Here is a 72,089-nt window from a genome sequence, read left to right as displayed (position 1 = left end):
ACAAAGGTTAACATCTACTAAAAGAAGAAAAAAAACGTGGAGATGAATTAAAAAAAAACAAAAACAATAAATCTAGATATTTTCAAAGTCAAAGGAAACACTTGATGTTCCATCAATTCTACTGATTTTTTCTTCAGGAGATTCAAAGAAATCCGCCACATTCAAATTTTTCATATGGGATTGATCAAATATGTCATTATCCTGGTATGCAAAATTTGTTTCCACATTTTTTTCTTTTTCCTTCAGGAAGGCTGGATAGAGATCAACTAAGTGTTTTGACATACGATAGGTACGTGACAAATGCCCAGTCATTCTGCATCGAAAGCATTTATTTTCAACACCTTTTGAACCTTATCTTGTGGAGTTTTTCCTTTGTGATAATCATTTTTTGTGGTTCTTTTTAAATTTGAATGATTAGAACGACCACCACGAAAATAATAATTTCCTCTACCACAGTCACGACCTCAACCGTGACCACGACCTCGACCACAATTATTAACATTCACAGCATTCACTTCAAGGAATAGTGTTGTTTTAGTTGGTCAATATTCATGATTTTTCATCAATAACTCGTTATTTTGTTCGACCATGAGAAAACATGAAATTAATTTAGAATACTGTTTAAAACCTTTCTCTCGATGTTGCTACTGCAGGAGCATATCCAAAATGTAGAAAAATATTTTCTATAATATATTGATTTAAAATTTTGGAGCCTCAAGTGCATCCATTTACGACGAGTTTTAAGAAGAAAATTTGTTTTCTGATGATCACATTTTTATAACATCCAGTATATTTTGGCATCAAGCACTAATGACAAATCATTATTACAATTAATATCAAATGATACAAATTTTAATTTTATAATATTTTCATAGTAACATTATTACAAAATATTATATTTATATTAGAAATTTAATATACATTAAATATGTAAAACAACATTTAATTTATTAATTATAACGAAGAAAGAAAAATCGACATCCATTTCGATACATAGAAAATGAGAAATTTGAAAATACTGTTAGAACTAAAATGTCACAATATTTTTTTTATACGACCTTTAGGACCTACCTTTAACGAGGAAAATGATAGGAGCTTCTGTTGATGACGTGTTGTGAACTTGAAGTTGTACACGAATACCAATAAAATATAATATTAAAATAAATATAATGTAATGTAATGTAATAATAAAATAAATTAAACATAATATATAAATAAATAAAATAACAAAATAAGAAATAAGAAATTTCTCTAAAATCTCCACTTTCTCCAATTCATGGATTTTGCTTAATGTGTGTCTTTCAAAACTCATCAAATGTCACTATTTATAGGCAATTGACAAGACGCATGGTTATATATATGAATCACATGGACACTAAGAATGAATATTCACAAGAAACATGGTTATGAAGTGTAGAGGGAGTGACATTTGGCTTTTAACACTAAGAATGTGTATCTATTTTACACATAATTTGTGATATTTATAATACTCATGTATTTGTTGTATTATTTAAGAATTAAATGGTAAACTGACTTAAGATATCTTAGGTTCCATGTAGTTGAGTTAAAAACCTACTCAAAACTGGAGGATAAAAAAAAAAATCGAACTTAAAAAGTATCAGGCAGCTTAAAGAATATTTGGAAATGCAGATAATTAGAATTTTTAGATGTCTGAAATTATAGATGACCGACATCTTTAGATAACTATGTTTATTTTATAGGAATATTTTTGTAGATATCTAGGAATAATTTTGCGTTTGTTTAATAGGATTTCTACTTAGAAATATCTAAAATTTACTTAATGTTCCAAGAATGCGAGCATTCATTCATTTATAATATGTGAGTATTCATTCATTTATAATTAATTTAGTATAGTTTGAATTTTTATAATATATTTGTTTTTATCAATTTAAATTTATTTTTAAATTAATAGAATTTATATTATTTTTTATATATTATTTTTCTCAACTAAATAATATTTATAATTTAATATTGTTATAAAATAAGTATTATTTTAAATTTAAAATTGAATATCTGGCTAAAAAATAAAAACAACTACGATATAACCAAAAAAAAAAAAGAGTGACATATATGGTTGACAATAATTATTTCAATTATATAATGCAAAAAAAAGAAAAATGACATATATAAGAAAAAAAAGAAGGGTAAAAACGTAAAATAAAGATGTCCTCAATATGAGAATCCAAAAAATCAAAGTTTTAAGAGAGCATCCAAAACTTTCGAGATGTCTTACCTACTCTTAGGATGCTCAAGAATCTCAAAGTGTGAGATAGCATCTTACACTACCGCAAAACAAATATGATAATCTAGATATCCACCATATAGGAATCTAAGATGTTCGTGAAACAAAGAGCCTATAATTGAAATAACAATTTAGATTCTAATTCTAAAATTTACAACGAGTTAATTTATTTTATAGCATGTTTGAAAGTTATTTTAAAATGGTTTAAATTACTATCAAATATGTAGTAGTCTTTTGTGAAAAATCTCTATCAACAAAGTGTTAATTTTGGTCATAGTTAATAAAGATAAGTACCCACTATTAGATTATTCATTTTCCGAGGAACATACTTTTGAGGAATTACCTTTAAATATTGACAAGATTTTACCTTATTCATCGTTTGTTTCAAAATACCATTTTTTTTCAAAAGTATCAATATTTAGTCAGATGTTTTGAAAAGTATTTTTAGAGTAGAAATCTTTTAAAAAAAATTAATCGAGCATAAAATGGTACAACGATTTAAATTTACGTTTTGTTTTAGATCAATTTTTATCTAAAAAATTTTATGGTAGTTTCAAAGATATGAGTAGAGTTGGACCAAGAGTCGCAGGTCCTAAAAAGTGCATAATGCTAAAGGAAAATTTGTAATACTTCAGTCACGTGAGGATCAAAAGTGCAATTTCTATGGCTCACAACCTTGACCTACCTAGCGAAGCTCGAACCAACCTCACTGAATCCTACTTAAAATAAGCAGAAGTGTTCATGTACGATTTGGTTTGGAGTTCAAACCGAACCAAACTACAAATTTTAAAAAGTGTATTTCCTGAAACTGAACCGAACTGCAAATTCGGTTCAGTTTCATAGTTTTTTATTTTTTATATTTTTCATATTTTCTAAATTATAAGTGGTTTGGTTCGGTTTGTTTCACGATTTATTATTTTTTTTTTTTTACTTTTTATGTTTTTTCCTATATTTTAAATTATATATAGTTTTTTAATATATTTATTAAAAAAGCGGTTCGGTTTGGTTTCAAATCGATTTTCAAATTTGAAATCAAATCGAACCGCAATAATTCAATTTGAAAATATATCAAACCAAACTGAACCACATTAATTCGGTTCGGTTCGATTCTGATTCGGTTTAGCATTCAGTTCGGTTTTAGTGATTTCAATGATCACCCCTAGAAATAAGTATAGAGGAACCTAAGGTTAACTCTCCTATAAATAAGGAGTTATAACACCATGAAATATAAGTGGTTCTTCCTCCTAAAAGTTTACTCTGGCCCTTTAGTAGATGCTAACTTAAGTATCACAATTATTGTATGCAGATACCACGTCGGTATTCCATTTTGATTGTGCAGATAATCTCTTCTCCCAAATTAAAACTCTATGGTCGTTGTCACTTGAGTTTCTCCTACCCAGATTTTGACATCAGAAGTATTTTTTTTTAAAAGACAAAGTTGAGGGTATTTTTTAAGTTAAATTATTAAAAAATACTCTTTAATTATGAGTTTGTTTTCAATTATATACCCAAACTTTTGGAAAAGTTTCATTTTTACCCATAAAGTTTTAACTTTAAAATTTCACTCAAGAAGGCTTTTGCCATTAAATTTATAGATAAAAAAATTTGTGTTTGCATGTGTTGCTAAGTGAACAAAATTCTAAACACACATGAGAAGAAATTTTGGGTGTCAAAACTTAGAGTTATAAAAACATCACGTAAATGAATAAAAAGAAAATTGAAAGAACAACATGTATAGTTAGTCATTATATATTTACTTTTGTTTAAATGTATATGTTTATATTTATTCAAAAAAGTAAATACAAACTTTGCGGTCCATAAATTTAACACAATAAAAACTAATCTATGGTTGTATTCAAACAAATTTCAAGAATTAAAACGAAACTTTTCAATAATTTTTTATAATTTACAATCGACAAATTTATGAAAACATATTTGAAGATGTTTGCTATATAAATGGAACCACAGGTTTCAGAATCATTCTTTACATTATTATAGAGAAACGAATTGAGAATTCATTATAACAGAGAAAAAAGAAATGGAAAAGAGTTCGATCATTTCAGCAAGGTATGGACATATTTTCACTTTCAGCAAGGTCTCCGCCGGCGGCAGCGGCGGCGGTGGCGGTGGCGGTTTCATTGAAGATCAATCCGATCAGAAAATCGAAAACATCAGTAGCCAAAATGGCGGAAGCGACATCCTCTTTGTGAAGCATCCTCTTCTTGCTCTGCATCGCAATCATCCACGATCTCTTCGTCAATTCTTCGATGAACAGTTCACACGCCTTCGAGAACACGATCGGAGCCTCGCCAGAGATCATCTTCACCTCTTCTCCGGATTTCTTCATGATCTTCTTTATCCTCGCCAACGGCAGCGAGTGCGGCCCTGTCTTCCAGTACATCACACCGGAATATGCTCCCGCTTGCCTCATCGGAATGTTCCTCCGCCCTCTGCTTTTGATCGGAAACAGAGATTATTCGGTTCAATTCAATCTGAGAAAGCTTTCTGGATGGAGGTGTGAATTTATAGGCGCTGTGGGATGCTGCTGCGGCCGGCCAGCCTGCTCCGATTAAGGTTACTAAGTCCAATTGACACTATTTTTCTTTCCCTTTTCTCATGATTAGGGGATGGTTTATGATAATTAATTACGAAAAATATTTTAAATGACAAAAAGTAAAATATCATAATTTATTTGCGATAGGCTACTATTTATTTCTATTATAACATAGATATATATAAATGGTAGTTTATCATGATCGATTGTAGATAGATAGTGAAATTTTGCTATATTTATAAATATTTTTTTTATTTTTTTTATATTTAAGAATAGGCTATTAATTGCATCAAACTTGTAATTTTTTTAATGTTTAAACACATATTAGCCGTCGTTATTGTTATTGGTTTTAATTTAAATATTTGTTTTTGTTGGTTAAAACAAATTATACCTTTTGGATGATGTTACTCTCATATATTAATCATTCAACTTACTCTTTGAATTTGTTTAAATTATATATTTGGGCCATGTTTACCAAATACCAAATCATAATGAAAATTAGTGTAATCGTAATATAATTTCATTGATGGATCAATTGTAATTAATTTGAATCGTAAAAGTAATTAGATTGATTTTGATCGTATTTACTTAAAATTATGAATTTTGTCAAATTTACCGTTATTGTTACTTCTACCTCTGAGGGTCAAGTAGTAACGGTAGCAGTAACAGTAAATATGTCAAAATGGATAATTTTTCAGTTGTAACAGTAACAACAATGGTAGTCATAACGATAACTATAATGATATCTATAGGACGTAATTCTCAAGCACAATCGGATTGAGTAATCTTTATTAATCAACCAGATTGCATTATTTCATTACAGATTTAGATGTGAGGGCTATGTGTTAGTACAAATGCAAAACACAAGTAAATAATACTAAAATAATCAAATGAGACCCACTTTTTCTTATTCTCATTGATCTATTACGTTTTCAATGGGGTAAATGTGGTCTTATTGAACTGTACGATTTTTATTTACTTCGTCCAATTTCCAAAAATTTCAATATAATATTTTTTTGGACAAATTTCAAATTCAATTAATCACAAAAAGTAAAATTTGATGTCTAGTGGAACCCTAATTCATTAGGAGACCTAAGACTTCGCAATTGCCAAAACTTAACAATTTCACTTCTGGTCCCAAACACTCTCTTGTAAATATATGAATTTGAAGAAAGCCAAAAGTTTAAACATCGTGGTAAACATTTGGTACTTAATTTTTAGTTTTTGAAAATTAAGCCTACAAACACATCTTGCCCCTTAAATTTCTTGATTAGTTATACAATTTCTACCTATGTTTAGAAAAACCAAGCTAAGTTTTGAAACTTAAAAAATAGTTTTAGAAAACTTGTTTTGTTTTTGGAATTTGGTTAAGAATTTAACTATTTTACTCAAGAAAAATGAAAATCGTGTAAGAAATTGGAAGGAAATAAACTTAGTTTCCAAAAACTAAGTGATTATCAAATGGGACCTCAGAAACTAATTTTTTTCCATTTGATTTTTCCTAAAAGAAAAAAATTAATTCACTTAAATCACTACTATGAAATTCTTTTTAATTACATAGTTAAATTTCTCGCTCATATGTTACAAATATATAACTAAAAAATGTTTGTTCATAATTTCTAAAAATTAAAATTTAAATATTACAACCAAATATCCTAATATCAACTTTTTATAAAAAAATATCCTAATTTGAACGGTATATATAAAAATTATAATTCTAAATTCACTATCTACTATGATAATACACAATGTGCATTAATATTTGTTTTATAAACACATCCCCATCCTCGTACCCTTCATTCCCTTTTCCATTCTTCGTCTAATCGAGAATTTTCTACCTCGTTTAGGACGGAACTTTAATTCTAGAGATTAAATAGTCATCTCTAATTCTGACTCGGATTTGAACGATATTGTACATCAATTATATTAATTTATTAGTGGGATAGTTGATAATGTCATATGAATACGTGGTTGTTGATTTGAATATATGCTATTGCTTAGAAGACAAAATATACCTTTTAGGGTTGGAATATAAATTCATTTAACAATAGATGAGCTTTTGGAGTCTCATAACCTTATGATTTCAACTAATAATTTGAGTAAAACTTTAGAAATTTCTTATTAATTAGAGAGCAATATGTGAAATTAAAAGAAGTTCCTTTTTTCAATGGGCTATCAATATAAAAAGTTTGTTTTTTTCTCGAGCAGATTCTTATGGCATATGCCAAATCCCTAAACTAATGCAAATTTGTAGCAAGCCAATTTAGACTTTGAATCTAATATAATTTATTCCTCACTTCTCTCTTATGTCATGAAATATTCAAATATGAAAGCCATCACATACATAGCTTAAGTCATCAAAAAGTATATGCTTGTCCCATGTGTATTTGTTTATTTGAGTTAACACAAAAATAAATGAATGTTAGTTTAATTGCATTAAGTTTCATTAGTAAATCAGCCTCTCCCATTCATGTTAAATAAATTCAAAAAAATTCAACTAAAAATTGACGTTTTATCAAACTTGATTGAAATAAGAAATTATTCAAATCATCTAATGTTTGTGTTTGATTTACCAACTTTGTATATAGAAATAAAAATTAATAATTATTCGATTAAATAGAAGAGAATAATTAATGTATTCATCAATTGCACTTAGCATCATTTAATATATTATTATATTAATTAATTAATTAATCAATAAATAAAAATAAATGAATATTTCTATATTGAACAAACATAATTAAATTATATAATATAAATTAATCAGAATATTAATAATTTATAATAATTATTGGAAATTTGTATTGAATAATATAAATGAGAAAAAAATTTGATCATATATACCACATTTTAAATATTTGACATTATAGCAAACATTGATCGGTCAAGCTATCATTTTTTTGGAATTCCAAATTTACCCTTTCTTTCCATTTATTAACTTTCCTTTGTCACATTGTCGTTCGTGGCTGCTTTCCTTTTCTTTCACGGTGAAATATCGATGAGTCTTCATGAAATCCCATTCGTGAAGCTCCGTGATACTTTGATCAATTCCAATTTGTGAAGCTCCGTGATACTTCGATCAATTCCAATTCGTGAGTTCGTTTTTCTTTTTTTGATTTCATCTTTGATTAGGAGTTTTTTTTTTTTTTTTAGCGTTCTTGTTTTTTCGATTCTGTTTTTCAAATTTTTCCTCATTTCTTCAGGTCATTTAGTCTTTTCTTTCTCTTTTTCTCAAGAACCTAATGATTTCTTCAGCTCACTGTGAACATACTGGATTGTGAGCGGAGTTTGTGTGCTTTCATGAAATTTTGCTTTGTTCATTGTGTTGTTTACTTTTTCTTTGATATTTTGAGTTTTGATTGATTAATTAAGTTAGGGCTTGCATTCTTCATTGTTTCATTTGATACTGTATATTCTTTCTATAAACATATCAGTGTATTTTGATGTTTGATATTATAGCTACTTTGACTTTTTTTGTCATTTATGATTTTCTGCTACAATGTATTAACTTAGGGTTTAGAAGCTATTGTCATCAATTGGAGGATATCAGTGGCTATCATTGATAATGTCTATCACTAATAGAATATATGTTATTGCTATCATTTTTTATTTGTTCATTATTTTTTATTGATATCCATTGAAAGACATGCCTAGTTTTAGATTGGTATCAATGATATTAATAGATTTATATTTGCTTTTGATAGCTATTACAACCTATTGATATTGTTATTCAAGAGTTTTTGTTTTACTAATCTTAAAACATGGTTATTCCGATAGTTGTTTTTCATAGTGGAATATGGAATGAAAAACACTGTTATGTGAATTACAAATCTACTGGAGTTTTAGTAGATGATATAATGGTTTTTGAAGATTTTATGGGTTTAATAGTTAAGGAGATTTGTTTGGATGTGTCTACTTCTTCTATAGAACTTTCAATTTTATTAGATTTTGTTATGAATGAGATTCAAAATGTCGTTCAAATTTGTGAAGATAAGGATATAGCTTGATTTTTTGCTTTAGTTAAGGAACACAATTCACGACATCCTTTGGTTGCTCATGCTAGTAGTTCATGTTTGAAAGTGTCTTCTATTGTCGTTTCTAGTTGAGCTGAGAATTATTTGTCTACTGTTTCTTCTTCTAAACCTATGATTGATGATGGTGATTTCCAAGTGATTATGGATATACATATTGCTCGTGATTTGAAAGAAAAATATGTGTTTGCTAGTAAAGAGATTTTATCAAATTGTTTTTACTTGATAGCAATTAAGAAGAATTTTGAATTTAAGACTATAACATCAAATTCAAGAGCAATTTTGTTTCGATGTGTTCAAGATGGTTGTCAATGGTATGTGAGGGAATCCCGTTACAAGCGGAGTGTTTTATGGATGCTTAGGAAGTTTATTGATATTCACGATTATTCTATAAAAAGTATTCAAACTTGTCATAGGCAAGCTTCTTCGTCCTTAATAGCTGAATGTTTGAGAAATTATTTTAGATTTAGTTCTTCTCATACCTCAACTCCTAGTGATATTGTGAATAAAGTCCGTAAGGAATTTGGAGTAACTATTAGTTATTATAAAGCATGAAGGGCAAAAGAGCAAATAATGAAGTCTTTGAAAGGCAATGCACGTGAATCATATGCTTTGATTCTGAAGTTTTTGATGAAGTTAGAAGAAAAGAATCTAGGTTTCTTGTTTCTAACATATTATATGAGCTATTAATGGTAGCTCCTATCACTAATTGGAGTATATCACTGATAACATGAAAATAATGGAAGCTATTGGTGATGGACCGCAACCATTGATAAAAGCTATTGGTGCTAGGCATCAATCAATTATATACTTTTGTAATCTGGCTTAATTGTTTATTTTCTTCTTTTAAGTACATTCACTGCCTATGAAGCTGACATAAATGGGCATTTTAAGTATTGTTATATGGCTATTGGAGCATCAATTGAGGGTTGGAAGCATTGTAGGCCTAATATATCAGTTGATGGGATGTTCTTGGAATGTAAATACGCTGGGACTCTTTTGATGGCTTCAATAATTGACGGTAACAATAAGATTTTTCCTCTTGCTTTTAGTATTGTTGACTTTGAAAATGATGCATCCTGGAGATGATTTTTTGAGATTTTAAAGAAAAGTTTTGGTGAATGAGAAGGATTAGTCATTATTTCTTATGGGCATTTTAGCATTCCGAAAGGTGTTATGAATGCTTTTCCAAATGTTGAGTGTTGTGTTTGTCTACTACACCTTTTGCAAAATATGAAGTTGATTTATAAAGATTCTTTAATTGATGACATATATTATAGTTGTGCAAAAGCTTATACAATTGATAAGTTCGAGTTTTATATGAAATGGATGGAATCAATGTATCCTACAATTCGGGAATATCTCAGTAAAGTTGGTTTTGAGAAGTAGACACGTGCACATTCTAGGAGAAGAAGGTATAATATGATGACTACTAATATTTCAGAGTGCTTGAATAATATTTTGAAAGAGCCTAGGGAGTTCCCCGTTGCATCATTACTTGATTATATTAGAGAAATACTTCAAAATTGGTTTTATGAAAAAGGTCAAACAACATTATCCATGAAGACTGTTTTGACTAGTTGGGCAGAGTCTGAGTTGCGAGAGCAACACAGTTAGTCAAGAAGCTTCAAGGTATAAATACCTTAACTATTAAAAAATATCATTAATAACATGTTATCAGTGATAGCTTCTGTCATTGATAACATTTCTATCACTGATAGTTTTTGTTTTCACTGATATTTTTGTTTTCACTGATAGCTTGAAAATATTTAATCAGGTAGGGATAGTATCACTTACATTTTCGTTTGTATTTTAGTTTTAATTGATATTCCATTAGTTCACCTAGTTGATTACATTTCGTTGACTGTTTTATTTTTCAGGTTGATCCTATTAACAATGAAGAATATAAAGTAGTTGATGGGGACAATCACTTTTTGATAAATTTGGCCTATAGATCGTGCAGTTGTCGTGTTTGGGATTTGGTGGAGATTCCATGTGCTCATGCTTGTGCTATTATTCGTGAGCTAAATTTAGATATATATACTTTTGTGTCGAACTACTATTTTTTCAGTACATTGTTATCAACCTATAAAGGATCAGTTTATCCTATTGGAAATCATTCTTATTGGAGATCTGTTGATGTTGGTGTGAATATATTACCTCCAATAGTTAAACATCTGGCTGGACGACCACGTAAACAAGGAATATTATCAATTGGTGAAAAGAAAAAGGAGCTCGAAGTGCAATCGATATCATCGCCGTGGCCATAATTGTAGGACATGCAAATTGCCACCAGTTGTTTAATGAAGAAGCTTGATTTGTAATTGATGTTTGTAATGAAGAAGCTTGTTTTGTAATTGATGTTTGTCATCAATTTATCAATGATAGTAAGACAGCCTATGTTTTTCACCAATTTATCAATTAGATTGTAGTTGTTGCTTGTTGTCATCAATTTAACCATTAGAGAGTAAGACAATTTGTTATTGATGTTTGTCATAAATATATTAGAAACCTTGTTACTAATATTTTGTTAGTGGAACAGACTTTGTTGTTGATATATCCATTCTTTAGTCTATATGATGCTTTTATTTATAAAGCTTTCGTTTTCCTTTAGCCACAATAATTGAAAGAAATGATATCAAGCTATCTGTAATAGCTTATGTCAGCAATTAATACAATGAATTCAAAAGCATCAAAACTTCTTTTGTTAAATAACTATATTAAAAGATAAGCATTTTTTTGTAGAAAATCCATCAATGATAGATTCTATCACTGATAGCATGTCTATTACTGATACCATACTATCAGTGATAGAAGCTGTGCAGCTTGTGTTTAAAGTTTGATCAACCTAACAACCTGTTGTTAAATAGCTCTAAAATAGCTTCTGTCAGCAATTAATACGATGAATTCAAAATCATCAAAACTTCTTTTGTTAAATAACTATACTAATAGATAAGCATTTTTGCAGAAAATCCATCAATGATAGATTCTATCATTGATAGCATGTCTATTACTGATTCCATACTATCATTGATAGAAGTTGTGTAGCTTGTGTTTAAATTTTGATCAACGCAACAACCTTATTGAAGAACACTGAATAACCTGTTGAAGAACCGACCCAGAGACTAGATGATCGCTTAATAAGTCCAAACGATCATTTACAAAATACTATACGATCGCTTAAATTATGTACACGATCGTTGAGTAACAAAATTCTATATGATCGCCTACCCAATGCTAGACGATCGCCTACCAAATACTACACGATCGCTGAGCTCGGCTAAACGATCGCTTAGCTCTGCTACATGAACGATGAGTAACAAAATGCTATACGATCGCCTACACAATGCTATATGATCGCCTACTAAATGCTACACGATCGCTGAGCTCGGCTACACGATTGCTTAGCTCTGCTACACAATCGTTGAGTAACAAAATGCTATACGATCGCTTAAGTTATCTACACGATCGCTGAGCTCCGCTACACGTTTGTTGATTAACAAAATGTTATACGATCGCCTACCTAATGCTAGACGATCGCTGAGCTCGGCTACACGATCACTAAGCTCGACTAAACGATCGTTTAGCTCTACTACACAAACAATGAGTAACAAAATACTATACGATCGCCTACCCAATGCTATACGATTGCCTACCAAATGCTACACGATCGCTGAGCTCGACTACATGATCACTGAGCACGGCTATATGAATGCTGAGTAACAAAATGCTATACGATCCTACCCAATGCTATACGATTGCCTACCAAATGTTATACGATCACTGAGTAACAAAATACTATACGATCGCTTAAATTATCTACATGATCGCTGAGTAACAAAATGCTATACGATCGCCTACCAAATGTTACACAATCGCCGAGCTCGGCTAAACGATCGCTTAACTCTGCTATACAATCACTGAGTAACAAAATACTATATGAAGTTACAACTATATCAATCACATTTATGAATCAGTCACATTTATACTATACGATCGCCCTATTTTCCCTCCAACCAAACAGCCCCTAAAATAAATTGAAAGTTGCAACTATATCAATCACATTTATGAAGGATTCATATTGATTCAATCTAACTATCATTGATCTTGTAAAATAACAATGTAATTTCCAAAATCATAACAATCACTGTCTATTGTCCAAAATAATTTCCAATCTAATTTCGAATCTAACTATTGTCAAACAGAAGTCTATCTATTGTCAATAAACAACTCTATCTATTGTCAATCAAAGTTGTGATATTTTAAGATCAAAGCTTGGAGCGTCGTCATTCCACCTTGGAGAATTCCTTGTAGCATTACTTGGAGACACCTTGGTAGACACATTTGGAGAGACCTTCTTTTTATCTTTCTTTTGTTTTTTTGCGTTCTCCAAAATTTTCTTGGTTGGTTTTGTTTATCTTTTTAGTCTCTTATTGTCCTTCATATTTTCGACAACAACCTTTAGTCTATATTTTTTTGGACTCTTTTTAAGAGTCTTTTCAATAACCTGAAATCATGGAATCAAATATAACATGACATCTATCAATGTGCTATCAGTATCAATCAAGTAAATAAAGCTTCTTATTATTTATACTATCACTGATAACAAACTATCAATGGTAGCGTGTTATTGCTGATAGTTGGTTATTAGTGATTTCAGATATCACTGATAGCATGTTAATCTTATAATTAAGATCATCAATCAACCAATATTTACATTCTTTTTCGTCATATCTTCTTTATCTTTTTTTCCTTGATCTTCCTCTTCATCTTTAGGATCATCTTGCAATTGTTCTTGCTAGTCAATCTCTTGAACACCCTTTTCTTGAGCCTCTTTGTCCTTAAAAGTTTCAACTTCAGCCTGCATGCATATATCATTTTTGTTATTGTACTTCTTTACAGAAAAAAAAATCACAAGTTTTACCTCTAGAACTTCCAAACTTGCTTCTAAAAGTTCCAAACTAGATGATGGCGCTTTGTTCTTCTCAAGAGATTCTTGAGATTGCTTTTCACCACCTTCTTCTTTTTGTGGAAGTTTATCACTGATAGCTTCTTTTATGTGGCCCAATATATCAAGAATCTCCGTGTGCTTTTCATTTATGTCCTTCTTAATATCTTCTTGTCCTCTTTTTAATTCTTCAATTGTTTCTTGTAATGATGCAATTCTTCTCCCAGTTGACATTTGTTTTCCTTCTTTTTCTTTTTCAATATCCATCTCCCTAGTTTCTAGCTCTGCAAAATAGGCATAATAGTTGGATTGCAATTCTTGTTCAGTTGGAACCAATGAAGCAATAGTAAACTAAAAGTTTAATAAATATGTTAGTGATACAGCTAATTTATAGAAACAATCACTAATTTCAAGCTATCATTGATTGTTTCTATCTACAATAACATGCTATCAATGATAGAAGATATCACAATAGTTCCAAATGACTGATAGAAGCTATCACTGATAGTGGTATCTTTTATGTCATAAAAGCTGAAACATCAGTTATAGTTTCTATCATTTGATACCATGCTAATAATATATATAAATAAAGGAAATAACAGTGATAAAAGACTTATACCAGTGGCTTTGAAAATATTGTTGTTGATGTGTTGCCAATCATTAGGTTCTTGAGATTCCCATTGAGTAAGTGTAGGTCAATCACTTTTATTCTTCGTGCAAATCCAATATGGGTTTGGATAATCTTGGTATAATTTCAAAAACCCAATATACCAAAGCAAGTGGAAATCCTTGGAGGAAAATGGAAGATGGCTTATTGATGACAGCCTTCTTAAAAACTCTACAGTTAGTTCAAAGGAAACCCTGCCCCCTATGGATAAGATCTAAACTTTTCTTCATCATCCAACATTTTTAGATGCTTCCAACTTACTTTGTTAAGTCCTTGTGTAGGAATTAGGAAGCTTTCTAGAAAATACAAGTGTGCAAGTTTGACTTTCATATCAATGGGTATGCTGGCATCAGAACCTAACAAATTAAAAGTAGGTTGGAGCTCTCTTCTTATAATTTTCATATTTATCTTGAAAAAGAAGTTCCTAATTGTGTTGTCCATTGATTCCTGTACATTATAGATACCATCTATAGGGTAATCATCACAATTTAAACCTGTTACTAAACAAAAATCCTTGAGGCCAAATTCTGAAATATGTCCTTCTAAATTAAAGGCCAAGATATTTTGTTTGGTAGTTGTTCATTGCCTTCTAATTAGGTGTGATATGAGTTGGTTGGGCACCCTTTTCATTTTCACATCTAAGAAGTGCCCAAAAGGACATTCTCTAAATAGTTGGAGTGATGACTCATCTAATTTTCCTATGTTAGACAGGACTTCTAAACTTACGAAGAAGCTAACTTTTAATAGGTTTATCCATTCACTTTTGGAACAATTAATACATTTTCCTGTATATATAACAATAACCTAAATATAAGAAAAAAGCAACCACAAATCTATATAAATTTATAAAATATCATTAGATTGTGGACCTTAATCTTCTTGTGTTTTTTCCCAGATGTTGACCCTTCCAATGATTTTCTATTTCCTTTCTCCATTTATCCTAAAAACAAACATGTGGAACCATTACATTCATATAATTGATAATACCCTAGTGGGGAGGTGTCACCTCTGAGAGAGAGAAAGCGAGATGGAAAAGAAGACTTAAAGATGCTATCAATTACATTCTCTTAATGTTATACTCTAGTGATACTATCAGTGATAGATACTATTAGTAATAGCAATAAAAGTGTATCACTGATAGCAATAATAATGATAGATATTTTTCCTATGAATAAACAATCATCAAATCACAGTATAGGAAACTAAATTAGCATCAATGATAGCATTAGTGATAGTTTGTTGATAGATAAATCCATCAACAAACTATCAATAAACTGTCAACATATTCTCTGAAGCATCAGTGATAACTTCTATCACTAATAAATAACTAAATTAGCATAATATTCACTGAAACATCAGCAAATCACAATCAAACACAGTACAATAAACTTTACATAATTAGCAATCAAACACAACCAACAATAAACTAACAATATATTCACCGAAAAATTAGCAAATCCCAATCAGCATATCAACAAATATCAAGAAATAAACTTCATATTCTATCAACAAACTATCAACGAATTATCAATATATTCCTTGAAGCATTAGTGATAACTTCTATCACTAATAAATAACTAAATTAGCATAATATTCATTGAAATATCAGCAAATCACAATGAAACACAGTACAATAATCTTCACATAATTAGCAATCAAACACAGTCAACAATAAACTATCAACATATTCCTCGAAAAACCAGCAAATCACAATCAACATTACAAATAATCTTCACATAATCAACATTTTGATGAATATTAGTCTATGATGACTACACTGTGACCAAAATGCATAATAAAACACTGAATGAAACACCTAAAAAAGATGGAGAATGCATGTAGCCCTAATTTGAAATAACTATTTATCTTCTTATATAAACTGTCAATGGAAGAAGAACGAAGCCCTACGTTTTTGAATTTTTGCTATCAGTGATGAAGAGATGAAGAAAAGAAAAAGAAGAAACGAAGAAGTACGTACCTTTTGAAGTTTGGAGCGAAATCGATGGGTAAGAAGATGGCACTGTCGGAGCTCGAAATAAGGGTTGGAAGCGTTTTACGAAAAGAAGCGTTTTTCGTTGTTTTTCACATAAGAAGATGAAGGGTTGAAATAAGGTGGCCAAACAGTTTTATATTGGCCATGTCCATTTTAGTCTTTTCTTTTTTCTGGGCCTAAATCTTTAATATAAAAAATCTATATTTATAAATACTTTTATCTTCCTACATAAACTCTAATATTTATTATAAAATAAATATTCATGCAACTCCCCCATAATTATTTATATTAAATAATTAAGATAACACAAAATATAAATAGTAAATGTATTAATTAAAATTTATTAGGTCTAAATAATATATTTATATTTAATAATTAGTCATAATTAAAAAAAATACATATAGAAAAAATGTCAAACTATTTACAAAAGTAGCAAAAAAATACTGATAGATACAAATAGACTTCTATCAGTCTCTATAAACCTCTATCAAAGAAGATTAAAAATTTGTTATTATTATTTTTTTGAAGAGGTATTGTAATTAAAGTGTGGGGTGGAAGAATCGAATCTCAAACCACGAGGTTGATAATATGAACATTATGTCAATTGAGCTACGCTCTTGTTGACTAAAATTTTGTTATTTTGTGTAAATAGTTTTCCTTATTTTTCTATTTTTGAAAATCCCCTAAAATTAATCGTAATGGTTAATTGATATTAATTTATTAATTTAGTTAAGTTATATTTTTACTGTTCATCTCACCGACGTAAAATTAACTCGACAGATGTATTTTAAGTTCTTTCGATAATAATATCCTAAATTAAAAAAGGTGAAGTCCTATAAAATGAATAAAGATATTAAATAAACGGACCCTTAAAGTTCTTATGAGTAGATATAGTCGCTACTAACCGGCCAGCCTGCTTGGCTAAAGCGACAAAATATAACTTTTTAAGGTTAGACAAGAGTAATGGACTAAATATATACAAATATTGGACCATGGACTTTTCAAATTTTCATTTGCCTATATATTAAACTTTGGTCAAACTCTCTTAATGGAATAATTAGTCATTATAATATGGTATGATCAAGTTAACAACTTGATCGAACAAAAATGAAGATCTGGTCTACTGTTTTTCTGGGTATGTAGGAAACAATTTCTAGAAAATTTCAAATTCATTCATCTGAAGAAAGTTGTTTATGTACATGTTTTTTGTTTTCCTTTTCAACCATGAGAATAATCATTAACCATTAAACTCTCATTTTCTTCATAGCAAGTTCACAAGGATTTAAGCAAAGGATCTTTTCTGTAACCCAACAAGGCAGGGGTAAATTTTGGAGTGAAAACAAATACAATATACAATTAATTTATTCACTTTAGTAAAAGGAGCTCTTCAACTATACATTATATATGGGTATTCAAGTACAAGTGTGTTAAAAAAGAGTTAATTCCTCTTTGCATTCTTGAGATTGCGCACAGTCATTACTAGCTGCTGCCTTTCACCTTCTACCTCTGCAAACTTGAGACTTATCTCTGAATATCTCTCTTGCATATCCTTCAGTTCACTTTCCATTGATTGGTTCTTCTCTTTTAATGTTGACAATTCTGTCAACAGTTTTTCAAGGTTGCCATCGCTATCGCTATCACCAACTGTGGATAGTTTCGGTGCTGTTTCAAATGAATTCTTGTTGCTGCAGGGAAAGAGAGGAAATTGGATTCCAACAAATAGACGCAGAAAGGGAACATATGAAAGTAATTGAACTTTTATTGTTTTGAATTAGTACCTATTGACTGATAACTTATTGCTTAAGTTGTCCACTGTCTTACTCGTTTCCTCGGATATTCCCCCATGTGAAGCAGCAGGGTTTCTAGCGTCAGTTACCTGTAAATGAGATGGAAATTGTATGATGCATAACAGTAGACTCTGTTTAATCTGATGCATAATACTTTGAGATGCATTTACATATCTTAATATCTGAAACGTTTGTTAACCTTTTGAGATGTTTCCAAATGGTTTAGTTCTTCCAGTTTGTTCTCCAACTCTAGGATTCTATTGCAAAATTCCTCTTCCTTTTGGAGAAATGAATTCTCTGATGTTTCAAAGGCATTTTCGTTTAATTTTATCTGTCTCTGCAAGACGATAAAGTTATCAATTAGATAAGTAACACCATCAGAGAATTCAAGAAGAAAGCCAATTAGTTTTACTATGTTGTCACATATATAAAACTCCAATCGAGTTCCGTTCTGCTCGGAAGCTCACATTACCTCAAGCATTTTGATTTTCTCCCTCAAATTTGCAACTTCAGCAGAGCCATGAGGAACTGGATTTAACTTCGGTTTTGGGGCAGTTTTGTTTCCACCAATAGTTGCCACACGTCCATTGTTATGCTTGAGCTTTTTCTCAGAATTATTACATGCCTCCTTCAGTTCACCTTTCAGTTGCAATACCTGTTTTCTAAGTTTCTCTTTCGCTATCTCATCCTCAGTCAAAGAATGCTTTAAGTCATTGCATTCAACTTTGAGCTTCTGCAACTCTGATTGTAGAAGTTCTAGCAAAGTTTCCTTTTCATCTTTCACATTCCTCAATTTCTCCAACTCGTCCAGCAACATATCCGATTGTTTCTTCGCCAATACAACTGTACTCTCCAGCTCATTTCTTTCTGTATCTCTTGTTTGGATTAGCTTCTCAGTTTCTCTAACTAATGTCTTCATTTGATCTAGTTCTACTCTCATAGTCTCTACCTGTCCAGCTTGTCCTTTAAGATTAGTATTCTCTCCAGTGAGTCGGTTGATCTCGGATTTGAGCATTTGGATTTCCTGAGAGAAAGATTTAGACGTCAGATCCTCATTCTTCTTCTGATGTTCGAGTTGTTTGGACTTAGTCTCAAGTTCTGATATCATTTGTTCTATCTGACTTGAGTTGCTCTTGATTTGATGAGAAAGCTCCTGCAATTTTTCCTCATAATTTTCTCTCACAGATCGTAGCTCTTCATTTGCTTTCTGCAGAGCTTCTTCCAAGTGACTTCTCTGTGAACGAAGCTCACTAGCTTCTGCTAGTGCTTTCAAAGCCACATTCTCATTTGCCTCAAATGTAGAAGCCATCTGCTTGGACAGTCTTCCAAATTCCTCCTGAAGCTTTTCTGCAGTACGAGCATTTCTCAGCCTTATTTTTCTTAAAGCTTCTTCTGCTCGTATAGCTCTTTGCTCTTGCTCAACCTTCGAAAGCGTCATTGCCTCCAAGTCGGCTTCGAAACCTTGCCCCTGCTTCTCAAGTCCTTCCTCCAAACTTCTGACATGGGATTGAAGTTCCCTGATTGTAGCCAAAGTATTAGAATATTCAGTTGACTGCTGCTTAAGTTCATTTTCGAGACCCTTAATCTTCTTTTCAAGCTCATTTATCGTTGCAGTGGAAGAAGAGAACTCATGCTGTAGCTCCAGTTGATCCTGAAGTTGATTTTGCTCCAGTTTGCGGGATAGATCATGGTTTCCCTGTTTCAATATCTCGTAATCAAGTGCAAGCTGCTCCATTTGCATCGCAAGCTCATCCTTATCTCGCATATGCAATTCTATTTCATTGTAGAATTCCATCACTTTTTGCTCCAGCATATATGCTTTTCTATCATTCTTTTGATCATTCACAAGATCTTCAAGCGCTTTTAGCTCCTCATCCTCTTCTATTTGACATTTTGAACAAGTAATTTTCATCTCTTCAGCCTTCTTGGACTCTGACTCAGTATAAAGATCTGATTTTTCACAGTTCTTCTGTTCCAGCATCTCCTCAAGATCTTGTACCGCTAAAATTAACTCAGTATTTGATTCTTGCGTTTTCTGTAGCTGTAACCGAAGATTGGCATTCAAGTCTTTCTCATAATTGAGCTCTTGTCTCATTTCTTCTAATAGAGCCCGCAGATCTCCTCCTTCAAACTGCGACTTGCTTTTAACTTTTGCATCATCCATGTGCTTTTGAAAGCTCTTCAACTTCTCACATTCTGCTCTCCATTCGTCTCTCTCTCCTTTCAAGCTAGAAATCTCACCCATAAGGTCCTGGCTCCTCTTATTTTCTTTCACAATCTGTTTCCGAAGCGTCTGCAATTCCATATCTGACATGTCTGCCCGTCTGGTCAAAACAGAAAGCTCAGTCTTCAGTTCCTCAATCTCAATGTCAGCTTCCTTTTTGGACCTTACTAATACAAGGCCATTGGCTCCTGAATCATCAGTTGTTGATACATGATCAGATTGCATCGACCACTTCCACGGCAATGTCGGATTCTCTTCACGAGCAGGTGATTTGTGAGAAACTAGGGTGTGGTTTAATGGCGAGAGAAAGCCATTAGGTTGCTGATGGATGTTATTCCTAATCCCATTTTCTATTGGACTGTCAAGTCCAGAGCTGCTCTCATAACTTAATAAAGTAATGTCAGATCCACTTGATGTTCTAGGATCACCATTTATTTCACCATTTCTTTCAGCTTCATCACGTAACCCATCCTGCAAAATAAAGAGAGGAAAGATTTGACTCATAGTGAATTAGTGAAATGTTCCCTACAAAGATGTGAGACAGAAGTCAGAATTGATTATTTCATCAATTTGGGTAAAAGTTAAGCTGAATGTAAGTAAAAGATGGAAAAGAAAAGTGAAAATACATATTTGGCGTACTGGAGAAGCAATCTTACTTCAGTTCGACTGTTCTTGTTTACATCCTCGTTGTTCAAGTAGCTGCTTAAGCTCTCATCTTGAGATCTAGTTTTTAAACCCTCATATTCTTCCACATCTCTGAAAACGTTCCCCAAACAGAGCGATCAATCCCCATTTTCTAAAATATAACACTCAACAAAACTTATGAACAAGAAACTTGTATACCTTTGATCGGCATCTTCCTGAATCCTCTGTATCCAAATCTGTACAGAACAAGAAACTTGTAACACTTACAACTTTATGCAAATAAGTACATAGATAGAGAGAGAGATAGAGAGAAACTAACATGCAAAACTGCAGAATTTGCATTCTGGAGGGGAAGAGAAGCAGAGAAAGGCTTGGTGGTCTCAGCATATTTAGCAAAATCAATAGAAACTTCACCGAGTAAACCAGCTTTGGCCAATCCCTGTATAAAACCCACAAATTAAATCTCTCACACAACATAACATTTCGACAAACACATTGAAGGAAAAAACAATCCTCATACCGTAGAGACTCGAAAATGGTAGATTTTCTCGGTGAATTTTCCAGTTTTCTGGTCTACATCAAACTTAACTGTTACATAAGCAGGATTCTCCCACCGACATTTTCCTCCTCGCACTGTGGCCTTTTCCAGTCTCAGCGTCGGCTTCCCCACATCACCAGGAATCACAGATATCGTCAATGAATCCCCACCAAATTCCGATATCTGAAAACCACAAACAGTTCATTCAAACATCGTTACGTTTTCCCGTTTCCTACATTTCTCTACAAATCAAATGGGATTCCCAATACAATCACAAAATTCCCAAACAACCTGAGTCGCACAGAATTGCAATTTGAACTCGGCCTTGATCCTGTTCTTCTCACTCCTCCACCTCGCCGACTTGAACATCTTCACCAATCTTCAACGCCACCGGAAAACTTCACTCGCCGGAGCTCCAGCCATTCCCCGGAAACAGCAACATTCAAGCCACCCCCAGATGGGTTGAGTTCAATTCAATGGAATGAGTTGGAATTTGGGTAAGTGGTTCATTTCCAAAACAAGAAAAGTCAACTAAGAACAACCAGCGGCTCAAATTACGAGGAAGAAGAAGAAGAATCATTAAGCCATGAAAGACGGGAAGAGTTGCAGAGGAAAACAGAGAATAGAAGGCGAGGGAAAGAAACAGAGGAGCAGATCTAAAGAACTTTATTTAGCAGTGTGCTTTTGAAAAGAGTGGTGAGAGAACACATGGAAAAAGGGCAAAAAAAAATTAATTAATTAAAGGCATTTAGAGAATAAAGTTCTGATTAATTGTGATTATTAATTTTGTTTTAAATATTAATTAGGTGAATTCTATATGTGATTAAATTATTGAGGTAGTTTGCCTTAGGTAGAGGGAACAGTAAAAGTGTCTCTTTGCATTTATACCCCTGTTATTTTTTTATTTTCATTTTGGTGCCATGTTCCGTTTTCCTTTTCTCTTTTCCGCTTTTAGTTTATTTATATGCAATTTTACATATCAACACTTGAAATTATTAAATAGAAAATGGCATCATGTTTTTTTGTTAAAAATATTTACATATAATAAAAAAATATCACCATCTATCGGTCGATAAACTGCGACATAAATAATAATCTATCGTGGTTTATTATAGATACACTATGATATTTTGTTATTATTTATAAATATTTTGGTTTATTTTTCTATATTTGAAAACAACCTCTTTTTTTTACTATTAACATGATTTCCAAATGTATAATAGACTGATTTAATTTGTTTTTAACATCATCTTGCAAATGATGTGATAATTAGATAAATACTTTAAACTAACTCTACAATATAATTTGAAATTTTTATAAATTAAAAGAAATATTCTGAAATAGAATAGTTACTATATCTTTTACAAAAAGAAAATACGTAACTTTTTTTTTCTTTTTCTTTTTCTAGCTCAACATATAGAGTTTAAAGCAACCGTACATCTAATATTGTCAACTCTGACAAAATTGAGATTGGAATATGCTTAATTGGTTAAAATATGAATTATCATCGATAAAAAAAATATTTAAAAAAAAAAGTTTGAATCATTATCTCCACATTTATATAAAAAAAAAAAAATGAATGATTTGCAATGCTTTATGAATAGAAATTTAGGATATATGAGTCATTTTTTGTAAATTAAAAGATACCAACGAGGGTATTTTGGTCATTTTGTGATTTCACAAGAATACAAAGAGCTAGCCAACGAACTCCTCAACGGTCAGTGGAAATCTCACATTATAATAAGTAAAATGAAATAATTAATACGATTAATTGCCATCTAATACCAAATTTTAATAAACTCGATCTCTGTCTAAGCCTCAAATTAAACTAAACAAATACTCGAAAGAAAAAAAATAAACTACACAAACTTAATGTGTGTTTTGAAGACACTTTCTTTTAAAAAAAAAAAATCAAAATGAGTGCTTTTAGCAAAATCAAAAAACCATTTTAATTCTAAAAGATCGTAAAAGTATTTTTATTTATTTTTCTAGTCAAGCACTCGGATCAAACAAACATTTCACTCAATACTATGCTATAAATGTTTTTTTTTTCACCAATATCTTATGCATCGTGTTTGAAGTATATACTATAAGGAAGATAATTTTCAGTTAGAAATACGTCATTCGAATGTGTTTGGAATATATTTTCAAGTGTTTAATTAAAAAAAATAAGTTATTTTGAAAGAAATTGGAGTGTTTGTCAACCACTCAAAATATCTTTTCGAGTGTATTTTAAAATAAAAATGATTTTTTAGAAAATATTTTTTTCTTAAATGAGTCCATCGTTGACTCTAATGAAAAGAATATTTTTAACCATTCTAAAACAATATTTAATGCACTAATAAACTTGTAAGAAAGCAAGCACTTGTTGAATGAAATAAGTAGTAGATTAAGGAAACAAAAATAAGAGAATGGGTATAAAATGGTTGGTTTGAAAATGAATTAAAATGGAAAAGAAAAGACATCAAAGTTGGTGTAAATGGTGGTACTTGGTAGAAGGTAGCTTGCAGTGGCATTTAGAGAGTACCATAACACTACCATACAAATTAAGTGCCAAAGAAGTTGCTTTCAAGAACAAGAACAACCTCAAATGGAGAGTTTTGCTTGGCTTTAAAGTGTGACCTTAACCTCAACCTTAACCATTCTTTCTCTTTCTTTATTTCTTAAACCTAACTCCTTTCATTTCCTCTCTCATTTTTGTTAGGCTACTTTTTTGGATTTGGTAAAACATATTTAAATTAACTCGCAACACATCTTACTTTAACAACAATATCATTCTACTTTTTAGATTCTCCTAAAATCGGGACATATGCAAATATAGACATTAGATCCTAAGCATTAGCAGATATAACATAATATAAAAAGAATTACAAGTATGACCAAATTTGAATAGTCTATCAGTGATAAACAGTATTATTGGTCTATCAGTGATAGACGGTAAGAGTCTATCAACAATAGAAGTCTATCAGCGATAGACTTGTATCATTGATACACTTGGTTATATTTGCAATTTTTTTTTTAAATGATACACTTGGTTATTATTCCTAAAAATGCTATTAATTGCAATTACCCTATTTAAAAATTAATCTATAACAAACAAAACTTATCATGCTAACAATTATTTAAAATTTTAAATTACAAAAAGAAAATTAAAAATTGATTATAAGTCTATTTTAGTTATTATATCTAAAATAAGATTTTTTTTTTTTTTTTTTTGTATTTATTTACAGAACATTCTAATCTACTTTCTAAGTTTAAGCTAAAATTTACTTAAATACTATTTTACCGCAATTATTTTAAAAGCTACAATAATCCTAAACGGAGCTTATGTCAATTATTTTTTAGCTATACTTTATCTATGATAAATTATAATTATCTATATTTGATTGCGTTTGTTGATTATGATTAGATTCGTTGAAGTGGATTTCATGTTTTTACTCTTTTTGACATTGTTGTAATTTTACTATTGGTGGACAATTCTCAATATTACTTTAGTTGGTCACTCTAAAATCTAGAGGTTTGCTCCTTTCCAAATTTAGATAGAAGGTTTTTTGTAGTGGCATTGCCTAACAAGAATATTAACAACATATAATATAAGAACTTGATTATTTTTGTTTTAAGAAATAAAATTTTCATGTAAACCTTTATTATTTTTTTTAATAAAATGTAAAAGTGTGAGAGAACAATAATCAACAAATGATTGCCAACTAAATGTACTTCTGTTTTTCTTTAAATAAAAAATAATTTTTTAAAAAACATGAAGAATGATAATATTACCAAGTGGACCTTAATTTTTCAAGGTAACATAAAAAAAAAAAGTCCGTCCCTAAATTTTATTTTAGTAACAATTTAATCTATGAAATTTTGTTTATAAAAATAAAGTTTTGTATTTTGAATTTTGTAACAATTTAAAAAAAATGTAATTAAGATTTAATGAAATTTCTAATTAAGTAGATTAATAAATTGGTTAAAAAAACAAGTGTGTTTATAAACAAATTCATTACATATAAACATAGCATGTGATTTTGATGCAAATCTTCACTTAAATTGTAGCAAAGTTGAAAATGTAGAAATTAAGTCGTTGCAGATTAAAGTTTATAAAATAAAGTATTATGAATTAAACATAATTTTTAATCTAAGTAATATAAAATTCTTAGAAAAAAAAAGAAAAAAAGGTTACTAGTATTATTAGAATTACATTATGAACCTAATTTATGAATGCTTGTTGGGGATTTGGGTAGCAGAAAGATAAGAAACATAAATATGCATTGATGAATGAGAGAGTTGCAATATTAAAGTTGAATAAACTTAATCAATGTCTCCCTCTCACCCTCACTTCTCACTTTCATAATTCTATACAAAACGCCCCCACACATAGCTGCCCCTAACCCTTTCACTTTTGTTAAAAAAAAATTATTATTATTTCTTTTCCTTAATATACAAATTATCATCTCAAAAGTTGATTCATTTATGTTTCTTCACAATCGTTTAGACTAAAAAAACATTGAAAGTCAACAATCAAAGATTGACCTAGTGGTGTAAAAGGGATGATCTTGATAAAGAATTGAGAGGGTTATAGGTTCAATTCGTGGTGGCCACCTATCTAGGACTTAATATCCTATGAGTTTTCTTGACACTCAAATGTCGTAGGATCAAATGAGTTGTCCCTTGAGATTAATCGACGTGCGCGTAAACTAGCTTGGACACTCACATAATAGGAATAAAAAATCATCATTATTAGCTATCAACAATAGCACAACTTTTTTATCGAGTTATATGTTCAAATTTTCACTTGTCTTAACTCTCTTCCATCCTATTCTATCTTGGCTAGCCGATCTATCATGTTATGGTCCATCTTATTGACATACACTACTCTGATGTTGTTTCTCTTCTTTGCAGGGTTACGAAATTTTGAACTCATTGGACATTAGAATCTTCATACTTATTGCTTCAGCCATCTGGTAAAGGCACAATCTTCTAGTTTTTAACGGCCATATCTCACCTAACCTTAATCCATTTGTTGGGTGGTAAACGTGGTGGAATCTATGGATCGTCTTGTGGGACAAGTCCCGATGCAACTACCTTTTCCTCTCCTGATTATTGATGAGGTTTCTCGCTAGTCGGCCCCTCCTCAATGCTCATTCAAGTTGAACTTCAATGCTACTTTTCTAAATGATGATGTTAGGATTGACGCTATTGTTCGCGACTCGAATGGAGATGTTAAGTTGGTCTTGGAGAATCACTTTCATTTGATAGCGGTTCTGTTGAGCTCTCTGAAGCCATTGTCATGTTGAAGGACCTTTTTAGAGCTCTTGAGGATGGTATAACTCTGCTTTGTGTGGAAATTGATTGTTTTATTCTTTGGAAGTTTTTGGTTGGAAAATCCAGTTCTGCTAATGAGATTCAAGCATTCGTTGAGTCTATTCGTGATCACTTTGAACTTCGATGCTACTTTTCTAAATAATTCTCACGCTCGAAGTGTTGGTTTCTCAGCTTATCTAGCTTGAAAACCATCCTCCTTGAGCAGATTCTACCATTCATTTTGATTCTTTCTATTTTTAATTTTTTTCTTGTTACTGTTGTTCTAAAAAAACTAGGGATTACTTAACTAGTTAAGGTATATGCTCTCAACCAAGAGGTAAGATGTTCAAATTCTCCACCTTACATGTTATCAAATGGCAAAAAAAGAAAAATCACACACATTTTCTCCTATGCATGTGATATTAAAATTAAAAAAAAAAAAAAATCACAGTTTCCCAATTAATTACTTTGCCTTCCTTGAGATAGAAATGTTGCATTTAAATTACAAAAAGATGTGCCCTGCAATAAATTTCTGGGATAGAAAATTAAAAGGAATTCAGTATTAATTTAATTTAAATGAATAAATGTAATAAATAGATGAATAAGAGAAAAAGGTGTAATGAATAAGAATGACATTTATATATGGTATAAATAGTTACATGAAAACGCTAAGAAGAATAAATGAAAATGGATGAGAAAGAGAAAGATGGTTGGTTTCATGCAGCCTCTCTATCTGCATGAAAGATTAAGTGGGAACCATAAGGAAGATATGATACCCATTATCAATTGCTACATGGTCCCTTTCAACAACTTAATTAATACTCAATCTATGCATCCAAAACCCTACACCATTTCTTTATAATATTAAATGAGAAATCGATGACGAAGTAATGTTATCTATCTGTAAATTAGCTTTTGTTGATGCGTGATTCCAATAACATGTGTCCTAAGTTCTATATCTACTTGCTCAATTTTAGTTAATATCGAGCAAAGTTGTTTGAGATCTCTTGGCATTCATAAGTGAACTTTGTTCGTGTTAGTGGAGTGAGGTAAATGGTACAATTGGGCACATAGCAAGGTTTATTACTTCTTTTGAGGGTTGAGTTGAACTCGACTATGAAAGTCTTGAGACATTTTCCTTCCCCTTTTGGCACTTGGGCCTATTGAACTTTGTGGGACATGATAGATGGTTCTTTAATCAATTCGTAACTGCTTGAAATTTCATTTTAGTTTCTAAACTTTCAAGTTTGTTTCATTTTCTCTAAATTTTAAAAATAATAATAATAAAAACTATTTTCATCCTTTCATTTATTTTAATGAAATAATGACATAGTTTTGAATACGGGTACTAGCATCTTAAAATTAGTTAATTTCAAACCTTGAGTAAAAACATTCACTAAACAAGTAGATATTAGCTAAATAAATAATATAGTAAGGATCAAAATAAAAGATACTTGAAACTTGAAGGATTAAAAGGTGATTTAAACCAATTAATTATTATCATTTCACTTTAACAAAACTTTCTCTCAAAATCAAATACTAACTTTTCCAAATATGACCCATTGCAATTGGATTAGAATATTAGTTTAATTATATGAAGTTCAAAGTTAGAAGATGGAAAAAAAAAAACTCCCTTTCTACGCTCTTATCATGAAGCTAATATATCAAACTCAAAGAATGATGATGATCTCTTTATCTGAAAGATGAAGATTATTACAGCCTTTTTCGGGTACACCAAAACCCACTAAAATTATAACCTAAAATTTGACATAAAATGGAAGTAGATAGCAGCTCGCAAAACCCAAAAGAAAAGATATACCACCAAATGTTTTTTCCCCTTTATTCTTTCTTTCTTACTTTTTCTTTTTTTTTTTTTTTTTTTTTTTTTTTTTTTTTTTTTTTTGACAAATTGCAAAAACCATCCTCAATTGGATGGTAATTGCAATTATACCCTCAAACTTTCAATTGTAAAATCGAACCCTCAAACTTATAAAAGTGTTAATATTGAACCCTCGTAATAGTAGAAATTGGAACAATTATATAAGTTTGAGCCATTTAAGGATTCAATTTTTATCATTCGGAAGTCCAAATTCTACCATTATTTTACGTTTGAGGACTCAATTTTAACAATTAAAAGTTTAAGAATGTAATTGCAACTACCACTCAAGTGGTTATTGCAATTTGCCTTTTTTTTTTCCTCTCCTTTTGGCAGATCAAACTTCAATTATTACTTGGGAGTTCTGTTTGTCAAAAGAGGAGAGACTGAAACTTTAAAATTAAGTTCAGAACGTTTATTGGTAGCTTGGGACTGTGTTTTTCAACTGCATCTGTCCCATTCAGGCTGTTACATATGGAGTTTTCTTTACATTTCCCTGTTCTCTATCTGTTTTGTGTGGTCTCTTCTTCACGTTAAAGCTTGGATACCATGAGAGAAGATCTTATTAATGCAGACATTTCATCTCATAATGTTGTTTACTCTTTGACCAAATAAGAATTTTTTCATTTTTTCACTCACAAAGATTAAGATGTTTTTGTTGACATCAATGGAGAAATTTTAGATTAAGGATCATGTGGTTATTAGAGCCCATATTGAATATTCGAAGTGAGGAACCTCCTTAGTTCATTGGAAAGGCTGCATCTCTATTGGTTAGGTTATGAAGTCTGAGTCTCAAGGAATTTTATATGAACAAGGAGATAAATGAGCCGCCTTAGACAATTTCATTGTTTGGATGAAATCCTTCAAACATTGAACAAATAGGGTGAGCTTATTCATCCCAACAAGTTACATGATTTAATGGAAATATCGTCAAGGGGAGGCCTAATAATTCTTTGTTCTAGAGAAGATTGTTAAGAATGCAATAAAAAATAGTGGATACTAGTTATGGCACCTATATTGGGGCTGAGTCCTCTTTTAAGGTTAGAATTTTAGATATAGGGTGTGTGAAAGCAAATGCATGCCGTCTTATAGATCAAAATAACCTTAGATTCCTTACGAAAAACCCTTTATTTGCTCTTGATTCTGTGACATGTGAAAACTCTTATTGTTTTTCCTTTGTTCTTTTATGAACACCAAGAAATTTTAATAACTTCAACCATTTATTGTCTCTAGGAACTTTACAGATTTATATGGACACTTGGCAACCCAAAACTTACATCTACCTTTATCTAGTTAATATGCTAGTTATTGCTATAATTAAAGTCTCGTGACGATGGCCACTTTAGACATTTTTTTCTTTTCTTTTCTTCACTTTAACGTGACCTTCTTAATAACTGATGAAAAATGAAAAAGTAACATAAATATAGTCTGTCTTACTAGTTAGCTTGTTGATCTAAAAAGATGATAAAGACAACATATCTTTCTTTTTCATAGTCTTTTTCTATCTTTGGTTTACTATTTTATCGTTGTTCTCATTTCATCTTCTTACTCAGAACTGAGTGGTGACAGACGAGAGAGAGCTGGAAAATGGGCCAACAGAAGATGATGAAGGGAAGGGACAGTGGAAGGTGGGCAATGTGTGTGGAAATGGTCGGCCCTCATCTCATAATAAGTTCTATGTGAAGAAAGACTGAAAGACAGAGAGTGATCAGAGAAAAGGGTCCCAAAGAAACTTACTTGTGAGCTTCCTCAGACACTCCCATCTGGATTTGTTTTAGGCCCTTTTTGTTTTGCTTCCATCCAAAGAGAGAAAGACGTTGAGAGAGATTTATCCTAAATGCCAGCTAAGAAAATTATAACACATCATACTGACCAAACAGAAAACAATAAGAGAGAGAGAGAAGATAAAATATCTACTGAAAATAACAACAATGAAATAAAGAATTCATATGCTTTGACAGCCAAAAAGTGTACATCTCTCACGTGGAAATCAATGAAATCTTAGACTTCACCCCTTACACTTTTTTTACCTGTTCTTGGATGTAAAGAGAAAAAGGGTTCCTGAATAACTCGGAACATAACGAAATTTCATAATCAATCTGCAGAAAACATATGGGTGTTGGATCTGTTTCGGGAGTTGAACAAAAAGAAACAAGGAAATTCAATGTAGCAGAAACTTTTTGGGCGTGCACCATGTGTAGAAGAACAAAATCAGTAGGAAAATGGAATTTATCCGCTGCTTTTTAGATGAAGAGGAAGGAGAAAACGACTGACAAGAGCCATATGGGCATGGGGTGGTTAATTAATGGAAAAAGGAAAGGTTTTTCAGTGTTTGTGGGGGTGGGGCAGTTGAAGTTTCTTGACCAATTGATAGCAAGTTGTTCTCATTAAGCTGTTTATATTCTAACCTGAATTTAGAATCACAATTAAAATGATAGTCGAGTCAATTTTCGGAAGGAGCTTAAACAATATAGAGATTTAGGCTGGGAATGTCTTGTTTTTCGATTGTTGGATTTTGAGCATTATTTGATCCCAGGTAAATCCTAAACGTCTTCATATAAATGATGCAGTAAAAGAAATTGTGTAACAGCATTTACCAATGACCATGTAGATGCCAATTTTTGGAAGTTAAGCCTACAGATTCAGGGAAATCTTAACAGAACAAAAAATGAAATGTTATTGACGACCAATCCTGCACTAAACTAAAATGGTAAATCCAAAAGCATGTGATTTCCTTTCAGGTATATGAAATATATTTCATATTTGCATGAAGTTACTTCAAAGAGTTGCATTTAATGATAAGAAAACTGATAGAACCCATTCAAGATTTTGCAGCATCCTGAGTATTGAAGGAAACTGCCTCTTTCAGCTACTTTGGTCGTCTCATTAGTCCAGACAATAACTAAGAGCATATGTTCCCTGGGTGATTCTCTGTCTTTGCACAAAAATTAAGTTGAAAGCCTTAGCTCTCACTCAGCGGGGAAAATGTGTACCAATAAAGGTAACAGTAAGAATAAATACAAATATCAGATTGCATAAGATTCGGTATACAGATTTTTCTCAATGCGAATTAAATATCTCAAGTTCCTATCATATGAGTTGTACAAAATAGAAAAATAGCATCCAGAACATGTATAAAATGGCCGCACCATCCAAGTGAGTGGGTGCAGAGAACGTTACAAGCTAGAAATCAAACGCAAGAATCTGTACCTCCTGATTCCGCATTCATGTCAGATTAATGGTAGCCAAGCCTGGACAATAAGATGGAGTTCAGGTCATTTAAATGTTGATTTAGAAGAGTTAATAAGATGATAAATAGTTAAGTAGTTAACAAAATGAGTTGCACTTCTGCATTCATTGCACTTTACCAAGCATTCAACATCAGTAAAAGCTCCTCTTCAAATTTGATTGTCTATATGCAAACAATTAGGGAGGTTTTTCATCATTCGTTATTTTCACCTAAGTTGTCATATTGGTTAGTGACAAATCCAAGTCCAGAACCTATTTCAGGTTTCCACAAACATAGAAAAATATTTAGAATTTCATAAAGTCTAACCTATTTTCCAGACCGAATATGAATCATCAGAATATCCTAAACTCTTTTAGAGACTCAACAAACCAGCGAGTAATTTTAGGATGCATTCTATGGGAGGAAGCTACCATTCAATTTCAGAAATCCAAATACCCCTATCAAATTGAAATGCATAAGAATTAACTGAATGCGAGATGAAGAAAGGTAAAATAGAGTGGACTATGACATCAGATCTCAAAAGTAAAAAATACAAGACAATATACATGCCTTGCGCTTGTAAGATATAAAACCAACTCTGGTGCCAAAACCTGCAACAAAGAGTTCACTCAAATCATATTGAGCCTACCATCTTCTACAGGTGACTTGGGATGGATGATGTACAGGGAACAAACCAAGAATACTCCTTGCTACATGATCTCCGTCCCTACTGGGTCAACAGAGAAGTGAAGAGACACTGTTTTCTGGATGATTGGTTGGAATTTCGACTTCCACATCTACTTTCGAAATGAAAACTGATTAGGATATCCACTATAAATACAATAGCTACGTTGTCATATTCAAGAAACTTCTCAGATGATTCAGAGAAAAACATAGCAAATGTACATTCATAATTCGATGTCAAAACATTCATAAATTCCAGTGAATACAGCTAAATTTTTCAAAAAAATTTGAAATAAAAGAATTGTTAGTATGTAGAATCAGGAGGCAGGAGCAGATATAAAACCCTTCGGGTGTATTAGAATTCAACAATGAAGGAATGTATTTTAAAAGCATAAACAGATGGTTTCACTAACATTTTGAGTTAAACAGAAAACTAAATCAGCAAATATGATGATTTAATCCATGGGGTTTCTTACATCTTTGTAATCTGAGCTGCCTGTAAATATCTCAAAGGCTTTGACTGCAAAAGAAGTTACATTGAGGTGAGGCCATTAAAGGACCAGTTAATGGACATAAAAGAACACAAAGTCATACAAGTGCTTACTTGACCGAAATCGTATAACTACACCATGTGTGAACTCCTTACAACTGGGATTAAAATTTAAACCTGATATGAATTCAAAACATAAGAACCCCACTACCTGGTATCTGAAAAGAATAACTTATTCATACAGATGAGCCAAAGATGATCTCATCACGTATATTGGGATGCATGCCATTAGTAATTTACATCAAATTCAATCTCGACAGCTATAATAATACACGTTGATGTACCTCTCTAAGTTTCAGAATGAATAATTCAATATAGAAGCATACCTTGTGTAACCTGGACAATTAAGGAAGGATTATCAATTGTTAGTCTCTCGAGAGAATTTAGTGCATCTTCTAAAGGTTTGCCAAATGAATCTTGAAGAAATTTAATGAGAAGCACAAACTCCACACCGTAGTTGAACTCCTGACATCAAAGCTGTTTGTGACTACAAATTTTTTTTAAGATATTACCAAGTCCGAATTTCCAAAGATCATTAGAAGACTTAGAACTGATAGGGAAACAGAGTCAACTTTTCAACACCAAGTTGCCCAGGAAGCCAAATTACCCATAAGCTTGACTTAGTCAACTTCTCAAAACAACAACTTTACAAGACCTCAACTTGATATTCTGCCAGGCATTACCACACTAGCAGTTCCTTCAAACACCCATTCCAAATTTGGCGTATGATATATGACAAAGAACACAATAATAAGAAAAGAAAAATCAACGAACTAACTTCATTATACATTTTTCCTGAAGAAGTCTCAGCAACCCAATTCAGCTCGGTATTTCAAGATTGAGGCTCTCCCCTCTCCAAAGATTATGATACTCCCCTTCCCCAACCCTAAAATAAATTCTCACTCTAAAATACGTGATTTCAAGCCCCCAAAAATCCAGATTTTTAAGAAATAAAAGCTAAAAGAAAAAAATATGATATCATACCAACCTAACCAACATTCATCAAATAACTAAATAATGACATACATCACAATGGAACCTAGAGATCTGCATTTTACCAAAAATCATGGGAAGAAAGTTAAATAGGGTCCAAACCTCTCCTTTCCGAAATATGGGGAGCATGTCATCTTCCACCTCTGATTCATAATCCACATGAATCAGTCCCTGTCATAGACAGTAAAACCCATCCATAAGTTGGCCAGATATAGCGAGACTGTTGTGGGAAGGAAAAAAAAAAAGTTAGATTGAGAGTATTGGTAGTTACATGTTGAGGCATACATGACAATAAGGCATCACATGCTCATTTAGTACTCGCAAGTAGAAAGGGTTCACATAGAATTTTTCAAGGTCTTCCTTTCTTTGGAAACGCATATACACACCATGGGTATAGCTTTCATTATTTTGATCACAAGCACGTCCTGCAGAATTAAAAGGAAAGTAAACTTCACACGAAGTTCTGAACATTCCATATTTATAGAAAGCAGAAAGGGCAGAAACTCGCCTAATGAAACGGCAACAATGCCCTTCATTTGATACTGCGTGGTATAGAGATAATCAAGCATATCATTCTCTTCTTCTTCAGAAATATTTTCCTTCGCTTTGAGCAAAGAAATGTGTTCGAAAACCTTTCTACGTACAATAAGAAAAAATATAAAAATTTGTATATTAAAATCCTAGGGCGATGCATCACAAAGAATGAAAATGGGATATCAAATTTAGGGGAAGAGCAATTTGAAAAGCTTGAACCTTTTTTTGCCCAAAATGATGGTGGGAGTGTGCTCCCCGGAAGCTGAAATCCTAGACATTGATTCATTTCGTCGACCCATCGGCGATTTGAGTTCACGTGAATGAGAAACTGCAGGAGGAAGCAGAAAATTCAATACAGAAGAGTTAATTCCCAGAGCAAGAAAAAAGAAACCCATGATTGTTGAAGGGATGTATCTGACCATGGAAGGAGAAGTGGGGGGAAATTGAAGGGTTTTGGGGAAGAAAGAAGAAATGGGGGTTTTGGGAGTGAGCTTGAATCAGCATTGCGATGGTGAATTAGGAGTCTCTGTATCTGAAATTCGTTGGATTAGTTGGAGTTTGAGCCTCAAGAATCAACCTCCTCCATTTCATTTCATGGACATTGATGAGAAGCTGTGGAGCACAAGAATGGGTGGACTACGAAGATCAATCATCGCAACAACAAATTGGCGCCTTCAGTTGAGTTTTTGACACTAACCCAACACAATGCTCATCAAATCAGGACCCTTTGATTTTTTTTATTTTCCAATTTTTTTTTTTTTTTATGTTTTATGGAGAAGATTTTGATTTTAGAATTTTGTGGGATTTTATGTTTTTATTTTGGTTGCTCAGAAAATTGATGAAATAATTGGATAAATGAGAGAAAAATGAGAATATTTGAGTGTATATATATATAATTTGCTATAAAATTGAATTTTTTTCAAATTAAAAAAAAAAAACTCTGAACAAATTCATCACTATACTAATAGTTGTTATACTTTTAATTTTTTTAAAAAAAAATAGAGTTATTTTTACAAAGAGTTTCTGTTTATATACTAAGTAGGGTGTTTTTTTTTTAATTTTTTTAAGTTTAAGGATATTTTTTATACTTTTGAAAGTTTAGAGGTACGGTAAAAATAAAATACTAACAATTTACCTCCAAAACTAACAATAAACTCTTTTAGAAAATTCAAAAGGTATTTTTGAAATTTTAAAAAATTTCAAGAGTAAGTTCAAATGCATTTTTTAAAATTAAGCCTTAAAATTATAGCAAATTAACCTAAGAAGTATGAATATTACTAAAAATAAAACATGAACAAAAAGAAAAGATCTCGATTTTTTTTTTTTGGAAAGAAAATTAAATTCTACTCTAAATTTGGTAGGTCGCATTAATTTCCATCTAAACTTTGAATTTCATCCAAATTTGATTTTTTTTTTATCAGTCTTGATGTTTTTAATGTTTCTTGACTTAGAAAATAGAAATCGAAAGTAATTACTTTCTTGAGTAAAAATTTGAAAGATTATGAGTATATTTGGAATATATTTCTAAGTAATTAAATTAAAAAATAAGTTACTTTGAAAAAAAAATTATGTTTGACAAACACCTAAAATGAATTTTGAAAAAAAATGAGTTTATAAAATAAATTGGTTTAAGATAAACAATTGAAACCAACTTTTAGATAAAATTGTCGTCAATGACCAACATCTTATCACTGTTTTCGACCGCCAGTGACCAACCTCTTATCACTATTTCCGACAACCTACACAACCACCTTCAGTCACCGCTTTCAATGACTTCTACAGACCAACCTCCGACCACCACTTCTAGTGACCTCCACCAGCCAAACTCCAACCACCATCTCTACCGATCACCGCTGCTTCCAACCACCATTTTCGACGCCCACCGATCAACATTAGCCATCACTTCCACCAAAAGATTCTTTTATGGTAATTTAAAATTAATAAAAACATTTTTAATATTCAACAAATCAAACAAACTTTTACATAAAAAAAATAATTTAAAAGAGTTGCAAAAAATACGTGTGTTTAAATGAAAATACATTTTTGAAAAATATTTTTTTTCTTTAAGTCATTTCAAACCAAAGTACATATATATCAATGTGATAATTAGAAGCACAAAAACCAAACCAGACTAAACAGGAAAGCACCAGCATTCAGCGGTACAACCTCCTTCACGCAAACACACTCGCGGCAAAGTAGGGAATAGAAGTGATGCGCTGCTGATATCAATTTCTTTTAAAATCAAATCAACTTGAAATAATAGAATTCAAAAGTTGGTATATATGCTAAACTTCTAAAATCATATATCCAGTTTAATTGAACCTATATCTTACATTTCATTTGTTCAATTAATTGATGTAAAAGCGCAGACATACAAAGTAAACCACAGGAGCATTTCATTCTATGATAATATCATGGAAAAGAAAAGGCAATACACCAAACAGAAGGTATGGTTGAATCCTATCTACAAAGTCCATGAAAACAATATTGTTGCATCCCAACCTAAATGGTTCTCTAGTTTTTGAAGAGCTCGGGAAGATGTGCATTGGTAAGCTTAGTCCTCTTGCTGATCTCTTGCTTCTTTTTCTTCAGCTTCGGTTTCGAGGATGCAACATGTTGTGCATTGGCTCGCCTCTTTGCAGTGTTGGTCGCAGGCTTCATCCCATTCTTCTGCAGATCCTTTTCGACATCAAGCATGTCACGAGGTAATTCGATCTCCCGAAAGAGTTGCTTCAGATCATCGTCTACCTTGATTTGAATCCGAGGGTCATTTGGGTATGCGATATCTTCTTGTGAATCAAAGTTTGAGAGAAGCCAGACCTGGCCTGAGGCTTTTAGGGCCTAAACAAGAGGGGGGAAATATAATGTAAGCTAAAAAGTAAAAAGGTAATGGACTGTTTTTTCCATTCATTATATAATCAAAGAAGAGTACAGCCATGTGCTTTCCATTCATTATATTTAGCAAAGGAGTGTTAATAATATAAGGGACGGTTCCGTCGAAACAGAATTTTAAATAGTTTAGGCCCAAAAGAAGTGGCGATCAACACGATATGGAAAGAAATAGACATAACTTCACAAGAAACAAACCTCCAAGCCGTTCATCCTACTGCAGCTGAATATCATGCCATTACCCAAAAAAATACAGGAGTACTAAGTTCAATGTAAAATTCCCACGAATCACTCCCCACATCTTCATTAAATTAGATGCACAACCCAAAAGCATTATAGATAAAATTCCTAGCATATGAGATATTATATTCTTTTATATATTACATATGGCCATAGATATTTATAATGAAAAGAACCGAATTCTAACAGAACTCCTAAAGTAATCTATTAGTGAAATAAAATAATTCTCTCCAAACCTGATAAACTCCTCATCAAGCAAAAGGAAAGTTCATCTTTTTTGACTTATAGCATGAAGAATGCTTGTGTTGTAGATTTTTCAAACCCTATTTTAGATCACAAATTGAATAACTCGTAGACTTGAAAGCTCCCAAGATCTCACGATACACCTGGGAAGTTGACATTACTCAAGTCATTATGAATCTCTGAATCCCCCATCAACATCTTCATTGGAACTCAAGGACATAGATGTACAACCTATAGAACAGATCCTGTTCAGGTAAGGTCGTCTCATCAAGGTCTTCATGCTCAATAACATGTTATCTTCAAGTTCTCCATCTTCAGACTGGCCTCAATTATTTTATCATGGTTACCAAGATTACTTGGAGGAATTGACGTTGTGGATGACTTGGATGTTTAGACCCTACAACCCATTCTTTTTCAAGCTTAATGTATAGGTTTTATACTAAAACCAAACTTTTCCTGTAGATTTTTGCAAATTCTCAACTACAACTTAACTTAGATGCAACAACCCTAAGTTCAATGATTCCTTGTGTAACATTGCTATCCAAGAATTGTAATCATTTGTTATAACTTATAGTTTTAGATTTGACCCTTTTCGTATGATTAGTCTCGGATTGGCTCCTGTTGTTGAATTTTCTTTATGTTTCCTCTTCTGAATTATTGCATGTTTCTCAACGGAAGCTTTGCTCCTTGTTAGAAAAACAATTTGTTTTGGCAAGGACTTTAAATCATAGGGTTAAATCCTTCAATTTAAATTTCAGCTGCTAATCAATAACACTATTCTCTACAACTTTTGGGACAGGAATTGTTGGATGATCAAATCCTTCTAGTCTACAAGGAGACACCGCAGTTTAACCAGGAAGAGAATTAAACAGACTGACTTGTGAGGTATAGCATGACCAAAAACCCTGAACGTCAACATGTATAGTGAGCAAGTTATATAGGCATCAATCAAATTTCTGCAGAAAGGAATGAGCTTGCTCTAAACAGATTCTTGTACTAATATCCAAGGTAATTAGAATGCTAAACGAACTATAATTCCGGTATAGGTGCAAATAAAATACACAACCTTCAAAGCTCAAGAATTATATAAGAAATTTGATGTCCAAAGTAGCCAATATATTGAACTTCACAAAGGTTATTTTGCCCAAGCAGTTCAAATAAGGATAGCATTCAAAAATCATTTGTTATTTTGCACTTTTTTGCATTAAAAATGGAAAAGGCACATTAAAAAATTCTTTAACATACATACTTGCAAGTCCTCCATAACGCTTGGATAAGCATCCTTGAGATCAATGACAGCAATGCCTTCTGGAAATTTCCGAATCAAGTAAAGAAGTTGATTCTTATCCTTCAGGTCATGCTTGGACTGAGTACACCAAAAACAGAAAACAGAGGGGGGGAATGTCATTCTGAAGGTTCAAACTTTTAAACCAAATAAGTACAAGTTGATGCAAATTATACAGGTGTTTGAGAATATAAATTACCTTATATGAGAAACGCCTGCCATCATAGTGCACCTTTGGGTTATTCCGCAGACTGTCAAAGACAGCCTTGTTGGAATTTATATCAACATAACATGCTTCATTGATTTGCTCAGGTGTAAAGGCTTGCCTTGTCTGTTAACATGCACAATAAGCAAGGTGTAAGATTGTAACATACCCCTAAGGTTCCAGTTTTTACTATCAATAGAGAAAAATGCATTTCAGAATGCCTTTTATTTAGCTTTTTCACAGCCAATTCAAAATCTGGAGAGTACGGGGAGGGAATTAACATATGTAATTTGCCTGTAAAAATACATTTTTTCACCAACAAAAAGTAAGGAAAACGACCACCCAAAAGCCACTGAAGGAGATCCTAGCTCCTCTTGCCATCAAATGCCCATCACAGGCCTCGATACCTTAAAAAGTCCTCATCCCAGCCAAATTTCCCAGTTAAAAAAACACAAATTGAATTTATAAAATTTCAGCATAAGCTCTACACAGTTCAAATCCTGTCTTATACAAAGCCTTACATTGAAGAATTCAAACACACACAAGAAACCAATCAATCAAACAAAAGAAACCAAGTAACTCAAATGAGGTAAAAGGAAGAAACAAAAGGGGAAAATAAGAAAAATAAGTGATGGGTGTGAACCTCCAGCAGCAGGTCAATAACCCTCTTGATCTGAGCCCCAACTGGGGATTTCCTTATGCTGTTAATGTGTTGAAGTCTCTCAGTATCATTTGAAAATTTTACAGCAGGAGCCGGAGGTCTGGAAGCAGCTGGTGCAGGCGTAAACTTGGGTGTAGACTTGGATGCAGACTTGGCTGCAGCAATGCCAGACAAAGTAGTCTGACATCTTTCTTGCTGTTTCTTAAACCTATCTAGTTGTTCTTGCAACGCCATTGAATCCCCTCAGAGTTTTCAATTATTCTCAACCCTAACAATCAAGATAACGATAAAGATCATCAAAATAGATTCACCCAATAAAAATCAAATTGCTGGGCATCACATTAAGTCCAACCCACGATTGAAAACACCAAGAAAAGAAAAGGGTAGTTAGTAGAATACCAGAAATTGCATCGGTTAGACAGGCCAGAATCGACCGCCGTGAATAAGACGACGGTGGGATCGCGGGTCGACAGTATATGTATTGGAGTCGATTGTGGAAATCAAGTTCAGTTTGTGCAGCTATGGAGGTCGAGAAGATGGAAGATGAAGATGGAAGATGGAATTGGGAAAGCGCGAGGGGGAAAAGAGATGGGAGACGAGTGCTTTGAGGAAGGTTAAAATGAGATATGGCGTCGGACCATGGAAGGAACTCAACCAGTTTTTGGTTTTGGTACCTCAGGTTTAGAATATTTATAGCTTGACCCCTAGATTTTAAAATATTACCCTTTAAATTGTGAATTTGAGTTTAGTTTGATTTTTTTTTTTTTTTTTTTTTGACTATTTTGTTTTTAATTTTTGGTTTTGAAATGTATGTTTGTATCTAAATTTCTTAAATTTTTACCAAGATTTTCATTTTTAAAGAATGAAAATCTAAAAATAAAAAATAAAAAAAAGTTTTCGAAGACTATTTTTTATTTTCTATTCTTTTTAAATTTATGTTTGTTTTTAGCCAGGTATCTTACCATGATTTTCACTTTTCTTAAAGAAATATTTAAATTTTTAGTCAAGTTGCAAAAATAAAAATAGGTTTTTCAAAAATTATTTTTTTTAGTTTTCAAATTTTGGTTCGGCGTTTTGAAAACATAATTAGAAAGTAGAGTACACAATATAGAAATTTATTGGTGAAATGAGAGTTTTAAAGCTTAATTTTCAAAAACCAAAATCCAAAAATAAAATAGTTATTTAAAGGGGTCTAAGTTTTAAATATTGCATTCCTATTATTTAGTTTAGATTTTGATTTTCATTTGGATTTTGGTTCATAATGATATTACATTTTTATCCTTTAATTTTCACCTATATTCACTTTTAGTCATTTATGTTAATTTTCTATTGATTAATTTAAAACAATTAAATAAACTGTAATTAAATTAGTTTTCATAAATTTCTATCACTACTAACGTTAATTGAAAAGTTTCATCCTAATTATTTAAAATTAGTTAATTGAAAGTTAACACTTGAATCTCAAAGCAAACATTACTTACTACATGGTAAATCTAAAATATAGAAATCTATAAATTAAATAGAAACTAATTTCAAAATTAAGAGTAAAAACGTAACGTTTGGAAATAGAAAGTATACTTAAAACTTATGAACCAAAAATATGTGCTAATTTTGCTTCTCTTTTTTATGGGGTCTCGAGTGATTTGAGTTCAATAGAAATGCAAATTTTCACATTGATTGCTATTACCATCTAGAACCAACATAACTTGATGATGTTTGATATGACTATGAAGATTCAATTTGATCCTATCCAATAGGCTTAGGAATTTGTTGAAGAGATGGATACATATGATACTCAAGTAGATCGAGTATTCGAGTCTCTCAGAGCCTCGAACACCCTCTCTTTCTATTATTGATGATGTTTGTATCAACCATGGAAGTCCCTGTAGTTGTATAAGCTTAACTCTAATGCTTCTTTCACTATGGGCGCAATGAGCTTTGGAGCCATCGTTCGTAATTCTAATAGTGGACCTATGATTTCAATGCAAAAAGCTATGAAGTTCATTAATATTGTTAAGCTTATCGAAGTAGCTACTCTCTTAGACAAAATTATTACATCTAAGAAAGCAGGGATTGATCATTTATCGGTTGAAATTGATTTGATGATTCTTTGGAATTTTTTACAGGTCGAGACTGTTTCAACTATTAAAGTCCAAGACTTTGTGATGACATTCAAGCTTTTCATCAAAAAGACATTGTTTTGGGGTTTTCTTTTTGTCCACAAATCTATAATTCTATTGCCCATATGTATATGATGTCTCGCTTGAATATCAACTCATAGATAGATGTTGCTATGTCGTGATTTGATGTCTCTTTATTTATTTATTATTTATTTGTTTGACAACACGTGGAGAGAGAGAATCTTTGATTTCTTATTAGGAGTTACTTGTTCCTCTTTTATTCGTCCAATAATGGCGAAGACACAATAATCGGATTATCAACTTTTTAAAATAGTCATTGGTGTCTTATCTGATAACTATGCAACATTGGTGAAATTAGTCTACTCCTTAATTCTTTGTATTTATCTTTTAAATAAATATATAGTTTAAAAATATCATTTTAATCATTATACTTTTAGACTAATTTCATTTCAATCCATATATTTGTAAATATTAAATGTAGATTTTGTACAACCTGTGAATATCAAAAGTAATCATCCTTATTAGTTTGAACTTTGAAGTTAATTTTTTTTTATCCTGACTTATAATAATAGTTTGATCAAAATATCATTTTGGTCCCATTCAATTTTAATATTTTCTTTCAAATATCCAAATTTTTGTTGGTTTGAAGTTAATTTTTATCACATTTAAAATATATATATATATATATATATCAAACTTGATAAAAAGTAAAAATAACCCTTCAAATAAAAATAAGCATAATGTTAATAATTTCAAATTTTATTGAAGACTAAATGATTACATGATAGTATGCCAAGTGACACTACTAGTTATACCATTGATAGCATACTATCAGTGGTGGAAGTTATCATTGATAGTATGTGATCAGGGATATACTATCAACTATACCAATGATTGCATGATATCAGTAATAACTTCTATCTATCACTAGTAACATGTTATCATATCTCACTGATATTATGCTATCAGTGATAGCTTGTATCACTGATAACATGTTAAACACAATTAAACAATCTCTCTAGGAGCCAATTCATCTCAAATATTACATTACATAATACATAAATAATATCATTCTATGATATTCTTCTATATTGATAGCAACAGAAAGATATCATTGACAATAGCTATCAATGTAAAAGGATATCATTCTATACGTATATTCATCAATAACATACAAACACACTACATGTATCAACAAATTAGTCAAAATATCCCGATTATTTATAGACAAGTATAATCAACGAAATTGACCATTCTCACCCATACAGATTAAAGATTGCCCTTATAAATATAACTCACTCAAGATTAAAGTCGAGTTACATATAGTCATTCTAAGAAATGTTAATCTCTTTAATCAATAGTGTTAAAAAGAGAGATTGATCATTTCGCGGTCTAGTCTTATACAAACTATTTGTACAGGATACCCCACTCGCATGTCTCCACATGAAGAATTTGGATCAAAATCATTTGTAACATTTACATAGTGGGTCATATCCATAGTGTCACAAGGATTAGGCACCAAACTTTATCCATATACTAAAGACTATTTAGGTTATTACTTGAACATAATCCACTTGTATGTCTACCACATATTGTTCAAGCCACATAAAATAACCTTGGACATTAGTTTATTGGATGAAGTTAATGCACAAAATAGAATAACTAAAATTTTATTAATAATAATTTGTTTATACAAGTTTACATAAACTACGAGAACAAAGAGATTCAGGACACCAATTTTAACAAAATAAACAACAAAAAATGGACCAAATTTCGGCACCTTAAAAATTAGTTAAATAAATCTAATCATATTTTATCAGTTTAATTAATTAAAATAACAAAAGATACATATAATTTGAAATTACAAAAAAATTGTAGCTAAAACTGCCCAGAGCCTCGTACCCACGATCTCAACTACCTAGAACGTGCGCGTGCAGGGCTCAAAATGTCATGACGCTATTGGAGAGCACTATAATGCTTGTGTCGTAGCGTACTACTACACTGTTTTCGGTGTCGCAATGCTCAGCAATAGCTCCGCGGCACTGGGCTTCTATGTCGCAATGTAAAGCCTAGCATTGCGATGCTCCCGCTTTACACTCTAGCCTAGAATGCAATTTTCTACCTCATTCTTGGCCTATTTCTGCTTCGCTTTCCACTGATCTTCACAGCAACACTTGCTCCTCGATCGATACGGGCTTACAGACTCAATTGCATAAAATAAATATCTAAAACAACGAGCCCTTACATCTTTAATCAAAACTAAAGCAGTAAACTAAGTGCTAAATTAAAAACCATCCATTTTTGCGAACCAAAAATTCATAATGTAGTACACTCATATTTCTTTGATTTTCTTTTCAAATTAGAAGACAAAATACACAACTGAGCTCTGCTACCAATTGAAGGAATATAATTCATTTGTGGAAGCACGTGAACACTATACAATCATAATTAAATTTTGAAACACTCAAAATACAACGAAGCAAACATTTAAAGATGTATTTAGAGGATAAACACCATGCTTTCTAATGAGAGGAAGAAAAGTACAATTACTTACCCTTGTAGAAATCTTCTTCTTGATTTTCCTCTCTAAAGGAACCATACACGAACTCTTCTATACGAACACTGAAAAAACCCGACTAGAAAAACTCTTTAACAAACAGGACACCACCACTTGGAGTCTCTTCAACATACATGTTTAAGTTACATTAAATAACATTAGATCTTAATTTATTAGATTACGTTATTGTAGACTAAATGTTAAATAAAATAACAATTTGTTTTATTAAATAAATAATTTGTGTATAAATAATTTACAAACTACGAAACCCACGAGATTTAGGGCATCAACTCCAATAATATCTTACATGAATATTAGTAATAGTCACTTATAGACCTCTCATTAATAGACGTCTATCATTTATAGCTTTTAATGTTAATTTTTTAAGTTGATAGTATTCTTCAAAGTTAATAACTACTTATAAAATTGATAGCTACCAATAGCCCTAAGTGTTAAGGTTTCAAAGTTGATGGTAATTGGTGAAAATTTCAAAGTTGATTACAATTTATGAAAGTGTGTCCACGATAGCTACCAATGATTGGTAGCAAATTGAAAGCTAATACTTCAAGTGTTAATATTTCAAGATTGTATTAATATTTCTTAAATTGAAATCTATAGCTAATAGCAACTACCGGTGATAGTAACCGATAGCAGCTATTAGTGGCCATCACCGATAGTGCTATCAATGATGACTTTCAATTTGGAAGAAAAGCACACAAAATGGTGGACTGCACAAAAATTGTGAATTTTTTAGTATTTTACCATATCAGAATCAATTTTTATGCTATATATTCAATTGTTTTATTCTTGTGCTACATACGATTTTATTTTAGGCTTGATACTCATTTATGCAACCAACCCAAAATAACCAGTCGTAGTACATTTTAGAAACGGTATTTTGAATGGTAGTTTAACTGTAACGATCCGACCCCCTAGGACTTAAGTTAGGCCGTTACTAAATACATGCATCATGAAACTCAAAACGACGCTCAGTTATGGCGAAATAAATGTTAATTAAATAAGGTAAGTTCAAAAGTATTTCATTAAATTCAAATACTAAAACAATTGTAGGGTACCCATAAATCATAAAGGACAATAAATAAGTCTGAAAAACAATTCTTAAAAGTAAGTTTTAAGCATCAAAACTAAAAGTTAAGAGGAACATGAAAAGAACTTTAAATCTTATGAGCGGAAGCGTAAAAACTAGTCCCAGTGGCTCGATCACGAATTCCGCTTGTCCATCGCCGATGCATCTCTACCCTTACCTGAAACAACAACATGAGAAAGAATGAGTATAAAATACTCAGTAAGTAACCCCACTACTGGGGTCAGGCTGGGCATCTATGTCTTCTAGATACCCACCTCTAGTGAAACATATAAATTGTTCTAGTCCTCATGGGACACATACATACATGAAAAACTGAGTTCTATTCTACTGTAGTTAAGTATGCCCACTATCTCTAGTAAGTCCCGTAGGACCCACAACCTCTAGTGAATCCCGAAGGAAACACAATCTCTTACATACGCATGGTTATGCATACACCTCTTTCGTATACACATAACCCACTTAATGTGTACCTCTTTCGTATACACCTAACCTACTGAGTATGTACCTCTTTCGTACATCTAGTTATGTATACACCTCTTTCGTATATACATAACCCACTGAATGTATACCTCTTTCGTACACGTGGTTAAGTATACACCTCTTTCGTATACACCTAACCTACTGAGTATGTACCTCTTTCGTATATCTAGTTATGTATACACCTCTTTCGTATACACATAACCCACTGAGTATGTATCTCTTTCGTACACCCCAAATCCTCTCTATAAATGTAGGGATGCATACCTCTTTCGTACACATGGTCAGGTATACACCTCTTTCGTATACACATAACCCACTGACTGTATACCTCTTTCGTACACCCCGGTACCCTCTAGGTATGTATCACTTTCATACACATCAGCCCTAGTACATCTTTTTCATGTACTAGCGCCTTTAGACGTGCATCATTTTCATACAGTCACATTGTCTGGAAAAGAAAAGAGATTGCATCTAACTTCATATTACATATAACATTCACCTAATCATGAATCTTCTAAAAAATCTCCTGATCAAGGTTAGGCTAGTTAACCTCAACATATGTAATTAATCTAGTATTAATGGATCCACTCTAATACATCACCTTCATTTACTAACTCATTTAACAATCAAACATTTGAAATTTCATAATACATCATATAACTTACACACTTTCATAATAAATCACATCAATAAGCACATCAACCAAAATGCTCCAACTTTCACCTAACTTTAAGACATTTCCGTAGTAGTGCCGCTTAACTCATAATTTAGGGTCATGCCCAATCGTCCTTTTAATATATTTCATAAAATTCTAAATCATGCTCATACATTAACATGCTTCAGTCATATTATCACATGTTCATATATCTTATCTAAACGGTCTATTAAATCTCATAACAGTCAAAATTATTCTTGTAACCAGTCTTACAATCCTCAACATCAACAGATTAAAATACAACCATATGGAATCACATACCATCTCATGCGAGCATTCAAGTGCCTATGTGCATAAATAAATAATTCGGATCTCATAAGAGAACATACTTTAATCATGTTATACTATCAATCTTTCATGTTGTCATTCTGCCATAACCTTCATTTAACATGCTAGCATACATCTAATGTCTGACCCGTGGGTAGTTCCAGTAGTAAGATTACTTACCTTGATATTAAGTCGAACGAAAAAGCAATTGAATCTTTGTGAAATTCTTGAATCCTTAATCAAGCCTAAACATAAACCAAGCTTTAAAATTAATAGTTAAGGCCAAATTCCAAACACCCAAATATTACAAAATATTTCCAAATAACCTTACCTAAGGTGTGGTCCAATTCGAATTCACCTTCCAAACCTCCAATTTTAAGTCCAAATAATTAGCAAACCAAACTCTTGTTCATCTTGAATGAAATTCTTGAATCAACCCCCTAATCATAATTTGAAATTAGGCTTATATGATTAGAGCTTGAATCAAATACATACTTCACTACTAATGTCTATCATAATTTGAAATTAAGCTTACATGATTAAAGTTTGAATCAAATACATAATTCACTACCAATGTCTCAAATAAATTATCCATATGTAGCTTCGTCAAAAAATCACTTCCAAATGACTTTACCAAAATTTCTCAACGACCAAAATTAATCCACAAGAGGGTCATCAAAGCATAAAACTTACCAAAACTTGCTAAAACAAACTCCAACTTCATTGAACAACATCTCAATACTTTCACAAACTTGAATCCAAAGTTGAAACACAATAGGTATCAACCAATTGATGCCAAAAGTAAATGAGTATTCAAGAATCAACCGAAAACAACCCAAACGGTAGAAATCTTACCCAAATCGATAGATCACGTGACGGTAAAAGCGAACGACGCTTGAGCAGTGGTAGACAGAGGTCATAAAGAAGAAACTGACACGGCGGCTTTGGGCGGCGTCGGACGAGCTCACGAACGTGAGGAAGAAAAAGGGGTGAGGTTTGACTTTTTATAAAAAAAACAACAACAATAATAATAATAATAATAATAAAACAAAAAATGAAGTAAATATAATTACATTTAATTTCTTTCCGTTTTATACTATTAAATTCCTTTATGTTTCAAAAGAAAATTAATTCTTGCCATAAATTTTCAATTTGAATTTCAAATTGAATAATTTCACGCCAACAATTAAATTCCCGCACTTACACTTGAAGTCCAAAATTCTAAAAATGCCCTCCAACTAATAATAATTACTGAAATTTCAAATAATAAAGTTATTGTAATTACATTATTACTAAAAAAAAATGTGTGGGATGTTACAGTTTAACCTAATCATTTTCATTCAAGAAAACATGCGTTACCTAACAAAGCAATATTTTTAAATCTACATTAAAAAAAAGAAAAAGAAAAAAAAAGCACAATAAACCATAATGTTAAGCATACAAAAATGATATGGTCATTGCAATATATATAAATACAAGTCAATTAATTAAGATTTTTTTAAATAATATTATTTTAATATATATTAACAAAAATAGGGTAGGATTGAAAGTATTGACGAAAATAGGTTTTTAAATCGTGTACCTGGTACACGATTATGCCTTAATCGTGTATTCGGTACACGAGTGCCTGTTGATCTGGCACGCGCAGTCTGTCGTGGCAGTTATGCAATGTTGACTGAGGTAATCATGTACCCAGTACACGATTATCTTAAGTCGTGTACCGGGTACACGACTTCCTTCTCCATTAAACCGTCGCGGCCCTTCTTCTTCCTCCATCCGAAAGCTTTCTGTCTCTTTGCTTCCTCTTCTCCGTCCACTCTTTGCTTTCGTCTTCTCCGTCCAAAATCGTCCGAAAACCTCCTCCATTTTCTTCCATCTTGCGCGTCCGAACGTATCATTTTTGCCTTCATTTAACTATCCATCCAAAATTGTCCGAAAGCTTCTGCCTCTCTTTGACTGTAATAAAAAAATTTCCCTACGTTGCTTTCCAATATATAATCTTCATATATATATCATTTTGTTTGCATTTGGGTTGAACTTGTATAGTTTATATATCCATGATTTATTTGTTGGGTTGAATCTAGAAATATATGTATATGTTTGTCTATTTGTTGGGCTGATTTTATATGATGTAGTTTATGAACTTATAAATTAGATTTTGTTGGACTATTTTTATGGATGATTATGTTTGTCTATTTGTTGGGTTATTTTTTTTATAATTAATTCGTTGAATGATTATGTATTTGTTGGATTGAATCTAGAAATATATATATATATATATGTTTATAAAAATGAATATTGGTTCGTATATATATTATTTTGTTTACATTTAGCTGAATTAAATGTATGATTCATAGATATATTGTTTTGTTTTTATTAGTTTATGAATCTTAGATTTAGACTGATTTAAATGTATAATATTTAATGTTGAGTTGTCATTATTACAGGATTGCACAAATCAATTTTATCAAACTTGATTAGTACCACAAGTCCAGACTAGATCATCATCCACTTAGTGTCGGGTATTATTTTACTTATATATTTATTTCGTTACCATTTTATGTAAGAATATAAATTAATTATATTTTTTATAATTTTATATGGAGTGATGTATTAGCTACCTCCGAACAATCAACAAATATGTTGTTCGTGTACCAAAAAATATTTGACAGATATGCACAATCAAATAGCAAATGTATATATAAGTGAAACCATAGAATACCTTAAATTTACATAAACAATTTCGGATGCATAATACAAAATAAAATAAGGCACAGATGGAAAAAGTAAATTGATTATAATTGTAAGAATTTGCTTAAAATGTTTGTTCCCTCCTTCCTAATACAATCAAACTTCAAAACGTTAAAATCTCGGGCAAGAGTATTCATTGAATTTATATGATTCCCATAAGCTAAATGAAAGGAAAAAAAAAAAAAAAAGCTAACAAACTCTCCAATCAAGCTGCTAACTCATTTCACTGAAAATTCATTGAACGGCTTGTAAGACCATACTTTTCAAGGAAGGTTTGAGCTTGCAGCAGCTCCTCCGCCATAGCTACCAGCTCCACGGCCAAAACCCGGCCTTCCACCAGGACCCTGAGAAAATTTTAGGTATGACAACAATCAATAAAACAGTTGGGAAATAACTAGCAAACGACTATCACAAATGTCTTTTATGAATATCCAAACTTTCATCAAGATCACACATCAACAACTATCATAAAATTCAAATTCTTTCCAAATAAGTTCAACACCAACCATAAAATACAGTAATCAGAATGTCATTTTGCACAAGGATGTCATACCATGGGACACAAAAGATTCCATTTCTTTTGACATTTCTAATATTTCAGCTACCCATTTTTCTATCACTGTTACACTTGAAAAAAAAAATTCTAAATTAAGCAACCTAATACATAAATAGTAAATGTTTTAAATATGCCTAACCAAACAGGCTTAACCCATGTTGAAATCAGTAAACATTTGGGCCCTAGAAAATCATTATATTGCAAGTGAACAGAGAACATGGCACACAAATAATAAAAGAATCTACTAAACATTTTAAATTTCTAACTAAGTTCTTGACAAGGCAGACATACTGATTAGGAAGCACTTTTAGATGAAGCGACTAATTCATAACTATAAGATGTCATCCACTCGACTCATGATTGAATCACTTAAGAATCTCAAAACCATATCACCATCTCACTGCACAAGGCCGTTAACCAAATAAAATTCTAATTAGAAACATGAACAGTGATTGTATTGCTTTTAATAACGTTCTCCAATAACTACCCCCAAGAGCTGAACAGAAGCAGTAAAAAGCAGTATTTTCATGTAGACAGCATCAATCATATTACAGATAGCACTATGACGATTATATAAAAATTACCCCAAATGAAGGCCTGTAATCTGCAGGAGCTCCTCCCTTGTCACCACCAAACTCCCCGCCAGGTCCACGAGGACCTCCACGGTAGCCATCACGGTCACCGATCCTCCTCTCACCACCCTCAAAACGAGGTGGACCCCTAATTCATAAGAGTCATCACAACTCAATAAGAATACTAACAAGAATAGATACAACTTACTAAATAACAAAACAAGTACAGATTACACAAACAGCTACTCAAATATGCCCTTGTCCTTACATTTTACTATCATACCATACATTATAAATACACATCCATCTCTAAATCTACGACTGTAACAACAGAATCCATAAATCCGTAGCTCAAGAGCGCAGATGAATAAGCAACAAAACATAACGAATTGATTGGCACTATAGATATAATTTATACCGTGGGCGATCGCCGGGTGGTCCGCCAAAGAGCCTACCAGCGGGCTTAGCTTGTTTCTTCAAGGTAGCAGGGACAATTTCGGAAGGAAGATTGAGGTAAGTCCTGAGGAACTCAATACCATCATTGGTGAGGTACCAGTAGTAATGCATCCAAGCAAATGTCTCGCGTACATATTCCTTGGACTTGAAGCTCTGCATCAGCTTAATAACCTGCAAATTAGGCACATCGATTTCTGGGTGCTTGGCCAAATTGTAGTCCTTCTTGGCATAGCAAACCCCCTCTGGAATCATAGCAACAACGAATAAATAAAATCACCGAAACATCCTCGAATCAGAAAATTGAAAAAGAAAACACTAGATTAGGAGTAGTTTCAGTTTGGTTATACCTTGAAAGAGATATTTGGAGATTTCCCTACGGTTTTTTTCTGAAATAATCTGACGAAAAACATCAAATGAATATGAGAGACCAAACAGTAATCCCTAATAAATATCGCCATCTCAGACGAAATGAAACTTGACCCACTACAACAATTCAAAGTACACAAAAGAGTAGCGATTCCCACTCCCAGATCGATTCCTTTAGAAATACCCCAATATTCTAGGACCCAGAAAACAGAGACAAAAATAAATTATAGGCAGTTATAGAGAAGAGAGAGTTGAAGAAGAAGATAGGTACCATGGTTGAAGCTCAGCAAGAACTGAAGACAGCAGCAGTAGAAGGAAGAGGCGCGAAGAAGGAGAAGGAGCAGGACTGAAAAGAGAGGAAGTGAGCAGCCGTGTAAAGATGAAGAGGAGCAAGCGGCTAGGGTTTGTGGGTACTGAGTGGGCCGATGGGCCGTATTGGATTGGGCCGATGGGCTGTAAATAATGGAATAGATTGGGCCTACTCAGGGATAAAGTAGGAGATGGGCTTCGAGGCACACAATATTGAATGTACACATCAACACGTGTCTGTATCTAGGTTAAACTACACAATTTATTGGTTCATTTGGAAATATAGCAATTGGACTCAAAGTATTGGCAGAATGTTAGATATATTTTAATATAAAAGAATTTTCAAATAGATCGAGTTCTTAGAGTCTATCACTATTGGCGATAAAGGGTATCACTGATAGATTTTGTATATTTGAAATTCCTTTAAAATGTTGTTATACACTTAATTATCATCCCTAAAAGTATTACCCATAGCAATTACTCAAAATTGTTTTTATGTTCTTTAAGGATAGTTTTAATTCACCTACTATAGTTTAAAAAGTTATAATTCGGTTTTTATAATTCGATTTAGTTTGTTTATTTAAAATTTTTAATTTGGTCCAAATTGTTGTCATCATATTAAATACATATCAATTTGTAGACTAAATTATGAAAAATGCCTTTGAACTTTGTATCTTGTGTCAAAATATCTTAGAAGTTTCAAAAGCTTAAAAAGTACACTTAAACTTTGAAAAAGAGTCCAAAAATGCCCTTACCATTAGTTTTTATATGGAAATCGTTAGTATTTGTTTCAAAAATACCCCTGAACTTAAAAAAATATATATAAAAAAAAAAAGTTCAAAAACTCTCTTAACCTTAATGTTAGTTTTTAGATGGAAACTGTTAGTTTCAAAGATACTCTTGAACTTTCCAAAGTTTTAAAAATACCATTAAAAAAAGGTTCAAAAGCACTCTTATTGTTAGTTTATAAATAGAAACTATTAATACCTCGCTGCAAAAATACTTCCAAACTTTCAAAAGTTGCATTAACACCCTTACCTTTAAAAAAAATTAAAAAAATACCCTTATTATTTATCTATACCCTATCACAACTCTCCTCCATTTCTTCTCTCCCCTATTTCAATCTTATGACCTAACATTTCTATATTCCCTCTTTTTTTCTCTCCTATCTATTCAATACTCTCTCACTTCCTTTCTTCGTTACTCTTTGGTTGGGTAGAATTTGTCACTTAATTTCGGACCAAATAAAATAACCATTTCTACCAGATTTTTGTAGTGGTGGTAACATGAGTTGAACACAAGAAATCAAAAAAATTCTCGATTAAAAAATTTACAATTCGAGGTAACCGATGAGAGGTTTGAAGTTTGTTGATTGCAGATAAGATTAAGTTGCATAAAATAAACACACAAAATAAAAATTGAAAAATTACATGAGAAAACTTAGCTTGGATTATTACAATTATCTATTCAACAAACTTGATGGTCGAATTCTCACTACTGAAATTAGATATTTGCTTACACCTAACCGAATTAATAAAAAAAAGTTAGCTAATTAATCGTCCCAATCAACTTAGTCCAATTCGAATTGATGAAAAGCATGCAACTTCAGATTTGTCCTCATTGCATTAAATTCTAGGACAATGTTAAGTCAAATATCTAACTGGAAAAGCCATGATTAAATATTCGTTTGATTCACTATCATAGGTTGGTTAGAATAATACTTACCGTATTCAGTTTGTAAGTTAACCTAACCTATTGCATTTTACGGATCAACATACAATCAAGTGTCACGAATCATACATTAATCAAAAGCAATAATCATACCATTCCTAAGTGTATAACAATATGATAATATTCCTTTAAACGGAAATGAATCCATCAAATATAATATAATTCGGTTCAAAAACTCACAAGTACATGAAAGTAGGAAAAATCCTAAAACCCAAGCTAGAAAGAGGTATCTTAGCCCATAATCGACATGATGAACATCATCATGCTACAATCGACTAGAATCAGAGAAAAAACCTGGCCGCTAAAAGATATATTTATAATTGTCGAACTGTCATAGTAGAACTAGGGTAGAAAGTCGCAGCACTATTCAAATTGCCAATCTCAGGTGGGCAACGCAATGTCGCAGCATAAAGGGTAGCATTGCGGCGCTGCGTGTTGTATGCATGCATCTTGAGTTTGGAGCGCCATGATGCTCTAAGACAGTGTCACGATGTTGTGTGTTTTGCACGAATATGAGGCATTCTGCTTTGTAGCATCAGGTGTGGCGCCTAGCTGAGCATCTTCGCGCTCCCTCCAAGGGCAGAATGATAATTCTCTTTCCTAGTTGATGCAATTAAACTCTATTTTAGCTTGTTTTAGCTTCATTTCATGATTAACGTCTCGTTCTACCCTTTTGGTGCTTGAAATCTATAAAATAATCAAACAAACACGTAAAATTCAGGAACAATCTTGAGTTAAGTAGAATATGATAGCACATTTTAAGCACTATCACCCTCGTCCGTGATTTCCCTTTTTGTTAGTAATTCTATTGCTTCATGATAACTATTTGACCTTTGTTTATCGCAAAACAAAAAAACAAAAAACAAAAAACAAAAAACAAAAACAAACAAAAACAAAAGGAAAAAAAAAAATCTCATTCAATTAAGGTATATAGACAGAAGAAGAGAATAATAAAATCACCCAGAGACTTTATAACTTAAATGTTTAAACAACGTTGTACGTTATTTGTTGATTGTGTATTAATATGTCATGTGAATTTAACACAATAAAAGAGAGAAACGTTGAGAATTGGAGGCACATTGAGATTTATATCATAATGTTGAGGACAATTAGTAGGAAGAAAAACACGTGCATTATCAAATTAGTTGATGTATTTTCATTCGGTGGTTTTGTATTAGTTAATTGTTCTTTCTTTTCGTACAACAATGGGAGTAAAAAAATCAAGCATCTAAATTATTGATCTCGAAATATATATTTTATATCAGTCGAATTAGACTCAAATTGACAATAGAGTTTGAAATTATATCATCATAAAAGTAGATGATAAGTGATATAACAAATAAATTGGGAGTATAAATTGAATATTGTCAGTGGGAAAAAACACATAAGAGTGAAATAATAATGGTATAATGAGAAAGGGACAAAGCCGAGCCCATTGTACAATGAATGAGAAAGAATAGGTTTGGAAGTTAGAAATACAAATAATTTGAGGCAAACCCCACATTCCATATGGCAATGTCAATAGTACTAACACGCATCCACTCCCTCTATTGGCGAATTTCTACTCATTTCTTCTTTCTCTTTCTTTTTCTTTTTAATTTTATTTTTATCACTATTGTATCGTAGAAGATCGAAAACAAAATTCAGCACAACTTCAATACTAAATCGTAATTGTTAGTTGCTCTGATCTCCAAGATTTACACAATCATCAATCTCAGACATGCACTTGTTGGGAAAAAGAATGGAATCAAGAATGTTATAGGTCGTTCTAAACTAAAAATTTCAAATTCAGAAGAAAAGATCGCCACATGAGGATCAGAGAAGTACATGAAACGGCCCAACGGACTAAGGGAGGAAAGGACCGAGAGGCAAAAGGGAATTGGACCGAAAGGCCCAACTCGTAGGCTAAGGCCGAGGCGAGCTTCCTCAACTCTTGAGGGCCCACTTCCCATGCCCCGTAATCTCTGCCCATTGTGGCCAATCCGAATCTAACTTTTTCTAATCCTTTTTAGGTTTGGAATCCTAAATCCACCACACTATAAATAAGGTGTCATAGGCACATCCAAAGGTAAGTTCTTCTACCTCTTTCTAGCTTGCTCTGACTCTTTGCTAAATACTGACTTGAGCATCAGATGTTCTATGGCAGACACTACACCAGTGTTTTCTCTTTTTGTCTTGCATATTGTATTCCTTCCTCAAAATTATAAATTTACTATAGAGGGCTCGTGAAAGTTGGATGTGATTCCTTGTCCGGATTTTGCCATCAATAACGAAAAATATTTTTTCTCAATCTGAGAGGAAAAATCGTACACAAATCTTGAAAATCAATCAACATAAGAAGAGGAAAAGGAAAACGACAAATGAGAGAAGAAGATAAAACAACTAGGCCAAAATTTTAAATGAAAATGTAGTAAAAAGTTAGTTCTTTTTTTACATGAGCACAATTACCCAACCCTAAACCCAAACCCAGACGGATGACCAATAATGGCGATGCACGTGTGAGGAAAATTTTTACTTCCATTACACCACAATTTGGAAACTTCCTTACAAGCCTTTGTATATATACAACTTTGGCAAATAAATCTTCTAATGTGGGACAAACTCCTACATTTTCCCTCAAATATCCTTAGGTTTCTGCTATGGGCCATAGGTCCAAAATCATTCCCAATATTATTTATTATTTTCCTTTTCTTGTCAACGTGAATTTAGTTCAATGATAATTAACATGATCTTCATTGTTGGAGATGGAATGTTTCATCTCCCATTTTTTTTAGACGTTCTACTGCAAAGAATTGTTTATCATTTTCCTCTCTATCTCTTAAAAACTGGCAGTTTCGGTATTCAATAAAAAAAATATTTAAAAATCCTCACCATTTTCCTTTCTTTCCATTTTTTTAACCTTTTCTTCCTTTTACCAACTATTGTCAAACTATAATTTTAGGTATTAATTGAAAATATTGAAATTTTAAATATATATTAGGTAATGTTGTGGATATTATAAATATTTAGTTTAAATTACCAATTTGGTTAATCGAACCTTGCAATTTGAACTTATCAAGACAGTATTGTGTGAGATACATAGTGTACTTTCTATGTGGCAATGAGCATTTTTTTTAAAAAAAAAATTATTGTGTTGACTAATTGTATTGTATCTCTATTTAGAGTTGAATAAAAGACATAGAGAAGACATGGGAGAGACAATTTCAAATAACTAACCTAAATCAAGTGAACTTAACTTCAAATCATTGGATCAAATTAGTAATTTAACACATTTTTTAGAGATACTTTAAAAAAAAAAAAATTGGTATGTGATGTCCCTAAACTTAAATTGTTTTCAATCATTTTTGTTGATACGTGAATCTAGTCGGCAAGATATATTGGTTTAAGTTCAATTTTAAGTAACATGTGGTATAATTTGATGGTGCTTTGCTTAACAAGCTTTGATGATTAAGTTAGAGCACGAAGTAATGTCGAATGGAGCATAGATGAGTTGTATATGTTGATAAGAGAGTGAACTTTCATATTTATACTTGTCCTATCTGACATAACTATAAGGCACATACAATCGATCAATGGCGTTAGTGAAAAAGATGTGTTGAAATCTTTTCTTCCATCTATTGTCCTATTCAGAGTTTTATCATTCCATTAAATAATTGACTCAACTTGATGATCCTAAAGTCCTTTATTACTTTTGTTCGACACATATACTAGTGTACCTAGTGGGCTTGTGCTAATTAGATCATTAGGTTAATCATAACAATTTTAAATCTTTGTAGTGTAATGTTATAAAGAACTTTTTAATTATTATTTTGTTTAGTATTGCATTTAAATGAAAGTATGTTTACAAGACATATATTGATCATAAATAAATAGTCAATCTATGGAAAGAAGGAAAAAAGGAAAAAAGGAAAAAAGGAAAAAAAGAAAAAGAAAACGATTGAAAATAGAAAACGTGTTTTCTTTCCCTAGTTCATTGACCAATTATTGTTAATTTTTTAAAAAAAAATACGAAGTTTAGCTTAGAAATTTACAAAGTTTATCTAGAAATTTATATATATATATATATATATCTCTTAAAAATCTATAAGCATCAATTGTATTTATAATAGATCTAAAATTGTTTTCAAATAAAGAAAAATGAACCAACTTATTTATAAATATAACAAAATATCATTAGTTATAGATCGCAATATCATTATCTATCTATCACTGATAGACAATGACATTTGACTATACTTGAAAATATTTTCAACAATTTTACTATATATATGGAGTTGGTGAATGATTCGATAGATATAAAATTTAAATTTTATGGTATTGTTGTTGTTAGAATGAAAGTTTAAGGATTTATAAATAATTTTATAATTTTAGGGACCAAATTGATACACGGTTAAAGGTTTTATAGAATTATTAGATTCTTTTTAAAGCTGAAAGATTAAATAGATACAAATACGAAAATTCATGACCTAAACCTGGATTATTAATAATAAAGGGTCTTTTTAAATATAACAAATATTTAAAAATATTTTACCCTTTATAGCAAAAAATTCAAAAAAAATATAAAGTATTTTTAGAATTTTTTTGCTATAAAGTGTAAATATTTTTAGGATTTTTGTATTTATAAGAATTTTTCTTTTCTTTTATTATTATTATTATTATTAAAAAAAAAAATTGATTGTTATTTGGCTTCTCCTTTACGCGTTTGCTGACGAAGGATGTGTGATGTATATATGTCACTAAAATCCGTCGAATCCTTTTAGACAATTATTTTTTCCTCCTTAATAGTATATAATTTGCCTTTCTAATCTAAAATTTAAAATAGATATTATTCTGAATAAAAAAAAAAAAAAAAAAAAACCCTATATGGGCCATATGCTTATATAATTATATATATTACTAAGACATATAACTAAAAAGTGATATGTAATTAATTGGACTCAATAACTTTCATTAACCTTATATTTATTTACTAGAAATGAGTTTGTATTCTTTTTTATGATTTACTAAAAGTTGTATGAAATTGCAATTAGAAGCCTATTGATATTGTTTATTAAAGATGGTTGGGAATCATAATGTGAATAAAATATTTTGTAATTGTTAAGATATAATATTTTTTTAACTAACTAAAATGCATTATAAATTATTTATCGATTTAACTTTTAATGGTTGAATGAAAAATCATGTTAATCACAAATTGTCATGTCATTATCTATAAATTAATAATATAACTACATTAAGACCAATTATAAATTAACAAGTATTTCAAATTAAATTTTGACACAAAAAATGATAAATTCAAAAAATGTGACATGTATATTTATTATGACTATTTGATCAAAGAAGTCTATCCTCACATCAAATTGAGTTATATTAAAATTGAGTCAAAGATTAATTTAACTCAAATCCAAATCATATGGTTAGGTTTAAAGTTAACAAAGTTCAAGTCCACATAGTTGAATCGAAAGGCGATAAAGCTCAAGTTTAAATGGTCAACCCAAAAGTTATCAAGGACTCAATTTCAATAATGTTCATGAAAAGCTCTCTAAATAGATGAAGTGTTTTTTTTTTCTTTTTTTTTTTTCATCTTAAAGGTTAAGAAAATTCAAAATCCTGAGCACTCAGAAAAAAAATCTCTTTCAAGACGAATGACATTATGAAGATTAGAAGATTTCACGAACTAAAAACTTTCCAGACTAGAAGGATTTAAAGATTCAAATTTGAGAGTAAGCTCGAGTCAAGTACCTATCCAAGAGAAATAATAAGAAAATCATACATTAGAAATTGTATTTCACTACTATATATATATATATTAAAAAAAAGTCACAAACTTATGTCATGAAAACCGACACTTCATTTTGATGAAATTTTTATGATAAGGACTAAATTGTTATAATTTTGAAGGTCGTTACCAACTGTAGTCTAGAGACTAAATTGTAATTTCCACGAAAGTTTAGGGACCGAAAATACTTTTTAACAAAGAAAGTGAATGTGTGTATAAATATATATAAATGCATACAAACATACCTATATAATTGAAAAAAACTAATTAAAATCGTTTAAATAAGGCCCCGCTTAGTAACCGTTTCGTTTTTTGTTTTTGGTTCTTGAAAATTAAGTCTATTTTCTCTCCATTTCTTCTTATTATTTGTATCTTTCTCAATTACAATTGTTGAATTCTTATCCAAATTCCAAAAAAGAAAACAAGTTTTTAAAACCTACTTTTTTAGTTTTAAAAAATTTGGCTTGATTTTTCAAACAATTGGTAAAAAGTAGTTAACAAAGGAAAAATTTTGGAAATGGAGATAGTGTCTATAGACTTAATTTTCAAAAACTAAGATCTCGTTTTGTAACAATTTTATTTTTATTTTTTATTTTTTATTTTTAGAATTTAAGCTTGTTTCCTCTTCATTTCTTACCATAATTTGCATATTTCTTAGGTAAAATAGTAGAAGTCTTACCCAAATTTCAAAAACAAAAACAAATTTTTAAAAACTATTTTTTTTAGTTTTCAAAATTTGGTTTGATTTTTTAAACCATTGGTAAAAAACAATTAACAAAGGAAAAAAAAATGGAGGTGAAAATAGTGTCTATAAACCTAAATTTCAAAAACAAAAAATCAAAAGGGCTAACAAGAATAATGACAGATTTTAACTTTTCATTTGTAAATATAGCAAATCAGCATTTTATTTGTAAAAATGGTAAAATGAATTAAAAATAAAAAATAAACAAATGTGTAAAAGTCTAAACTACCCCCAACCATACAAATGAAATTGCAATGGATTTATTAAGAAATATTAGTAATTACATTGTAATTAAAACAAACATCTAGAGACTATCGGTTGGTCATGCTCTGAGCACCACATCGACTTGTTCTCCAACAAAGTGCAGCCATTTTTCTCTCCGAAATCGTCTCCTCCACCACATCGACTTGAATTCTGTCTTTATCCCTTGCTCCCTTGGGCTTGACTCCTTCTTCCACCAATACTTCACCATCCGCTTCAACTTCGACACCTTCTCCACTGACTTCATTTATTGCTCATTCGGAGCCATTAGTGATCACTCTAATTCTATCTTCTTCTATCTCAACTCCTTCGACACAGGCTCCGTACTCGATCTCAACTTCTTCGACATAGACTCCGTACCCAATCTCAACTCCTAATAATGTGATTGGTATATCTTCACTCTTCACTCTAAATTTTTCAAATTAATTTTTTTTTAAAAAAATGATATTTGGTTGTATAAAATTTTCAAATTAATTAAAAAAACAAAATGCAAAAACATAAAATAAGTTGAAAAAGGATTAAAAAATCTAAACAAATAAACAAAATAATATTTGAAAAAAATTGGTTTAGTTTTGATATTTAAAAAAAAATAACAATATGATTTGATGATTTAAAACATAAGAGATATTTTAGGAGAATAAATATGTATGATAAAAGAAACGTGTGAAGAAAAAAATTAGTTATACTGTAATTCGGATGACGGTTTTATAGTCATAAAAGGTCTTTTGAAAGTTTTTTTTGGATACTTCCGGTGAGATATTTAAGTAACCTACAAATACACTGTAATTAATCTCTAAACTACGCCCAACAAATACACTAAATTTAAAAACAAATATACTATAATTGAAAATCAAGTAACCAAACCATTTAAATCGCTTTTGAACTTACCTAAAATTATGTAATAATACTTTTTCTTGTGCTAGATCCAAAATATCGGTTTAGAAAGTAAGGACTAGATTAAACTTTATCTAAATAATTGCTTTCATAAAGAAGAAACCAATTTAGATTAGAATATAAAAATCCCAATTAAAAATCGTCAATTAAATTACTAACCAATTATGATGTGGTGTTGATGTCAATAGTGAAGATTTCATAAACAAAAAGGAAACAAACAATATTCGACGACGGTACATCCTTCCTTGATCGAATCTGTCAAGGTGGGTTTAAGACCCCAAGACAAACTGGTTAATACCAATACCGTACATATGTTTGGCCTACCTTTGCACAATGGCTTGATAGGAATCACTTTGGAAACAAAATACTTTGCGACTTGAACTCTTGGTTGACGGTCGATTAAGTCGAGTCTTTCATCTATGCGCAATGGATTTAATCGATTAAGTCAAGCCTCCAAAGTAGATTTGTCATCGATTGAGAATAAAAAACAAAATCAATAAAAAAAATGAAATTTGAAAAAGATGTGTTCGAAGCAACAAATACTTTAATAAATCGGAAGTCACGATAGTGGTTATTTTCATCCGACTTACCATTGAACAAAACTCTTAATAGTTAAACATCCATAACAAGAAAGCGTTAGTACATAGGATGTGTTGTATTTTAATATTTTATGTTTGAAATAAAAGGGTAATAAATATAATGTTCAAAATAATTTAAAACATGTGAATCTTGATTAAGATTAATAGAAAATATAATGAAAATAATAAATCTCAGTTAGGATAATTAATATAATATGAATTTTAAATTTCAAAACAAGATCTGAAAATTAGTTGATGTACAAGATTCGAAAATTCAAAATAACTATTAAATATGATTCAAAAATTCAAAACAACTATCACATCACGAGATTTATGACAAATATTTCACTTTGAATGATGATCTTAGTTGACATTTAAAGACTGTGGGATATATAGTTGAGCAATTAATTATAGTCTCACGATGAGGGCATTTTAGGATTTCAGAAAATTGGACTCACTTGACATTCATGCATTTTGTTATGATTCAAAATGATAATTACTCCTATATACCCGATTATTTCAAATAAAAACAAAATGATTACCCAACGTGGCCTAAATGGTTACTAAATGTTGGCAAAAGTTAAAAGAAATGAGAGAATGTTGTCCCACACCAGAAAATTAAGCAATACTTTAAAGGTATAAATATCAAGACGTGCTAGAAGTAACTAAAAAGTATGATGGTGGTCAAAGTATAACCTTTTCTCTATGCACGCATTGTTGCCGCTTGTTTGGACGAGTGGGTTCAGGTAGTCATGTTTGTGTGAAAACTAAGTAATTTTTATTGCTTATATCTATTTGGTTTAAATATTAAATTAGCGGTTTTATTTTGTCCAACTTTATTTGTAATATCCTTCACTATAAATCCAGAGCAGCAGATCTGAAAAGGAAGGACCCATTTGCTCTTTTTTATTATTTTCGATCTTCTTTTTATCTATTCCGACTTTCATTCTTCTTGATATTAGTGCATTTTGAAATTGAAAATTATGAGCAATCGACAATAACAATTATCATCTAGGTCGTATCAAAATTACTTCTAAAGTAGAAATTACTTCTAAAGTAGTGGCTATTCCACTATGCAACAATATTTTGAGTTTCAAAATCTGTAATTAACATCACACGGGGCCAAATAATTAAAAGAAAGTTGGGTCTCGAAAAATGAAAAAAAAAAAAAAAATCTGTATTCTGAAAAAGCACAATCCAATCAAAAAATAAAATAAAAATGTTCTCCATATTTCCAAATAGTTTACAGCCAACTCTCTTTCTGGCAAATATTTTTTTTAAAACAACTCTAAATAGTCGCTTAATTCGAAAAATATCAATACACTCTTCTAAATTTGGAGGTTTTGTCAATTTAAAATATGAATTTACAAATATATCCATTTAAACCTACATTTCCATAAATATATCAATATACATCCTTCAATTACATTATTTTTAGATATACATTGTGTGAAACTTATAATTTTAGTAATTAAACCCAAAAACTTTTATAAGTGAATCAATTTAAACTCTCAATTAAGATTTTTATTTGAAAATTGTTAATGTATTAATTTTAATAATCCATTTTATTAAACCAACGTTAAAGAAGTTAACACATGTGTAGGAATTGAATGTGTCGGCAATTTTCAAACATAATCTTAATAAAAGTCTAAATTAACTCATTTATAACAATTTAAAAGTTTAATTTGATATATATATATTGCACAATATTTTTCGGCTAAATCTAAAGAATTAGTGTTGATCGATATATTTACAAAAGTTTAAGGTGTAAAACGATACAATTATTAGTTTATGATATAAATTGATACAATCTCCAAAATTTAGAGATGTAAATTGGAATTTTCCCAAACAGAGAAAGTGAATTAAACATCAGTAGTCTTCTATTTAATTATATTTTCTTTGTTAGTTACAATTGAAAATATAAAAATAGTTAAAATTTAGAGTATGTTTAGAATACATTTTCAAGTGTTTGACTTTAAAAAATAAGTTATTTTAAAAGAAATTGAAGTGTTTGACAACCATTTAAAATAATTTTTCAAGTATATTTCAATAAATTTTTATAAGAATGTTTAAATAAAAATAAACTTTTTAAAAATATTTGTTTTCGAGTCAATCCAAACAAATCTTTAATTATCTTTTTTGCCACTTTTATGTACATATAAAAATATAGCATTAATCATTGAATTATGCATAGATTGACTAATATTAATTGCTAATATAATTAAAACTTGTATACCTTAGTTATAGTAGTAGAAAGAATTATAATAGGTAAAATAATGATTCACAAGTAAAATCACATATGAGATATTCATTGATGCATTATATATATATATATATATATATATATATATATATATATATATGTATATATGTATATGTATATATGTATATATGTATATATGACATTCAAGACAGAGACCACCCCTTGGGAGTTGGGACCAAGGGGCCCTCCCCAAAGAGTCCCACTTTAAATTTATTAATTTATTGATAATATTTTTATTCTTATGGTGACCCTACCATTTAAAGTTTGTCTATGTTTAATCTTCATTTTAATTATAATAATATTCATATTGTTACAATCTATGGGTTGCTATCTTATTTTCATTTCTGGATATTTATTTATTTATCTATTTATTTATTTTACAAAAATCTCACAATCAATGAAGTTTTTTTTCCCTATATTTCGAATGGATTACTTAGGTACTAATTACATTTAAGTTTAAAGATTAGTTTGATTTTTATATTTTCGATTTTGGTTCACTTTGATATTTATGTTTGTTCCTTTATTTTCATTTTTAAAAGATCAAAATGGTCACTTTTTGAAAATTGAAGACCAAAATGAACTAAAGTTGGAAGTATATGACCAGAATGAATATATTTTGTATATGGATCAAAATGGACCAAATAAAAAATACAGGAACCAAAGTAGTACTTAAACCGTCACGATTCGCTAATTCTAGATTCATGGTTAATTATTTTGAAATTAAAATTATAGTCAAATTAACCAGTCATAAAATATATAACATTGTCAATATATGGTATTAGGCCAAAAAGGTCATTGTGCAATATAGAACATCATAAGAAACGCGGTTTGTCATTCAAAATTTTGTCAATATAGATGTGTGTTAATAAAAAGTTATGATCCTTTTGACAATATCTCAATTTTATATATAAAAAAACCTAGCAAAAGTTCTTTTTCAAGACCCCTTTAGTAAGTTTTATCTTAATATCTCTTTTAGGTAAATTATAAGTTGTTTGATCTAGATTTGACTCAAATGAACTTTCTTCTTAAAAAAAAAAATTAGGTGTGAAATTTTGTTTGTGCATTTCATCAAATTGTTCGATCGTAATTCAATCGATAGTAACTTTTTCTTATATTTTTAAAATATCTTAATCTATTATTTGTATATGTGATGAGAGTGAGTGATGCATAAAAATGAGGTATGCAATGAATAAACACTTTTGGGGCTAATAATTAAGTGTAAGCAACATTTTCATAACAGAATCTATCGGTGATAGACTATATCGCTAGTAGACTCATTCGATATAGTCTATTATTTATAGATTCCGAGAGACAAATTTAAATCTTCTTATATATTCAAATTCTTTGGCATTGTGCTACATTTGTTAATACTTTGAATATAATTGCTATATTTGTAATTGTCCCTAAAAATTTGGTAGTTTTCTTTAACTTCCCTTCCCTACATCTTTAGAATTAGAAGAATACATATGGAAGAAGTTAGCACGTAAAACTTTGCCTCTCTACATCTACCTTTAGAAATGATGTATAACACAAAATATATGCTTTAAGTAGATAAAATAAGAGCTTGTAGAAAAAAAATAAAGTATAGCTTGTCCAAACTCTCATAATTATATGTTAGTCTAGCTAGAGACACATTAAAGGTAGAATGAAATGTATTCCATTTATATGCGTTGCTTTATTTAGATGGCGAGATTTCTAAAGCAATACTTATATTTTAATCTGATTCGATCAAGATCATCTATGCACTCAATAATTCATCAACTAATCTTTGAGAAATAAAAACGTGGTGGAAGATGCAGTTGAGCTTGCGTATCGTGAGGGTATTATTTCTTTTGTTAGTCTTATTCATTCATGTAATTTTGTGGTTCACTCAATTACTCGCACGGTATGAGATAATTAGAAAGTGTATGAGGTCTGTAGAAATTCCTTTTTATTATTATTATTGGTTGTCCTCTATTCCCAACTATGAGATTAGTTTAATGAAATTTTCTAGTAGAAAATGGGACAATTGACATAAAAGAAAAAGAAAATAGGTTTGAGTGAAGTTTTCAAAGAAAGTTTGATGAAGATAAAGAGGAAAAAAAATAAGGTCAGAGAGTGAGAGGTGATGGGGACAGAAAGCAATGGCTGAAATTTCTTAACCAAATACTGAATTTATTGTGTTTTGAGCTGGGGCTCACATTGAACATGAATGAATATTAATTATTAATGGTGGTTTGGTAATTATTTGGATTTTTATTTTAATTTTTTTAATATTAAACCCATTTTCTTCTAATTTTTTTTCCACAAATCTCAAATTTTTTTAATAAAAGAATTGAATTCTTAAATAAATTCTAAAAGTCTTTCGAACTTAAGTTGTATTTTTAAAATATTAGTAAAAAATAGATACAAATCAAGAAATTCAAAGATGGAAAGTGAGCTTATACTTGACCTTTCAAAAACTAAAAAACAAAAAGTAAATAGTTACTAAATGGGATCTAATCTATAAACAATTTGTAACTAATTATGATGATAGTTACAATTATATTCTCAAACTTATAAAATTGTTAAATTGAATCCTCAAAGTTTCAGTAGTTGTTGAAATTAGATGCTAAAATGATAAAGACTTATTATTTGAGGGTTTCATTTTTATCATTTGAGTGTCCAATTTCTGTAACTATAGTAAGTTTGAGCGTATAGTTTTAGCAATTATATAAATTTCAGAGTTCATTTTTTAAGATTGAAAGTTTGATGGTAGAAATGCAAGTACTACTGTTTTAGGGGTATTTTAGCAAATTTCTCATAATTTATTTAGTTATATGGAAAGATACTATTATATATATATATATATATATATATATATTAATTATTATAATTTCCTTTTGGAGTCACCGTCATAACATCGACGGAATTTATATTGACGGTGTTTTATTTTATGTCTCTTATGTGGTCGTGGAGTAATTACAAAAATATCCATTTAATTATTACTAATAATGTTATTATTCTGTATAAGATTGCAAAACAACAACGAGGGGGACATGGTTGAATTTAACGAAATAATCATATATGATTTCCCCGATGTTAACATACTCCTACCCTAAATGTATCACTTTAAACTTTGAATTCGGTAAGTTATTATTATTATTTTATTTTATTTATAATTTTCGTTCAAGAAATATCATGCCAAATTTATGATGTACCAATTAAATTCTTTAATTTTTACGATTATATTTGAAGATCATCCTTACATCAATTCTTACTCGTGTTAAATTTCTTCAGATGTGAATTAATAAAATAGACGATATATTTGATGCATAGACAATTTCTTTGTCTAAATAAGTGTTTAAATTAATATAAATAGAAAAGTTTAAGGATTTAATCGAGAAAATTGAAAATATCACGCGATGTTATCCAAAGAAACGTAATTAATTATATAAACTGATATACTTGTAAAAGTTTAAAATTTAAATTGATTAAATTATTAATTCAAGATTTTAATTATCGTAATCTCCATGGTTGGAACATACATTGATATTTTTCTTAAAAAAAGTAAATTGCAAAAAAACACCCTTGAAATGTGGTGGTAGTTAAAATTACATCATTAAACTTTAAATGGTAAAAATTAGCTCTCAAACTTTTACAGGTGTTAAAATTGGACCTTCATACTTACAATAGTTATAGAATTAGACTTTGAGTGATAAAAGTGGAACTTTCATTAGTTACATAATTGTTATAGTTTTTACAATTATATAAGTTCGAGCGTCCAATTTAATATTTATATTAATTTGAATACTCAACTTTTACCATTAAAGCCTCTATGTTTCACAGGTTTTCTCATGGGATTTCATACATACGTTTAATGTTTTTTTTTATGTGCAGAGTTTCAGTTTTTAAAAATCTAGGATATTATTATTAAAGGAACTTCAAAACTAATCTGACATGTGTTTTTTAATACCATACAAAAGTATGAGATTTTTATGTCTAAAAGATTGAATAGTAAAAGCATAACTTAATTAATTAATAAATCGACATCAATTACTCATTATTATTAATTTTAATTAATTATTAAACATAAATATATTAATTAGATTTAATAAATTTCAATCAATATATTTACCACTATTTTAACTATTTAATATAAATTAGTGATTATTAAACTAATTTATAACAATTTAATTATTTTTAATAATGATTTAAAATTAATTATTTATGTTTAATAAAGATTTAATATATATTTTTAATTTTATTGATTAAATAATGTTAAATTTATCTAGTTACTACCATAGATGGTTTTAATAATTATTTAAGTTTGGTTTTTATATACAAATTGATAAATTGAACACACATATTTAACTTCTAAATATTAATTATTTTACATATCCAAACATATACATTAAATTAATTAAATATTTAAAATTCATACCCTAGATCAAATATCTATATTTATCAAACAATATCTCAATGGAAATGGGTCTTAAAAATTTGAGATATAATTACTACTACCATAATGTTTGGATGATTTTTGCGATTTGAAAAAGAAAAAAGGAAAAAGTGGAAAAGAATGGAGACGACGAGAAGGTTAGAACGGGAGTATTGTTAACGGACGTTAAGGGCTATAAGGGAAGGACGAAGGAGAAGGAGGGCGGCGTTACAACAGACTGACGGTGACAGGATAAGAGAGAGAGAGAGAGAGGAGATTGTGGTGTGGGAGAAGGAGCCTGGTCAAATACCATTTTGACTTTTTATTTTTATATTTTTTATTATAAAATGACCATCCCCATTCTGGCCAATTAAGATTCTCCATCTGGCCCACCCTCCACCCTTAATTGATTCGACCCGATGGACGGTAAATATTTTTTTATCCCTGAATTTTTTAACGATAGATACATTGGATCTTAATATTTCAAATTAGTCATTTTAGTTTTAAATTTAAAAAGTTCATCTACTTATATTTTTTCTCCTCTCTCATCTTCTCTTCTTCTCTCTCCTTTGGGTCCTCTCTTTCCATGTTAAGAACCCTTATCGATATGGTATTTTTTTTTCCAAAAACAATTGAAATACGATTTTGGTCGTATTATTTTGATTTTTTATTTTTTAAAAAAATACATCTTTTTGATTTATAGGTTTTGGATTTAATTTATAGGTTTCAAAATGTTACACATTTAAGCCATGTTTATTCCATGAAAACGTAATATATCAATGAAAATAAAATAAAAAATAGACTCAATTTGATTAGTTTTGGTGTTGTTTACTCGTGTTCTACATTTGTACTGACACATGAGTTTCACATCCAAATTGTAATGAAGTAACGCAATCTGATTGATGAATAAATAATACTTAATCCGATTGTGCATGAGAATTACGTCTTATCGTTGTCATTACCATTATAGTTACTGTTACGACTAAAGATGTCCACGGGGCCAGGGATGCCATTCCCCATCCCCGTCCCCGCACCCCATTTCATTCCCCACGGGGATCGGGGCGGGGATTCCCTACAGGGAATTCGAGGGGATTTGGTCCCCCGTGGGGAATTTTTTCCCGTTATTTTTTTTTTAAAAAGAAAAAACTAATTAATTTAAATCACCAAATGTGAACAAATTTTAATTAAATAATTAATTTTATTACTAAATTGTTTATTATGATTAGTTTTATATGACAATTTGAATTTAAATATAAGTTACTCAAATTTTGACCTAAAAAAGCTAATTAATTTTTTTAGTAGAAGGAAATAAATAAAAATCAAATTATTCACATATATAATCTAAATTTAAACATTCAATTTAAACATATTCATTATGTTTCCCAATGAATAGTCAAATTTGAAATTTAAATGTAATATTTATATAATAATAATAATAACATACCACTAGATAACTATACTAAATAAATATGTAAAAGCTAATCAGGACGGGGACGGGGAACGTCCCCATCCCCATTTAGCTTACAAGGAATTTTTTCCCTCACTCCCTCCCCATTCCTCACCTAATCGGAGAATCCCCACCCTGTTCAAGGCGGGGCCCTGAAATTGGATATCTCTAGTTACGACTACTATTATTGTTACTGTTACAACTAAAAATTATCAAAGTTGACATATTTACTTACCGTTGTTGTTACTGCTTGACCCTCAAAGGTAGAGGTAAAGGTAACTATAATAGTAAATTTGACAAAATTCATAATTTTAAGTAAATGCGATCAAAATTTATCCAAGTACTTTCGCAATTCAAGCTCATTACAATTAATTCATCAATGAAATATCATTACGAGTACACTAACTTTCATTACGGTTTGGTAAACATGACCTTAGTTCTTAAGTTTTGAGTTTGGTTTCAATTTAATCTTTAGGTTTTAAAATGCTACAATTTTACCCTTGACATTTGTTTGTTTCAATTTGGCCCCATGTTTTAAAATTTACACATTTATTCTCAATTTTTCACTAAATATTCACTTTCTGTCTCTAGAGTTAATTTATGTTAATAAATTAAAACTTGTTAAAAGAATTATAATTAATTAAGTTTCACTATTTTTATTACTTTAAAATTAAATTTAAAATTTCACTTCATGATTATTTTTAATTAATTAATAGAAAGTGACGTTAATGATTGAAATTGAGTATTTAATAAAAAATTGAGGTTAAAAAATGTAAAATCTTGAAATTCAGGGACTAAATCGAAACAAAACTCAAAACTTAAGGACCAAATGCCTAATATTTTAAAATCTAGGGAACAAATAAAAACTAGAGCCAAAACTTAGGGACCAAAAATGTATTGTTCCCTTTATTCTATTAATTATTTACTTTCAATTATTCAACTAATCTTAGTAGTCATTCAAATTTATTTTTTTTATTGTATTGATTAGAAACAACAATAATTTTCATGTAACACGATCTTTTGGTTAAAATATTAAAGGTATATATATTAAAATTGGACAATTAAAAACATACTAATCAAGCTATTCAAAATACAGAGACCATACATGTATTTTTAACCATATATAAAAATATCTTTGATTTCTGTCTTTGTTTCAAAAGTACACCTGTTCTTTAAAAAAAATGTAATATTAATTTTATAAACATTTCAAAATTACACGTAAAGTATAAATCCTTTAAAATTTCATATTGAAAATTGAGATATGCAATGACATGACTATAACCTAAAATAGAAAGTTGAATCACTCCACCATTTAAAGTTACCGTCACATTGTTTTAGGTCACAATTTTCCTCTAAAATTTTAAAGGATCTTTACAC

The 72,089-nt window shown here is 30.7% G+C and overlaps 5 protein-coding genes across 19 annotated transcripts; all 5 read right to left on the bottom strand.

The window, feature by feature from the left end:
* Window positions 1-4,220: 4,220 nt before the first annotated feature.
* Window positions 4,221-5,140, bottom strand: LOC120069713 (nuclear transcription factor Y subunit C-1-like). Its single transcript, XM_039021504.1, has one exon. The coding sequence runs from the start codon at window positions 4,692-4,694 to the stop codon at window positions 4,323-4,325; it is 372 nt and encodes a 123-aa protein (XP_038877432.1). The 5' UTR covers window positions 4,695-5,140; the 3' UTR covers window positions 4,221-4,322.
* A 12,547-nt stretch (window positions 5,141-17,687) lies between these two features.
* Window positions 17,688-22,420, bottom strand: LOC120085989 (myosin heavy chain, skeletal muscle). Its single transcript, XM_039042361.1, has 9 exons — window positions 21,942-22,420; window positions 21,633-21,833; window positions 21,432-21,551; window positions 21,311-21,348; window positions 21,124-21,223; window positions 18,716-20,938; window positions 18,443-18,580; window positions 18,235-18,332; window positions 17,688-18,141 (listed from the first exon to the last, which is right to left on the bottom strand). Exons 1-9 carry the CDS (start codon window positions 22,017-22,019, stop codon window positions 17,895-17,897), a joined length of 3,243 nt encoding a protein of 1,080 aa, XP_038898289.1. The 5' UTR covers window positions 22,020-22,420; the 3' UTR covers window positions 17,688-17,894.
* Window positions 22,421-25,904: 3,484 nt separating this feature from the next.
* LOC120084751 (stress-response A/B barrel domain-containing protein UP3) lies at window positions 25,905-35,533 on the bottom strand. 15 transcript variants are annotated; one of them, XR_005483765.1, is made up of 14 exons: window positions 35,237-35,528; window positions 35,037-35,145; window positions 34,792-34,919; window positions 34,569-34,708; window positions 34,386-34,454; window positions 33,617-33,755; window positions 33,345-33,407; window positions 33,217-33,260; window positions 32,752-32,853; window positions 32,627-32,667; window positions 32,384-32,514; window positions 32,196-32,286; window positions 30,565-32,078; window positions 27,569-27,684 (listed from the first exon to the last, which is right to left on the bottom strand). XR_005483765.1 is itself a non-coding variant. In XM_039040596.1 (10 exons), the coding sequence occupies exons 1-9, from the start codon at window positions 35,319-35,321 to the stop codon at window positions 32,767-32,769; spliced, it is 864 nt and encodes a 287-aa protein (XP_038896524.1). In that variant the 5' UTR covers window positions 35,322-35,528; the 3' UTR covers window positions 32,555-32,667; window positions 32,752-32,766. The 15 variants fall into 15 exon arrangements, 2 of the variants coding, with proteins under 2 accessions (XP_038896524.1, XP_038896518.1); XR_005483772.1 differs by lacking the exon at window positions 32,384-32,514 and having other exon boundaries at window positions 30,565-31,762; window positions 32,038-32,078; window positions 32,196-32,328; XR_005483771.1 differs by lacking the exon at window positions 32,384-32,514 and having other exon boundaries at window positions 30,565-31,758; window positions 32,038-32,078; window positions 32,196-32,328.
* A 1,565-nt stretch (window positions 35,534-37,098) lies between these two features.
* LOC120092275 (general transcription factor IIE subunit 2-like) lies at window positions 37,099-41,006 on the bottom strand. Its single transcript, XM_039050503.1, has 5 exons — window positions 40,740-41,006; window positions 40,323-40,608; window positions 39,674-39,805; window positions 39,439-39,555; window positions 37,099-37,658 (listed from the first exon to the last, which is right to left on the bottom strand). The coding sequence occupies exons 2-5, from the start codon at window positions 40,572-40,574 to the stop codon at window positions 37,332-37,334; spliced, it is 828 nt and encodes a 275-aa protein (XP_038906431.1). The 5' UTR covers window positions 40,575-40,608; window positions 40,740-41,006; the 3' UTR covers window positions 37,099-37,331.
* A 9,369-nt stretch (window positions 41,007-50,375) lies between these two features.
* Window positions 50,376-52,705, bottom strand: LOC120083973 (40S ribosomal protein S10-1-like). Its single transcript, XM_039039894.1, has 5 exons — window positions 52,581-52,705; window positions 52,291-52,339; window positions 51,906-52,185; window positions 51,500-51,635; window positions 50,376-50,703 (listed from the first exon to the last, which is right to left on the bottom strand). The coding sequence occupies exons 1-5, from the start codon at window positions 52,581-52,583 to the stop codon at window positions 50,623-50,625; spliced, it is 549 nt and encodes a 182-aa protein (XP_038895822.1). The 5' UTR covers window positions 52,584-52,705; the 3' UTR covers window positions 50,376-50,622.
* Window positions 52,706-72,089: the final 19,384 nt, after the last annotated feature.

Source organism: Benincasa hispida, chromosome 1 (genome assembly GCF_009727055.1).
Source record: "Benincasa hispida cultivar B227 chromosome 1, ASM972705v1, whole genome shotgun sequence".
NCBI lineage: Eukaryota > Viridiplantae > Streptophyta > Magnoliopsida > Cucurbitales > Cucurbitaceae > Benincasa > Benincasa hispida.
The sequence above is the reverse complement of the archived record's forward strand: the minus strand, read 5'-3'. Positions and strand labels throughout refer to the sequence as shown.

Bases quoted from the DNA above. Each gene is read 5' to 3' on its own strand.
- LOC120069713 (XM_039021504.1), bottom strand. From the start codon at position 4,694: ATGAGGCAAGCGGGAGCATATTCCGGTGTGATGTACTGGAAGACAGGG.
- LOC120085989 (XM_039042361.1), bottom strand. From the start codon at position 22,019: ATGTTCAAGTCGGCGAGGTGGAGGAGTGAGAAGAACAGGATCAAGGCC. The intron at 21,224-21,310 runs GTATACAAGTTT...GAACGTTTTCAG, and splicing joins CAGGAAGATGCCGATCAAAG to AGATGTGGAAGAATATGAGG. The intron at 18,581-18,715 runs GTAATGTGAGCT...ATCGTCTTGCAG, and splicing joins AGAAAATCAAAATGCTTGAG to AGACAGATAAAATTAAACGA.
- LOC120084751 (XM_039040596.1), bottom strand. From the start codon at position 35,321: ATGCTGATTCAAGCTCACTCCCAAAACCCCCATTTCTTCTTTCTTCCC. The intron at 35,146-35,236 runs GTCAGATACATC...TTCCTCCTGCAG, and splicing joins CCCCCACTTCTCCTTCCATG to TTTCTCATTCACGTGAACTC. The intron at 34,709-34,791 runs GCGAGTTTCTGC...TTAATTCTGCAG, and splicing joins CATTGTTGCCGTTTCATTAG to GACGTGCTTGTGATCAAAAT.
- LOC120092275 (XM_039050503.1), bottom strand. From the start codon at position 40,574: ATGGCGTTGCAAGAACAACTAGATAGGTTTAAGAAACAGCAAGAAAGA. The intron at 39,806-40,322 runs GTTCACACCCAT...GCATGTTAACAG, and splicing joins TTATTGACCTGCTGCTGGAG to ACAAGGCAAGCCTTTACACC. The intron at 39,556-39,673 runs GTAATTTATATT...TGGTGTACTCAG, and splicing joins GCAGGCGTTTCTCATATAAG to TCCAAGCATGACCTGAAGGA.
- LOC120083973 (XM_039039894.1), bottom strand. The intron at 52,186-52,290 runs GTATAACCAAAC...CTATGATTCCAG, and splicing joins CTCCAAATATCTCTTTCAAG to AGGGGGTTTGCTATGCCAAG. The intron at 50,704-51,499 runs GTAATTTTTATA...AAATTTTCTCAG, and splicing joins ATTACAGGCCTTCATTTGGG to GGTCCTGGTGGAAGGCCGGG.